We start from the raw sequence: 72,089 nt of genomic DNA on the forward strand, positions 1-72,089 counted from the left end.
CCAGGTCCTGCTCTAAATCCACAGTGCCATCTACCTACTCCAACCCTGAAGTGCCAAATGGTAGGGCTTCTTAAACTTTTTCCATCTATGACCCCTTTTCACCCAAGAAATGTTTATGTGCCCCAGGTATATAGGTATATTAAAAGGGGTATACAAATCAAACATTGACTGATAATAAATCATAATTTTGTGACCCTCACATTCAGTTACAAGACCCCATATGGGATCGGGACCCACAATTTAAGAAACCAAGCTCTATAGTTATTATTATCATTATTATCATCCTTCTAGGTTAGAGGCTATGTGGACCCTAAATAATGTGGTGTGTGGTGGCTGTGTGAGTAGCAAGGGACATGGCTGAGAGATATTATGAATGATAAGATTTGGCTATGGGAGAGTAAGAATTGAGGTTGACACCAATGTTTCCTACTTGGACAACTGTATTAGGGAAATTCAGGAAGAGAGGAGGATTTGGGGGGAAAGATGAGAAATCCTATTTGGGATATTTTACGTTTGAGATATCTACCAGAAATTCAGTTTGATATATCCAAAAGCCTTGGGGACCACTCACTGCTGGCAGGCACGACAGAGATGAAGAATCAGCAAAGGGGATGAGAAAGAGTAGTCAGAGAGGTAGGAAGAAGTCCAGGAAAGTGTAGGATCATAAAATCTGACACAGAAGAGAATATTTGGGAGGAGACAGTGGTCAATAGTGTCAAAAGATGCAGAGAAAAAAGCAGACAACTCAAGAAGAATGAGGATTGAGAAATGGTCATTAGGTGACCACTAGGAGATCATAGATAACTTTTGGAAAGGGCCAGGGAACAACCAATTAAGTCAGTGACACTAGCTCTACATTATTTATTAAGCACCTGCTATGTGCCAGACACTGTGCAAAGTGCTGGGAATACAAAAAAAGGCAAACCAGTCCCGAGTCTCCAGGAGTTCAGTCTAATAGGGGAAACAACACACAAATAATTATGTACAAACAATATATAGAAAGGACAAATGGGAGATAATCAATGGAAGCAAGGGACTCTCAAGGGGTTTAATGAACAGATTAAAGATAGAGGATGAAAGCTAGCAGGAGTGGTAGTAACAGAACTTTCCATATCAAAACTGTGCATACTCTTTGATTCATCAGTGTCTCTACTGGATCTGTATCCTAAAGAGATCATAAAAGAGGGAAAAGAACATTCTCCATACATGCAAAAATGGCAGCCCTTTTTGTAGTGCTAAGGAACTGGAAACTGAGTGGACGCCCATCAGTTGGAGAATGGTTGGGTAAATTGAGGCATATGAATACTATGGAATATTATTGCTCTGTAAGAAATGTTCAGCAGAATGATTTCAGAGAGGCCTGGAGAGACTTTTACATGAAATGATGCTGAATGAAGTGAGTAGAACCAAGAGAACATGATACACAGCAACAAGATTGTGATGAACAACTGTGATACACATGGCTTTTCTTTCTTTCTTTCTTTCTGTCTTTCTTTCTTTCTTTCTTTCTTTTTTTGGCTGAGGCAATTGGGGTCAAGTGACTTGCCAGGGTCACATAGTTAGGAAGTGTAAAGTGTCTGAGGTCAGATTTGAACTCAGGTCTTCCTGACTTCAGGCCTGGTGTTCTATCCACTGCACCACCTAGCTCCCCAATATGGCTCTTTTCTACAATGAGAATCTACAATGAGATTCATGCCAGTTCCAATGGCCTTGTGATGAAGAGAGCCATGTACACCCAAAGAGAGGACTGTGGGAACTGAGTGTGGTTCACGACATAGCATTTTCACTCTTTTTGTTGTTTGTTTGCATGTTGTTTTCTCTCATTTTTCTTCCTTTTTGATCTGATTTTTCTTGTGTAGCATGATAAAATGTAGACATATGTTAGAAAGAAAAATTGCATGTTTAATCTATACTGGGTTGCTTACTGTCTAAGGAAGGTGAGGGACAGAGGGAGAAAAATTTGGAACACAAGTTTTGCAAAGATAAGTACAGAAAGCTATCTTTACCCATATTTGGAAAAATAAATTAAAAAATAAAAAGCTATTGTATCTTTCAAAGAACTGCTTAATTGTGGAAAATCACCCTGCATGAATGAATACAGAGAGGCTTGGAGTATATGAACTGATGCTGAGGGAAACGAGCAGAACCAGGAGATCGCTATACACTTTAACAACAATACTGTATGAGGATGTATTCTGATGGAAGTGGAAATCTTCAACAAAGAGAAGATCTAATTCAGTTCCAATTGATCAATGATGGACAGAATCACCCACACCCAGAGAAGGAACACGGGGAAATGAGTGTGAACTGTTTGCATTTTTGTTTTTTCCCAGGTTATTTTTACCTTCTGAATCCAATTTTTCTTGTGCAACAAGAGAACTGTATGGATCTGTACACATATATTGTATCTAAGATATACTTTAACATGTTTAATATGTATGAGACTGCCTGTCATCTAGGGGAGGGGGTGGAGGGAAGGAAGGGAAAAGTTGGAACAGAAGAGAGTACAAGGGATAATGTTATAAAAAATGACCCATGCATATGTACTGTCAATAAAAAGCTATAATAAAAAAAAGGACTAAAGCAAATTACAAAAAAAAAAAAAAGAAAAAAGAAAAAGAAATGAAAAATCAATATGTATAACCTATACCAGATTGTTTTACTGTCCATTAGAGAGGCAAGAGGAGAAAGAGAGGGTTAGAATTTGGAACTTAAAACTTAAAAACAAAAACAGTGTTAAAAATTGTTTTTTATTTATACTCTAACATATTTAACATGTATTGGTCAACCTGCCATTTGGGGTGAGGGGGGAAGGAGGGTGAAAAATTAGAAACACAAGGTTTTGGCAATTGTCAATGTTGTAAAATTACCCATGTGTATATCTGGTAAATAAAAACTATTAAAATATTTTTAATTGTTTTTATATTTTTTGTTTTATGTAATTGGAGAAATTAAATATTATTTAAAAGAGAAATAAATGGGATAGGAAAAAAAAGGAAATCACCCTGAATATTAAGTTCCTGAAATGATAATATTAACTGATCTATATAGTGCTTTATAGTTTGTAGAGCCCTTTAAGTGAGATTTCATTTAAGCCTCACAAAAAGTTTGTGAGGCAGGTACTACAGGTATTATTATCATCCCCATTTTACAGATGAGGAAAGTCTGACTCAATGAAGTTAGATAATAGCTTAAGAATGTTAGAAGTTAGATAATAGCTTAAGAATGTTAGGAATAGAATTCAAATTGAGCTTGTCCAGATTCCGAATCTAGGAGCTGCCTCTTAATTTTCCAAGATGGAAAAACCTCTAAATGAAATAAAAATATACTTCATCAAGTATAATGGAAGGCAAAGTGGTACCACTATCCTGAGATTGTTAGATTTGGAGTAGATTCAAATTCTGGCCCTGTCATTAATGATGTGTGATCTTGAGCATTTCTTGTAGTATCATTTAGTATCTCTAAGTCTAGATATCCATCTCCAGCGAGAGAACTAATGATCTGAATGCAGGTTGAAGCAAGCTTTTTACACTTTATTTTTTATGCATTCATTTTCAATAAGGTCAATATGGAAATATGCTCTGCATGTATAACTGAATCTTATTGCTCACCTTCTCAAAGAGTGATGGAGGAACAGGACAGAAAATTTAGAACTCAAAATTTTAAAAAATGAATGCAAAAAAGTATTTTAAATATAACTGGGAAATATTTAACAAAATAAATTTTAAACATATATATATACATATATATATATTTTAAATGATTAAATAATCGCTAAGGTGTGACATTGGACATGATTACTATGATAGTAAAAACTGAACATAAGAGGCACTTAAGGAAAATGTCATGAACTCACCAGGTAAACTAAGTAAAAGACCCTTCCTTAAGATTTCTAAAGCAATAAAATGCTCATTTTTTCTCAAAGGATAATCTGTTTCATTGGTGACTCATTGCCCTTTGTCTTGCATGTTTTTGATGATATGAAGGAAAGGAAAAGGTCACCATTTAGATCAATATTATCTTCCAGTAAAAGTAGAGGTGAGTCACCCAATGAAAATAACACTTGACTGTAGCTGCCATTTTTGTTGTATGTTCTCTCCTGCGCTGTACTCCACTAGCACCTTCAGCTGTGGAGCTTGGCATTCAAAAGAGCCAACTTCTGGATAATCAGCATATGGTTCCCTTTCATCATGGCAAAGAAACACTGAAATTCTCACATTTGAATTATTAAATATCTTTGCAGAATCTATCACCCTTGCCCTAAGGCTTACCCGTAGGTTTAGACGAAGCACTTTACAAGAACAGGGTGGAGGGAGAAGTGTCTAGACAACTGTTTCTGTGAAAAGATCAAACTGCTTTAAGAGGCTGAAAGCTCTGGAGAAGTTAGCAGTAACATGGCAACCATAAAAGCTAACATGATTTGAAGCTACATTAAGTGAAGTGTACTGTCCATGCCTAACAACCTAATAGCGTCATTGTATTCTGTCCCAGACAAGTCATACTGGAAATACTGTGTCTGGTTCTACATGGTAGATTTTTAGGAGAATGATGGCAAAGTGGAGAGCATGCAGAGGAGGGGGTTTTTTTCAGTTGCTCAATCAAGCATCAGTAATGGTGATGTGACTGAAGACTAGACCATCTATAAACCAGTAGAAAGAACTGGGGGATATATAGACCAGAGATATTAGCTCTATCTCTAAATAATTGAAAGAAAGTCATACGAAAGAGGGATAAGTCTTGATCCACTTGGCCCCAGAGGGAAGAATTAGGAATAATATATGTAATCGCAAAAAGGCAGATTTAGACTTGCTGTAAGAAAACAAACAAACAAACTTCCTAACAAGTAGAACTATGTAACAAGTAGAACAAATAGAAGTATGGACTGCATCCACTAGGGAGATATTGGGATTGAACGACCCCACCTGTTCTTTCCAAATGTGGAGAACTGGGGTAGTGGTAATAGAGTGTGGAGAAATGCAGACAACTAATTAGATTTGTATGCTGGTGAATCTGTGGATAAGAAAGGTTTCACTACTGTGATATGTATTTCAAAGGAATCAAAGTGCATTTCTTTCTTTTTTGGAGGCAATTAGGGATAAGTGACTTGTCTAAGGTCACATACCTTGGAAGTGTCTGTCCAAGTCTGACACTTGGAAGTGTCAGAAGTGGCAATCTGAGTCAAATTGCCAAAGACCAATTTGAACTCAGGTCCTCCTGATTCCAGGACCCTATCCACTGCAGCGTCACCTAGTTACCCCAAAACTGCATTTCCTTTTAAAGTTCAGAATTTTCACTAATTCTGACTAGGGTTTGAACTAGGAAAGTTGTTCAGATAGTGTAGACCTTTGCCCTCTTCCTATTGCTCAGCCTTAATTGTCAGCTAGACAAGAATCTATATTATCCTCTGAGGTAGACATCTGATTGTTCTCGAAGAACAAACTAGGACCAGGGGTTAGAAATAGGCAGATTTAAACTACAATGTAAAGAAGAACTTCTACAGTTTCCCAAAACTGGAATGGTAGTTCCTCCTCCCCACTGGACCTCTTCAAGCAAGCCTCAGTGTCCAATTGCTGGCAATCTATTTTTTTAATAGATTCTTATTAGTATATTTTATTGTTATATACCTTATATTTGGTGACTTTAATTCCTTCCCTTTTACATTTTTATATTTGTTGTGCATGTTGTTTTCCTGGATCTGCTTACTTCACTCTGCCTCAGTTCATCTAAGTTGTTTCATGCCTCTTCTGTATCATGTTCATTGTTTTACAACACAGTAATATTTCGTTACATTCATGTGCCACAGGTTGTTTTATCATCCCCCCAATTGAGGAATATCTGCTTTGTTTTCGAGTCTTTGCTCCTACTAAAAGTGTTGCACTATATAACAAGATGTATCTGGAGCATTTTTGTTTCTCTGTCTCTCTCTCTCCCCTCTTTCTTTCTCTCTTCCTCTGCATCTCTCTCAATCACCTCTTTGTTGGGGTACACACCTAGAGGTGCAATCTCTGAATCAAAGAATGTGGATATTTTAGTCATTATTTAAATGATTTCACATTCCAGATTTCCCAGGATGATTATACTAATTCACAGTTCCCCCAGCAATAGAATGATGAGCCTTCTTTCTACACCCCTTTCAATACTGATTACTACCATCTTTTGGCATTTTTGCCAATTTTCTAAGAATTTAATAAAACCTTAAGGTCATTTCGATCTGTATCTCTATTTTTATTAGTGATTTAGAGAAATCTTTCTTATGATTGTTAATTGCTTGTAATTCTTTTATATTATTATTTTCTTGACCACTTGTCTACAGGAAAATGACTTTTGGTCCTAAATATTTTTACTTATTGTCTCTATATCTTGGATATCAAACCTTTCTTAGAGATATTTGATACAAAAAATTCCCTCCCTGCATCAACTGCTTCCCTTTTGATCTTCCCTTACTCCTTATTAATTTGATTGTGGAAAAGCTTTTTAATTTCATGTAATAAAAATTATTTATTTTATCTTTTATAATTGCATCAATCCTTTGTGTGGTTAAGAGTTCATCTGCTACCCTTAGCTGCAAAAAATATAGGATTTCTTTCTCTTCTGTTCAGGTCACATATCGGTTATAGATTTATTGTGGAACATGGTGTAAGATGTTAGTCTAAACCTAATTTCTGCCAGATTATTTTTGTGATTTTCCCAGCAGATTTTATCAAGTGGGGAACTTGTTCCTATCTAACTTATGTTCTGGAATTTAATGAAGACTGTTTTATTGAGTTCAGTTATTGCTTAGTCTTTGAGCTTCATTGCTCACTTGCTAATGATCTTATATGCAAAGGGATTCCTGTTCAAGTACAAGTTAGAGTCTGAGGTCCCTTCCAACATTGAGATTCTGTGACTGAGATTATAATAATACTTCACTTTTCTCTAATGTTTTACCAATTGCTTTCCTCACAACAATACTGTGACATGGTTAGTAACTTGATCATGGAGGTAATAAGGAGCTCACTGGAGTTTACTGAATACAGAGTTGGTATAGTCAGACTCCATTTTAGATTTGGAAAATCAAGACACAACAATATGACAGGACTTGCTGGAGGACACATATTAAGTATTGGGGATGAAATTAAACTCTGGTCTTGACCCCATACCAGCCTTTATAGGACCACACATTCATAGATTTTGCACCAGAGGGGATCTGAATAATTATCAAATCCAAAGTCTCCAGTTTCTAAATGACCCTTGCCATAATATACTATCCAAAAATCTGTGGGCTAGTTACCATGACCCTAAATTTCCTACCAATCAGTAGCAGTCATTAGAGAATAATTTTAATTGAAATACTTTGCTTTACTCTATATTAGTCTTGAAAATAAGCAAGAGAAAATACCTAGCAATTTATTTTGGGGAGACTATATCACATCTCCCCCAAAAGATCACAGGATATGCTAATGATGGCAAAAGAGTGAAGTCTTCTTGGAACCACAACACCTCAGTTCTGGTCCTGGATTTGCTGTGAATCTGGCTGTGTGGCCTTGGGTCAGTCTATCACTTCTCTGGATCTTGGTTTCCTGCTCTGAAAAACAAAGGGGTTGAACTTGACGATCTCGAAGGACCCTTGGAGCTCTAATGAATTACACGTTTCTATCTAAACATTCTTTACCAAGAGAGCCCCCTTGTGTTGTGTTGAAATAATTCCATACTACAAAGTCAAATGATGCAAATAAGGAGTATCTACAACCAACAACCAAGGCATTTAAATCCAACATTGGTCCTCAAGTGACAAGAAATGCCTTGGATGATACCAGAATTGGGGTGCAAAAAGTAATTCTGACTATATGTTATTTAATTTGCCAGTAGATAAAGACCATCTGGGAAATGATCTGACATTCAGGTGAGACCATTGTGGACAGAAGCTGATATGTTGGACAAAGAAAGAAGCTCAGAATTAGGAGATGATGGTTTGAGTCCTAATTCCGCCTCTCCATGTGACCATGTTACTTCTCCGATTCTCAGTTTCTTATTGTAAAACTGAGGTGATAATTCTGGGTACTACCAAAACTGCAGGGTTGTTAGGAAATCATTTTGTAAAACTCCACATAATTATAAAGTTGGAAGGAACCTCAGTGACCATCCAGTCCAATCTACACCCAAACGAGAATCCCTACAGATGGTCTCCAATAAGAGAAAGAATCCATTATCTCTCCAAGTGGACCATTCCATTTTTAGACAGCTTTAGTTGTTAGGAAATTTTTCTTGACATCAGGCCTAAATTTGACTCTGTAACTTGCACCCTCCTGGTCCTAGTTCTGTCTCAATTATAAAATGAGGCGTTTGGACTAGATGACCTCTCATATCTTTGATCCTATGAACCCGCTTCCACATGACAAGTTTTCAAGTACTTAAATACAGCCATAATATTCTCCTGGACATTTTAAATGTGGCCAATTCCTATAATTGATCCTCACATGGCAGGGACTCAAGGCAGCTGGTGATACAGTACAAAGAGTGTTGGAACTGGAATTAGGAAACTCCAAGTTTGCCTCATTTTCTTCCTCTGTAAAACGGGGATAATAACACCATCTACCTTACAGAACTGTTGTTTATTCCCTTCCATTCACTATTTTGATTGCCCTCCCTTGTATAATTTCTAATTTATCAAAATTTTTTGAAAACACGGTACCTAGAATTGAACGTAATACTTCAGGTTGCTCTCTGTCAGGTTCTGATATGCAGCTTTGCCTACCTAGTCATCAGGAACATATACTGATATAGCGGAAGATGGGAGAGGAAACATCCTGTACCTCACCCAAAACATGGCAAATAAAGCAATGTAGAAAAAAAAATGGAATGGGATTGATGTGGGATTTGAATGTTATAAACATCTATTAAGTCTTATCATGTCCCACTGAGGATACAAAGATTAAAAAAAAAATAGTCACTGACCCCAGGGGCTTACATTCTAAGAAAGGGAAGAACATGCATACATACCTAAGTGTATGCAGTACTTCTTTTTTTTTTATTTTTATTAAAGCTTTTTATTTTTCAAAACATATGCATGGATAATTCTGCAACATTAGCCCTTGCAAAACTTTGTGTTCCAGCTCCCCCCACCTTCTCCTCCCTCCCTCCCCTAGATGGTAAGTAGTCCAATATACAGTACTTCTTTTTTTTGGACATGATTAATGCAGGGCATTTGTTTTGCTTGATTATGCATATTTGTACCATGTTTTATTTTTCTTGCTTTCTTAATAGATGCAGTGGGGGAGAGGAAAGGGAAGAATTCAGAACTGAAAATGAAATTTAATTTAATTAAAAAATAAGTGAATGCAGAACATGTGCAAAATAAATTCAAGGTGATGTTGGAAAAGAGGCATTAAGAGGTGATTGGAGGAGGTGGGGGAGGTGTTTGATATAGAAGGTGGAGCCCGAGTAAAACTCTTGCAGAAAATTGAAGGATTTTATGAGGCAGAAGTGAAGGAGTACATTCCAGGCACAGGAGACAGCCAGAGCAATGGTAAGAAATTCAGAAGATGTCATCTTGTGTGTGAGGAATAGCATGAAAGTCAGACTAAGATGAACAGCAGAGTATGAAAAGAGAAGGAATGAATAATAAGTCTGGAAAGTCAGGTTATGAAAGACTTTAAATATCAAACAGGGAAATTTATATTTCATCCTAGAGGCAAAAAAAAAAAAGGCATTGGAGTGTATTGAGGGAGAGTGACATGGTCAAATCGATACTTTAGGAAAATACTTTGGATCCCTTGTGGAGGATGGACTGGTGGGGAGCAAGGCTTAAGGCAAGAAGTCCAATTAACAGACTATTTTAATAATATAGGCAAGAGGTAATGAGGGCCTGAGCTAGGGTGGTGGCTATAAAAGTAGTGAAGGGGACAGATGGAAGGAAGAGAAGTTACAGAAGTATAAATTACAAGACTGAGGGGGATAAAAGGAGGGAAAAGAATAAATAAGGTGTGCAGCAGAAAATGAGAAAAATTTACAAGGAAGTAAAGAAAAAATGGATATCAAATATAGTTTCATAATATAATTTTATATAATATAAAGCACACACACACACTTTCTTGATCTGGTAATTTAATGTTACTTATTTTGAATCCTTCCTGATGTTCTGATGGGTACATGATAATGTTCTTTTTTGCTTTGTTTTGTATTCTTTTTCTGTTTTTCTTATTTGTTTTTTTTTTCAAATAAAATAAATTTAAAAAGAAAAGAAGCAGGACACAGAATAAATTCATGAACATCATCAGCATTTCTATATAGTGATGAGGTAATCCTGGAGGATATAAGAGAAATGGAAATTTATTTATAATAACTACAAAATACATAGAACATTTTGGAGTCCATCAACCAAGGAACCTATGTGAATGTTTTCAAAGTTCCTAGTCTTTATTTATTTAAGAATGATATAAATAACTGAAAAGATAGTCAGTATTCATGCCTGGGCTGTACCACTAAAAATAGCAATATTACCCAAATTAATTTGTAGATTTAATGATAAACGAAGCAAACTATCAAAGGAACATATTACAGAACTAGCAAAATAACAAAAAATTCATTTGGAGGAACATAAGATCTATAATCTTAAGGGAAATAATGTAAAAAATAGGAATGAAGAAAAAGCAGCACTTCCAGATTTCAAATTATATTCTAAAGCAGAACTCATCCAAATTATTTAGTATTAAGATACCGAAAAGTAGAAAAGTGGGATAGACTACATAAGGAAGAAACAAACAATTAAACTCAGTAATATAGTCTTTCAGAAATAATAGAAAATAAATTTTCTGAGAAAAAGCTCCCTACTTGTCAACAATTGCTGGGAAAGCTACAAAGCAATTTGGCAGAAATTTACATTCAGACCAGCATCTTAGGTCATATACCACCATAAGCTCAAAATGGATATGTGATCTGAATTTTAAAGATCATATTATTTTGAAAAAAAGAAAATCATCATATCAGGTAATTGTTATAACTCTAAAGATGAATTATGAACAAATATGACGTAGAAATGATCACAGAAGACAGTATAGGTAATTTCAATTATTTGAAACTGAAAAAATTTTACACAAGCAAAATTAATACAACTATGATAAGAAGAGAAATGGCTAACTAGAAAAAGTCTTTCCCCTGAGTAACTATGATAAGGATCTCTGCTATCCAAAAGTTATAGGAAGCTACAAAAATAAAAATAAAAAATGATTCCTCAAGAGATAAGTGGTCAGATGATATGAATAAATAATTCTTTAAAAAGTTGCAACTTTGAAAGAATGTTCCAAATTACTTCCAATAAGAAAAATGAAAGTCAAAATAACTCTGAGGCTCTATCTCACACCTAGCAGATCAAGAAAAACAACAAAAGATGGTAATAGTTGGGGTGGTGAGATGGAATAGTGGACAGAGCACGTGCCTTGGAGTCAGGAGGATCTGAGTTCAAATTTGTTCATAAGACTTAACACTTCTTAACTGTGTGACCCTGGGCAAGTCACTTAACCCCAAATGCCTTGCCAAAAAAAAAATAAATATTGTAGATACTGCAGAGAGACACACAAACATGTTTGGGGGGGGGGCCTATGAATTGGTCCATGCATTATGGGAAGCATTAATTATGCTAACAATTTGGAATTATGAAAAGAAAGTAACAAAACTGTCTAAAACCTCTGGCACTGAGATTTTATTTCTAGGCATGATGTAGCCCAAGGTGGTAACTGACAGAGAGAAAATCCCCATCTACACCATTATAGCAGCATTTCAGTGGTGGCAAAGAAATGATTGTTGTTTGTCCTTCGTTCTGGAAGAGGACCATGACATCAGAGAGGTGATGCCATGATATGCGAGTGAATTGGATTGAAGTGAAAGAGGCTGTGTAATAACCAGTCTCACGGTCCCTTCCAGAGCCATCAGGGTCGAGTGTTAAGAGATTTTAATTCATTACAATGTAAGGCACTCCCAAATCCCCCTTAGAAGAAAATCTATCAGATGAGAACAATAGCTTTTATTCTGAGAGCACTTTAAGGTTTGGCAAGCATTTTCTATATGTTAGTTCATTTGATCCTCATGGCAACCATGGAAGTAGGTAGCTGTTATTCTCTTTTTATTGATGAGAAAACAGACTGAGGGAAATGAAGAGACTTTCTCGGTATCATAGAGCTGGTAAGTGTCTGAGGCAGGATATCAATCAATTCTGAACTCCTAGTCCAACATTATCCACTATAGCATGCTGCCTTTCTAGCCCTTTGGCAGTCTATGATTTGACCATCTTATTTATATTTAAGATTTCTGTTCAATTTTTTTTGTTTCTCCATCAATATTTCCCAATATATCCCTTACCATGCCCACAACTGTATTTTATTAAAAAACAAAACAAAACAAAACCAAAAAAAAAACCCTCAAAAGATTAAAAAAAAAAAAAAGTATAACAAAATAAACCAATGCCTTTACCAAGGCTACAATTACATGTAATAGTCCACACCCATTGTCCCCCATCTTTGCAAAGGAGGAAGGGAGGAATTTTCCTAGCTCTTCTTCAGAGCCAATCTCACTGATTATAATTTCACAGTATCTACTTTAGGTTTTATTGGTATTCTTTCCATTTACATTGTTGAAGTATATATTGCTTTCCTGATGCTGTTTATTTCACTTTGCATCTACTTGCTCATGTCTTCCCATGTTCCTTTGCACTTGGTGGTCATGTTCAAAAATGTATTATTTCTTATAACACATTGATACAGCACAACTTGTCTTAGCCCTTTTGAGGCTACAAGGTGGTGCAGTGGATAACCACTGAGTTTAAAATGTGTGACCTTGGGCACATCAGTTAACCTGTTCATCTCGGTTTTCTCACCTGTAAAATGGGGACAATAACACCCATTTCCCAAGAATACTGTTTGGATCAGCTGAGATAATAGTTATAAAATACTTATCACAGTGCCTGACATGTGATAAGAATTATATAAATGCCTATTCCTTTCCCAGTCAACGGCATCAGTTTTGTTTCCAGTTTTTGGTTACTACAAATATTGCTCTCATAAATATTTTGGACATGGGACCTTCTTTGGATCATTGACCTCACTGAGGTACATACTTCATACCACAGTGAAATCTCTGGATCATGGGTGTGGAAATTTTAGTCACTTTCTTAACATAAATCCTTTTAAAAAAATTTAATTTCTATTTTTAAAATTCTGAAGTTAAACACGAAAAAGAAACCATATTTCCATAAACACAGCAGGACACAAAAAGATCATTATATATATGAAAACATGAATCTCCATTTCATACCACTTGCTTTAAAAAAAAAAAGTATGTAATAAATTCCACACATTACTTACAAAACTGCCCTGCTTGTCTGGTTTCTTCTGAACTTCTTTCTGTTCTCTTCTGTATATTTCTAAAAATGTTTCAATGGCCCTCTTTTTTGGGGCATCACTATTACTTACCTCCCCCTCTCCTCATAGCTCTAACCCCCCAATTAAAAAACCCATAGAAAGAAAAAGAAAACTCTTGTAATGAATTAGCATAGTCAAGCAAAATAAACCCACACAGTGTCCATGTCCAAAAATGTACGGCTCTTTCTGCACCTTGTGTCCATCACCCTCTGTGTCAGGAAGTGGTTAACATGTTTCATCACAGGGCTTCTGGAGACCTGGCCCATCATTGCACTGATCAGAGCTCTTGATTTTTCTGGGGGGTTTTCTTTCCAGTGTTCTTGTATAAATAGCTCTACTCATTCTGCCTCCTTCACTCTGCATTATTCCACACTCTTCAGAATTTTCTGAAATTATCTCATTTAGCATTTCTGATAGAGCAATCATATTCCATGATATTCAAATACCGCCTTTTCCCCCTCAGGTATTTCTGTATTAATGGGCACTCCTTTACATTCTAGGCTTTTTTTAAGTTTCTTTTTCTTTTAATTCCCCTTTTTCAAAAACTATTTTTGTTATCTTTTGTTTTTAAGATAGTATAGATCTCTTTATGCTATTTCTCTCCCTGCTTCTCCCGGTCATCCCTTATAACAAAGAATTTTAATTTTAAAAGAGGAAATAATTCAGTTAGCTATGAATACAATGAAAAGAGCTGACATCATAAGCACTGTTCCACCTTCTTGGACCCTGACTTCTACCTAAAAGGAGTCAAGGAAAGAGAGCTTCTCTTATCTCTGATTCTTGTTCTTTATAATTTCAGTTTCCATTTTTGCCTGTTGTGAGCTGTTGTTCTTTTTATGTATATTGTTGTAGTGATCGTGTGTATTTTTCCCTGTCTCTGCTTACTTCACTGTGCGTCACTTCATCTGAGTCTTAGGACACAGTAAGGCCGCATTTCATTCACATAACAATTTATTTCACCTTTCCCCAAAGGATGAGTATCTACTTTGTTTCTAGTTCTTTGTATTGTCCCCCTCTTAGCCTCCCTCCAAAGAATAACAACTACCCAGCTTTCTTGGTTGCTGAGGCTTAATTGAGCTAAAGTATAGAAAGTGCCTGCCAAAGTGAAAGTGCTATCAACATGAAAGCTATTGTTCTCATCTGATAGATTTTCCTCCAAGGAGGATTTGGGAGTGACTTATGTTGTGTAGTCTGTTCTTAAGCAATTGGCAAGGTCAGTATTGACTACTCCCTTTAAATGTACGATTTCTTGATTCTTCTCATCTCTATTCTCCAAAATTGTATACAAAGGATAAGAAAAACACCCAGAAGGAAAATGGAGTCAGTTCCCAGAAACCTTTGCTGGGCCAACTGGAACAGACTCATAGGAATGAGAGCTGAAAAAAACTCCCAGTTCCAATCTATTCATTTTACAAAGGAGGAAACTGAGTGTCAGAGAGGTAAAATAACTTGTGTTCTTTTCCTGCTCTACTCATTCTTCTTTCTCTTGCCACTATTTGTTTTTGGCATTGATTTTTAGAAACGTTGAGTCCCCAATTCTCTCCCTCCCATTGAGAAGATAAGCAATAGGATATCAATTATGTACATGAAGTCATGTGTGAAAATTTATTTCCATACTAGCCATGTTGCTAAAAACAAAAAACAAAAAACAAAAAACAAAAAACAAAAAACAAAAAACAAAACAAAAAAAAAAAAAAAAAAAAAACCCAAGAAAAATAAAGTTAAAAGCATGTTTCAATGTGCAGAGCAGATGAAGCTATTCCGAAAAGACCAGCTCTCATGCCAGCTCATGGTTACTTCCTGTAACCTTCTGTATTGTCCCCCTATACCTTTCCTTCAGCTTTGTTCTGCACCTTTCTGATGCACTTATAATATAACACTGTATTATAATTGTCTGTTTGTATCATAGCTCCTTTTTATGCTGTAAGCTCCCTAAAGGTAGGGACCATATCTTATTTAAACTTCAGCTAATGGGAACAGTATAGATAGCACTTGGCCTGGGGTCAGGAAGACCTGAATTCAAATCCAGCTAGTATCTATTTGCTAGCTATGTAACCTTGGGCAAGTCACTTTATCCTGTGTGCCTCAGTTTGCTCACTATAAAATGAGCTGAAGAAGTAACTGACAAACTATTCCAATATTTTTGCCCAAAAAATACCCAAATCTTGGGTCACAAAGAGTCGGACATGACTGAAAGGATCGATCAACCACCACAAACAATGAGACAGCATGGAATAGTGGCGAGAACCTGACCTCTGAGTTAGGATGACTCCCTAAGGGGTGATATCAGAATTAGGACAAGATAATGAACACAGAAAGATCTAAAAAACAAGCATGTTAGGGGCATATCCCCAGTGAGAACAGCTTTCTTTTCTGCTAAAGCCAGATATAACACAACTAATCCTATTATGGAAATCTCTACATTTGGACCCAGCTTTGTTTGAGAGGAACGCACCTCTCCATAGCCACTCTCCAATAGACTTTTCTCTCTTCCAACTAAGAAACTGCCTGTACCCGATTCTGAAATTGAAATTATGATTAGTTTTGTGAGTTATTCCCTAGACATCTTAAAGATATGCTTTAAAATTGAAAGCCTGGCTTAAGGTGAGGAGTTGAGAAACTAAAGTAGTAAAAGAAACAACATCTTTGAAAACTTCCCAGTGCATGATATATTTATACATAACTGTTACTCAATAAATCTCTTCCCAGTGCATGATATATTTATACATAACTGTTACTCAATAAATCTCTCTTAAACTACCTGAGGTCCCATGGGACCTCAGTGGGAAATTTAGGATTTTAACCTAGGTCTTCTGACGGCAATACCGTTCTTTCCAGTGCCGTATGCTACATATATTTTTCTTGTTCATTAACTTGACCTTGTTGCCCAGGCTCCTAAATAAATGTGAGAGTAGGTTCCTGTGGCTGGGGAATTGGAGTTGAGGAATGAGGAGATAAGTACAGGCAGACCTAAGAGAAAGAAAGAGACTCTGAGCCCAATAGGAATGGCCAGTTCAACTTGGCAGGCAAAAAAGCCAATGGGATCTTTGCCCATGTTAATAAAGGTAAGGAATATGGAACAAGTGAAATGATGCCCAGTTCTGCAGTCATGGTCTGTGCCAGAGTATATATGGAATCCTGCATTCAAGGGCTTATGTCCCATTTTAGAGAGGGTTTGCACAAGTTAGAGTTTGTTTATCAGAGGGGGACCAGGATGGTAAGAGGATCAGAGGCTATATCATAAGAACATTGAAGGAACAGCCTAAAGAAGAGAAGATTGAGGGGGAATATGACAGCCATATTTGAAGGACTGTTATGTGAAAGAGAATTGAGGCTCTTCTGTTTGCCTCCCAGAGGGCAAAACAAGGAGTCCAGGAGTGCATCTAAGCATCTAACACCAAGAAATGATAAGGTTCCCTCTCACTGGACATCTGCAAGTATAGGCTGGAAGACCACCTGTTGAGGGTGTTGTTGGAGAAGGTGGGGGCAAAGGTCTTCCTGTTCTTATATAAAGTTGAGGTGCTCTGATTTTATGCTTTGTTTTCTGAACATTTTTAAGAACAGGAGAACATTTAAGAAATAGGCTAATTTTTGTTTCTATAAAGATATCCTTCATTAATACTTAGCTAAACTTTATTTTAAATAACCTGTAGCTTTGATAGACAGACACACACACACACATGTACATTCATTATCAAAGGCTTAATACCCTGTCACCTGACTTCAATCCTCATTCTGCTCCTGACTTGCCTTGTTGTTGTTCAATTATTCTCCAGTCATGTCTGACTGTTGGTGACCCCATTTGAGGTTTGCTTGGCAGAGATACTGGAGTGTTTTTGTGTTTCCTTTTCCAACTCACTTTACAGATGAGGAAACTGAGGCAAATGCAGTGAAGGGACTTGCCCAGAGTCACACAGCTGGTAAGTGTCTCTGAGGCCAGATTTGAATGCCAGATCTTCCCACCTCCAGGCCCAATCCTCTATGTACTCACTTCCCCTCTGTAACCTCACTTGCTTCCTCTGTACAATGAGGGAGTTAGCCTTGATGGGCTCCAACTTTGCTTCCAGCTTAAAAGTTCTATGATTCTATGATCTGTTTACAAATCGCTGCTGTATAATTGCTTAAAAGCTTTCCTTGTCGAAGCCTCCATTAGGCTGGGATTCAATAAACTCCAAATACTTGTTCAAAAGGGTCATTGCAAAATAACAAAACAAGCAAGCATATATTTTCATGGTAAACTCACTTAGCAACCATGTAGGGGTTGATGTGAGGAAAGGGCTTGGTAAACAGCAATGGATTATATAAATGACAGTCATTTTGATACTTATAAAATGCCAAATATTAATAAAATCTGGCAGGTTTGGAAAATGTGATTGATTGACAGAGGTGTTGTTATAAAACTAGTCTTTTTTTGGCAGAGACCATCTGGCCTGAACTCAGAGCATACCATCATCCTTTGAGAGAAAAGGTGAAATAGGGTGAGAGCAAGGAGAAGCTGAGGCATTTCAATAACTGACTAGAGGTTCTAGCTTTTTGACATCTAGAACTAGTGGGCAGGTGTCTGGGGAATGAGCAGCAGGATGATATAGAAGGGGAAAAAAACTAGATATAGAGTTATAAGGCCTGGGTTCAAATCCTACCTTCCTGATTTCCTGTATCAACTTGGGCAAGTCTACTCCTGGCTCTGAGCATTGATTGGTGCCCTAATGTGTAAATTGTACTCTATATCTCAGAGTGTTTTTACAAGGAAGGCACTTTGTAAGCTTCAATGCTACAAAAATGCAAGCTGGTTTTCATTTGCCTCAAATGCAGAGGCTATGGGGCTTGGGAGGCCTGAAAAGCACTTTCATTCTTAGCTGGTTTGTGTACAGTTACGAGGTATGATCCACAATGATCCACAAGAACTAGGAAGAGCTGTTTATTTGTAAAGTCACTAATAAGATTTTTTTAAAAATCAAATAACATTAGAGGTCCTACTATATGCAACTGTAATGGAAGGAGAAGCAGTATAGTGTAGGAGAAAAAGTCAGTAATAAGGCTTCCTGGAGCCCAGGACTCCTAACTGTGATCTGGGACAAGTCACTTCCCCATCTGGAAAATGTGATGTACTGAGGGGGCAGCTAGATGGCGCACACACTTAACACTTCCTAGCTGTGTGACCCTAGGCAAGTCATCTAACCCCAACTGCCTTGCAAAAACAAAAAATCAGGTTAAAAAAATGTGAAGGATTGAGCTTCATGATGTTTTCTGGTTCGAATGATCTACGAACTTCATCTTTTATAGTAGTTAGTTGTTTACAGACAGTCAACTTTATGCTAATTATGTAAAGTTTTGATTAAACATTTATAGTCAGATCGATTCAGTTAACATAAACTAGATAGCCCCCATTCAGCAATTAGCTATTCATATAACCTGGGAAGGAGGAAAATACATAAGATGGACCTATTCATGAAAAGGAACCCCAATTAACCTCCAAAATTTAAAAACATTTCAGGCCAACTCTTCACCCAGGCCTGCACCAAAGTGCCCCAAACCCCACCATTAGCTACTTCTTCACAATCAGAATTTTCTTTCCACACTCCAAGTAGTGATCATCTCAGCTAGGAAGGAGAAAGAAAGAAAGCAATTTCAATGAAAAGGATCTTAAAAGGGCACAAAATCCAACTCCCTCATTTTCCACATGAAGAAAATGAGGTCCAGAGACACTGAACAAATCTTCCACTCATACACGTAAGAAGTGATAGAACTGAGGCACATAAGCATGGAGAAGGGTTAAAAGGAGCTTCTATTGGCACCACAATCTTGCTTCACTCTAAGAAAACTGACAATCTTTAAAAAGGATAGATTTGTAATGAATAGTTCAGCCTTACAAAAATCATAGTTGGGAAGGGCTGAAGGTCATCTGGTCTAACCTACTCCTGGGCAGAAGTCCCTTCTCTGGCATCCCACGTCACTGATCGCCCACCCTTGTCCTACAAACTGTCCATGATGTGGAACAAGCTACCTTCCCAAGGTAGCCCATTTATCTGCATTATGAAAGGACTTTGAGGGGAGAGAAAGAAGGGGATCATAAATTTAGAGGCCGAAAGGCCCTTAGCTGCCATCTAGGCCCAGCCCACTCACAAAAGCCACATTTCCAATCCAGATATCTAAGATAAGCTGGGCCTTTCCACTACTGAGAGCAAATGACAACGTTGTGTTCTCTTGTATTTTTAAAGTGTGGGAGAAAATGGCAAAAAAGCAAAAAATTCATTCAGGTATATTTCAACCTAATTTTGGAAGCACCAATTAGGGTTTTACTCAAAAGATGAAGATTACTGACTTTTAGATTAAAAAATGATCAGAAATATATATAAATCAATTCATCAGCCAAGAAACATTTACTGACAGCCTGATAGATATAGGGTAGTGAGGTGGACAAATCTGAGGCACTTTCAAGCCCCCCAATTTTCTTTCAGTTCTAAGACTTCCATAGCACCAGGTGTAGAGATGGAGAGAGGCGCTCTGGTGGGTTGTACTGCCTTTCTTGCTCAACGAATTTACTGTCTTCACATTAGCAAAGCAGTGTTTATATAAGGACTATCTGGGATATGGAAATAGCCTCCTTATATTGAACTGGACTTTCAATGGAGCATTCATTAAAAACTGGTTTCTAGCTGCATCAGCTAAAGTTAGTGGCTCTAAAAAGGAAAGGAAAACAACATAATTTAATTTCAATCACAAATTGTCAAATAAATAAATGGATACCTATTTAAAAGCCTTTAAATCAAGCATTAAAAAGATAGGGGGTTGATGGAAATTCAGATACTGTATATCACCTTAAAGTGCTCTATAATAACATCTCATTTCTCCAATGCTGTCAGCTAATGAGGTTGCAAAGGAGGGAATTTGCCAGTCAGGTATACTTAACTTATTTTCTCAACTTTGCCAGTCAGTGGGTCCTTCCTCTATGCAAGACCCTTTTTTAGGTGCTGGAGATACAAAGATAGCTATGATACAGTCTTTGCCCTTGAGGCGGGGTGGGGAAAGGAGAGGGGAGGGGATGGATGGACACATGGACACAGACACACACACACACACACACACACACACACACACACACACACACACACAAACGCTCCACACTCAAATATACCTACACACAGAGACAAATGAGCCACAATGAAGTTGTATGTCATGGGGAAAAGGAAAAATCCAGATACCATGCTCTAAGAAAATTGGAGGTCAGTAAGAGAAGGCTTTACAGGGAAAAGTGTCAACTGGACAGAATTTTGAAAGCTAAGGATTCTGGAAAAGTGGGAGGGAAAATGAGGAAGGAATATGGTACAACTAGGGAGAGTGATAGAGGTGATAGAAGGGATCTCAGGAGTAACCAAAGGGACTTTAGAAATCATCTAGTTCAACCATCTCATTTTAAGAGGAGGAAACTGAGGTCCAGAGGAAATAAAGTGATTCACTCAAGGTCAAAAAGATAGAAATTCAACTCCAAATCTGTAGAAAGCTTTGAGTAATGTAAAAAGTCTGGAGAGGTAGACTGGAGCAGATTGTAGAAAAATTTAAAGGCCTGGCAAAGTAGCATCTTAATTGGGCAGCTAGGTAGTACAGTGGGTAGAGTGTCAGGCCTGAACTCAAGGAAGACTCGAATTCAGATTTGGTTTCATTTACTAGCAAGTCACTTAATCTGTGTGGGCCACATCAGTCCTCATCTGAAAAAATGTGCATAATAACTTAGATCCCAAGGTTGTTGGGAGGATCAAATGAGATAAATGTAAAGGACTTAGCACAATGCCTGACACATAACAAAGCTACATAAGTGCTATTATTAATTCATAGGCAATTATGGAGCCACTGAAAGTTTTTAAACAAGGGGGATTTCATGGTCAGACACATACCTTGGGAAAATTATTTTGAAAGACATTGTCAGTGAAGAGAAAAATCAAGTAGCTATTACTGCATCGTATTATAATATTGCTTTAAAAAATGACAAGGTGGTCCCTGGGCAAGAGTGGTCAGGAAGCAAATGCAAGAGATTTCATGGAGTTAGAAAAATTGGGACTTGGCAGCTAAAAGGCTCATGGGGGAGGGGAGGGAAAGGGAAAGAAAGACCCAAAAATAGCTTAGAGGTTATAAACTCAGCTGCCTGGGATGTTCGGAGACATTTGGATGGTGCAGCTCAGGGAGCTTTAGGGGAGAGGATTTCACTGTGGGAATTGTTGAGTTTGATAAGCCAGTGAAACATCCTGATGGTAATATCCAGCAAGGCAGTTATCAATGGAGGGCTGGAGGTCAAAGAAAAGATTAGGACTGATCTATAGAGCTGGGTGTTATCTACCTTGGTGGGATAAAGGAGCCCATGGGAACAGCTGAAATCCACTAAGGGAGGTATCATTTTCTAAAAAATGATACTCCTCGGCCTTCTTCAAACAGAAATGAAATATCATTTAACCATAATGATTCAAGGTCATTCAAATAGCTTGCTTTTTGTCCCCTCCCTTAACTATCCCTTCAAGTTTTCACTGTGCCTGCCTCTAATTTGCTTCTTTGTGTGTATATGAAAGAAAATAATCAAGATCCTTAGGAATTGCATGTTACAGATGGTGAACTTCAGAAATGAAGGGTTAACACCTGAATAGAGAAGATTCTAAAAGATTGGCTTGACAATAATGAGGGGATACGGTTTGCATGACTTCATATGTAGAATGGGTATCATATTTCTTGCCTTCTCAATGAGGAGAGAAAGGGATGGAGGAGGGGAGAGACTATAACTGAAAATAAACATTAAAAAATGTTCCTGCCAAAGAGGGACATTACAAAGTTTTTGATGGCTTTTTTTCTAAGGACCATAGGGTAGGATCCTAAATGATCTCTAGGTTCTCCTATACCCAAAGGGTATCAAACAGTGCATAGCCTTTGATCCAGCAGTGTTACTATTGGGCTTATATCCCAAGGAGATCTTAAAGAAGGGAAAGGGACCTGTATGTGCCAAAATGTTTGTGGCAGCCCTCTTTGTAGTGGCCAGAAACTGGAAAATGAATGGATGCCCATCAATTGGAGAATGGCTGAATGAGTTATGGAATATTATTGTTCTATGAGAAATGGCCAGCAAGATGATTTCAGAAAGGCCTAGAGAGACTTACATGAGCCAATGCTGAGTGAAGTGAGTAGAATCAGGAGATCACTGTACATGGCAACAAGATTGTGTGATGATCAACTGTGAAGGACGTGGCTCTTCTCAACAGCATGGTGACTCAGGCTAGTTCCGATGGTCTTGTGATGGAGAGAGCCATCTGCACCTAGAGAGCGGACTGTGGGGACTGAGTGTGGATCACAACATAGTACATTCACCTTTATTGCTGTTGTTTGCTTTTTTTCCCTCTTGTTTTCCTTTTTGATCTGATTTTTTCTTGTGCAGCATAATAAATGTGGAATTGTATTTATGAATAATTGTACATGTTTAACTTATACTGGATTGTTTGCTAGCTAGGGGAAGGAGGGAGAAAAACATGCACCACAAGGTTTTGCAAGGGTGAATGTTGAAAACTATCTTTGCATGTATTTTGAAAATAAAAAGCTATTATAAAGTAATAAATCTGTAGATCCTCTCCTCAATTTCTCCAGGTATGAAATGGAGATAATAAGTCTTGTACTATCTATTCAGCCCCTGAACTTTAAAGCCCTCTAGAATTCTGAATTATTAATGCATGCATAATCCAGGGAACTTCAATTGTTAGGGAGTTATTCACATTTATTCTCAGATTTGTTTTTTGCTGGTTTGAGATTCGGTCGATTTCTCATTTTAAGAAAAAAGAAGTATGGGAAATTAAAGGTTTTCTATCGTATTAAAGGGAATCTTTTCTGAACATTTCTATTACAGGCATTTCTCCAGACAGATTCATGGCTAAACTAATTAATATTAGTTCTTCATAGTTCATTTTAGGCAACATTTACTAAATATCTGTGCCAACTAATACAAAATGCATTCAGATACAAAGATTTAAAAAATCAATCCCCTGCCCTCAAAGAGTTTACATCCTATTGGGAATGAAAAGACTCCTATGTAAAACATCATGGGGAAGCTGGAAAGAGGAGGGATCTTAACCAGGGAGTCCATTAATTTGGAGGGAAAACAAATTTTCTGTTTTCACTAACCTTTAAGTGAATTTTAGACTTTCCTTCATTTAAAAACCTTATCCTGAAAAGGGTCCATAGGTGTCACCAGACTGCCTGCCTGATGGTTCTAGAACAGAAAAGGATGAAGAATCCCTGTTTTTAATTGTTAACCCGCCCAGAAATTAGTGGGTTTTTTTCCAATGATCTTCCTATTTTTCCATTCTAAGAATGCAAGCAACTACAAACTGGTAATATTTTAAATTTCTCTGAAGCCATGAAGTGTTCCTCTCTTAGGCTAAGGGATGGCCCCAGGGAACAGGGGTTCCCATCTCTTTGACACTCCTGGGCTGGGTTACCTTGGATGTTACTCCAGCCAGTCTCCTCCTGCAAGATATAAGAATAGGATGAGATGACCTCTAAAAAGTTTCTTCCAGCTCTGAATGGATGATTTAAAGTCTGAATTTGAAATAAGAAATGGGATTTTATGCAGAAGGTGTCAGCCTACTTAGCTTAGGCACTTGAATCATACCTTATTATGTGTTGGCATGCTGAACAGAAAAGGGAGAGAACAACATCTTTGTGGCAATGGGAGTCTAAAGCCGGATCCCCAGGAATTGGCTGCTCATCTCCGTTTGACCATCGGCAATCAAGTCTATCACACCTAAATGCTTTCTGAAAAATCTGGACTTATCTTATAATTATTCCTCACAATTCTATTCATTTTCTACAGGAACTATAACAACAGGAAGGAATACTAATAAGAGGCTACAAATATTTAACTAGTATACTTTGGGATTGCATGTAGACTTTTAATGATCTCAGTAACAAACTGGTACAAACAAGAAAATGAGCCTATTACAGACTCCATTCAGATAGTCATTAGAAAAAAATTCATTTTAAAAAGTAATAGGAATTCACAGCTTAAAGACTGAAATCCTCCTTTCCTTCCATTATTACCGTCTTAAACATTTTTAAAAATAGCAGTCATTGGGTACAAAGCACTCCTGCTCCCCCTAAAATTCATCTAATGTTATTATTATGTTATATTCATCTGGACTTTGGGTTCTAGAGCAATTAAAATGGTTTTAGTTCTGTTAGGGTTGGGGGGTGTTCTTAATTCTTCTATCACATAGCATTGTTATCAAGATCAATTTTAAAACTTGTTTACTGATAGAGATAATTTTGGAGTAACTGGGGGTAGACAAATATTAGAGTATCTTTCAAAAGGTTCAAGTATTGCTTTCAAATACCCAGAATAACAAAATGAACTAATCAAAGTGTTGCCAGAACTTGTTCCAAAGTAGAGGTGTTAAAGGCTGCTTTAATGAAAAGATAAAAAAAAATTATTTGGAATTACCCTTTAAAATTAATTAATATCTGCAATTAATGGAGATTTCTAGACCTAGAAAATATTTCACTGGAAAGTAGCCCTCCAGCAAACATTTCCACCATGCTATGTAAAAAGCAGATGATTACCAGAGGATCTAAATAGGGTATTTGCTGAGTTAGGGGTAGGGGAGAATGATCTAGAGAAAAGGAGTCCTTGATCTTGGTTACCCAAGCTCTACTGTTGACCTAATGCCAGCCATTTAAGTTGTTTCATGCTCTTCAATCTGTAAAATGGGGAGAATGGCCATAGAGAAAGCATTCTGGAATGAACCAAAAGTGCTGGACACATGGAAAGTGACTGTTCCAAACTGGTATTTCCTTTACCTTTGGTTTGAGGATTTTCCCCCTTGGACACAACCTGATACCTGCTGCTTCACTGGTCCATTTGCTGTCTAGCAATCATACTTTTCCAGGAAAAAAAGATAGCTAAAATAAAAATACCACAAACTTCTAAGGCAATGACAAGACTTGTTTGAAGATGACAACTTTGTATTTTCAAAGACTCTTCTGCAGTGGATTTGGGACAGAGTGTGCTAGAAACCTAGAGTCACACGTGAAAGAGCTGGAGTCATCCAACTGCTGTCTCTGGAATTTGCTTATCAGGGACTTTGGGCAACTGACCTAATACTCTTTTGTCATTAAATCAACCACCATTTAATAAGATCCAATGGAGCAGCCATCATGTCAGGCACTGGGGATAGGAACACAAGTGAAATCATTTCTATTCCGCCACCTCCTGGGGAGTTGTGTGGGAGGAGGGCATGTTTAGCTCCTTTAACACCAAACCCAATTACTAAAGCCTAATATCACAAGTAAAATGGTATTCAATTAAATAGCTAATGAGAATAAAGGTATCCAGCAGCAAAAGTGGATTTTTTTTTTCATTTTCTGCATAATGGGGACATTCAGAAAAGGGAGGTAGAGAGTGATAAGTGAATAACTGAGGGTTTGACAGTTATCTGCAATCAGCTCTTCCTTGAGATTTGTAATAAAACAAGTTTTTAAATATCTGCAAGGGTTCATAACAAATCTTTATTAAGATGTTTTCTAGGAGGCATATACATTGTGTAAAAGGATCTTTTCAGTAAAGTACATTCCAAAATAACCCTACTTGAGAAAGGACAGACATATTCTTACAGGCATGCAGTAGAAAAACAGTTTCTTGGAAAACAAGATGATTTTATTCATTCTTTTCTTCAATTTTCAGGACCTCATTCTAATAGTAGTGACTTTCTTCTGTTCACCAACTTATACAAGGACATGATGAAGAGTAGGGATCCCATACCTTAAGTGAACACCTGTGAACTGCAGAAAAGAAGAATACTTGAATCACACACTGGAAACTCAGTTTAAAAAAAGGAAAGAAAACACCTCCCTCCCATATGACAAGAAAAACTAGGAATGACGTAAAAAGAAATTGCATAGTTTATGTAGGCAATAAGGAGGAGTTCTGATTAAGATGAAGCAACTGAAATCAAAGGCTCTTCTTGGCCAAAAAGGAAGTCTCTGCAGAAACTCCAGGTTCCCCACTTTTCATTGAGAAGTGGGAAGGAGATCCTGTACAGAAGGGCAAAAATAGCTGTCCAATAAATTCAGACACCTTTACATTGTGCTACTTCTTAAGCATGTCAATTTGAATTCCTTTGACTGGTTTTTATATTTTACCATATCTTCTCATTTCCTCAGTTTACTTTTCCTATGCAAAACTACTTGCAATTCTATATGGAAACACCAAGAAGAAAGGCAAGCTATGAATAATAAGTCCATGTCCAAACTTTCTCTACAGGAAACTCCGATACTGAAAACTGATTTCTGGTTAAAAAAAAAAAAATCCATAATGAGACTGACCTGTAACAAAAGGATCTATGAAAATGTCCACCAGAGAAACAATGAAGTCAGAATTGGGTGAATTTCTAATTTGCTTACATCAAAGATTTCTCTAAAATCAGAAAATGGCCACAAATACTAGGCACTAATAACTTCAAATGATTAGAAAGAACACTAGCCCAAGGCATCTTCATTATGCCAGTGCTATGAACCGTGCTCCTCATCCTCAAGCAAGAACAATTATCAATTTAAAATTTCTGTAGGCCCAGCAAGCACCACATATGACTCAGCAGGTACTTCACCAATATCTTACTAAATGGAACTTCCTTCTCATAGAAGAGACCCAAGTTAACAGTTGCTATTTTCATAGGGCTGTTCTTCTCAGGTGACTAAAAATCACCTGGCCTCAGGCTAACAGGAATGTTTTATTCACTAGATGGTACTTATGCAAAGTATTGAATTATTTTAAATTAAAACAAGTTATTGTTGAATTAGTATTCAGTGTAGTGTAAAAAAATCCAAGTTGCAGGAATAGCTATGATTTATTCCAGTTTTATCCAAAATAATGTACTGAAAAATTCACATGATGGAATAAATCAATGTGCAACATCTCAGGGAAAGATTAACATCAGTGTCTAAAACCTGTGCATTTATCTACATGAAAGGAAAACACAAAACACAACCAAAAAAAAACATAAAAAACAATGCAATCTAATGACCTAAGCAGCTTTTACTCATTTCCAATGTAAAATGCAGTTTAATTTGCCTGATAAAACCTGCATGTGTCCTGAACAATCATGTGAACAATCCAACTAAACACTAGAAAATATATTTTTTATTAAAAAGATGAAATTCTTTGCCTATCAAGTCCAGCTAGTTGGCTTTCTAACTTATAATTTTGCACTAGCATGATATTAGTGAAGTGATAGTGATTTCATAAGCTATTGTACTATGAGAAGTATGACTGCTCAGACAGAGCCTGACTTAAGCAGTTTCCCTGCATTTTAGCCTAATCATAAACATACTCTGTACCTATTTTCTTATTTATTCATTATCAAAAGGTGATACTCGTTAGTCCTGTTTGCCTTCCCGCCACTGGCGTGTGCCTTCATTCCACGCAGCATAGACGAACAGCCCCAATACCATGTGAACGGCAACAACAGCAACAATTGCAGCATAGAAATAGCTATCTCGGTTGGACATCCCAAAGGCACCTAGAAGGGAAACAAAAACACACACATTTTGTCTCAGACTCGAACATACACAGTGATCCTCTTATTTGTGGAGCTAGCTCCCTGATAGGGGGGCTTGGGTCTGTGAAGTAACCAGGCCCACTAAGACAAGACAATTATTCTGAAGGAGAACTACAACTAGAACTTTTTCTAGGACTTCAGCTACTCTCTTCCAATGTCTGTAAAAGGGGCATTCTTTAGCTCCTGCCTCCTATGCCAGAGCCTGATCCCAGTGAGACACCAAAGACAACTTATAAGATTAAACTAAGCCATTTTGCAGAAAACGATCAATAAGTAAGATGTCAAGCTCCAAATGAAGTAAACAACCAAAAAAAATGGCCTTTCTGGAAGGGACTAAGAGCAATCTGACTTTTGGGAAAACAGCCACAGAATGTTAAAGAAACCAAATTATGAGTATTTAGTTAACAAGTATAAAATGGGCCATCAAAGTACACAAACAAGTTATGAAAAAAAAATGTCTGGTTTTCTAGGTTTAGAATTACCTTCAAACACATAAGATTTAGAAGAAAAATATAATCCAATAGGTAAAGTGATCATTAAAGCTGTGAAAACCAGAAGAGTCTTCAGAGTCGATGTTAATGAACCGTCATTTCTGAAAGGGACAAAAGTATATACAGATAAAAGTCAAGCTACTCAATAATGCAGTATTGCATACCAGTGGTAGCCCATGCTAGGCATTTCAGGCTGACACACAGACCCAGACAAGCCCTATGTGTCTAAGGAACTTCAAATCTATTTAAGGAAGAGGATATGGATGGAAAACAACTAATGAAGGCATCCAAAGCAACATATCAATAAGGGCAAATCAATACAGGGCAAGCTGATTAAGTGGTGAGGAGATGAAAGAGGTGGAGTGATTGGGGTCATTCAGAATATTGCACACATTTCCTTAACATCCCTTCAAACAAATAACTATACAGTACAATACAAAAAGCCTTCGTTCAACAAAGCAGCTATGTTCAATATTGTAAAGCACATTAATAGTGATGCAAACCTTCCCCCACCATTTTCCATTATACAACCTGAGCTTGAGGTATGGGAGATTGGGTGGGAGCAAGAAAAAGTGGCTCTTAGTTACAAAAATCCTGAAATTTAAATGTATTCAGCTTTAAAACCTTTTTAAAATCAAAAATCCAAAGTTTTATTGTAACCAGGAAATGTCAAAGCCGGAAGGGACTTTGAAGAGCATGGGATACTGCCTTTTCATCCCACTAGAATAAGTCACTGTTCAGGGAGGAACAGGAGCTCCTGCTAAGTATGACACCACCCATGCTGTCTATGCTGCATGCTACCCAATGTCAATCACAAACTGAAAACACTGATAAGTTCAACGATGACATTATAGCAGAGACTTTGGCAATAACTTGTTTTCCTAATGTCATTCCCCTTCTAGATGACCCAACTGCCTGAGTGTGGGTGTTCACAGAAGCTGTATTTGCTCAGCCTCAGACTGCCTAAACTTTTCTGCCAAACATACCCATCCCTGAGCCAGTGCATCTAACTTTTTCACATGAATTTTGCCTCTTTCCCCTTGGTATCAGCACCCCCTCGAATTATCGCATATAATGATCTCTTTGCATGATATATCCCACCATTAGACTAAGTTTGATTTGATTTAAGATTTGATAGTGGATGTATTAAGGTAGCAGTTTTTAACCTGAGATCTGTGACTTTTAAAAAAAAATACATTTTGATAACTATATCTCAAGGATTGGTTTCTTTTGTAATGTCCCTATTTTATTGCATGCATTTTAAAATATTCTGGAAAAGGGGGCTGTAGGTTTCACTAGACCCCCCAAGGGGTTCATGATATAAAAAGGTTAAGACTCCCCCACCACAAAGACCTTCATAAGTATTGGTCATATTGTTCTTCTACTTCTTCATATATCAACTTGTCAAAGATGTGTGATCTCTCAAGTGAGGGTACTCCTTCCCCAGATTCAGATAGGAAATAATTTAGTTTCTGGTCTTTGAAAGGTGTTAAAGAATTCCATCACTCTGCACTCAATAGTTCTTCACCTCGCCTGTATTACAACTATTAAGACATCGCAATTTGTGACTTGGTAGAATTGTCTGAGAATTTGGGATATTTGTGTTAAAAATCAAAGTATTTAGGTGTTTTTTTTAAAACATCATCCCCATCACTTGAACCTTGAGCAAATGCTTATAGTCTGTTACCAAAAGGAGAAGACAATCAACTGGTCCCTATTTGGGAAGTGCCAGGTATTGTGGAGAGAAATGGGAGCCAGTCTCCACAGAGCTGACCTTAGAGTTAGATTAAGACTGGGCGAATTGAAGTGCCCTATCTTGCCTTAGTTGTGGAGGTTCATTGAAATACACACATCAGTGATGCGATGGCTACCATGGAGGCAAAATGACACAGTATACTGATCGAACCCTTCCCTACCCTATCCAGTCATTTGAACAACTGTACCCATGTTAAAGTGGTTGGCTATAGAACCAAGTATAATGCCCATTTGCTGAAGGCAATTAGCTGCTGGGTTTTACCTTTAACATATGTGAACTTGAAGGGGGTGGCAAAAAACCTAGAGGGGACACAAACCTTAAGAATTAGAACTGGAAAAAAGAACACCAATATCATTTGGGACAATTCTCTCCCTTTAAAGATTGAGAAATTGAGGTTCAAAAGGATTCAAATGACTTGCTCATGGTCACATTACTAGTAAGTGGCAGAACCAAGATTCAAACTCAGATCTGCTAACACAAAATTTAAAATTCTTCCCATGATACCATGCCACTATAAATGACAAGTGGTGGCACAAGATACTCCAATACAACAAAAATGACTTGTTTCCTTAACAGGAATTGCCACTACCATGCTTGCTGTTTTAAGACTGTATCTGCAGGGGCCAGTTCCAAAGATCTTGTGATGGAGAGATCCATGTACACCCAGAGAGAGAGGACTATGGGAACTGAGAGTGGATCACAACATAGCATTTTCATTCTTTTGTTGTTTGAATTTTATTTTCTTTGTCAGTTTATAAACTTTTTGATCTGATTTTTCTCATGCAGCAAGGTAAATATGTATGCCTATATTTGATTTACATCTATTTTTATCATGTTTAACATATGTTGGCTTATTTGCCATCTAGGGGAGGGGATGGGGAAAAAGGGGGAATTGAAACACAAGGTTTTGCAAGAGTCAGTGTTGAAAAATTAACCTTGCCTATGTTTTGAAAATAAAAAGCTTCCATTAAAAAAAAAGAACTGCATATGTTTAATATAAAAAAGACTATCTGCAGTGGCTGAAATGATTATCAAGTAATATAATTGGAAACCTACTATAATGTGGCTGTTACAAAAAAAATTAGAGTAAAAACAAGGCAATCTTATTTCATTTAAGCAATAGCAATATAGATCTTTCTATAACTCTGAGATACTTTCAATTGTTGTCTTTATTATCCACTTTGCCATGTTTGAAAATTACTATCAGCAGTATTTCGGATTGTGACCAGGAAATTATGGTTCTGCATAGATTTGGAAAGTCCAGGATAAAAACACACTAATTCTCTAGATACCTCTAAATTCCAACCTGTTTCAACTGGTGCCTCTGCTATTTCAAAGGTTTTCAGTATTTCCCCCCCCAAAAAAAAGATTTTATCCGGGTTGAGGAAAAAATGGAGGTTTGTTGAATTAAAATTTGACTCTACTATAAAAGTCACTACTGGTAGAACTCGGTGGAAACAAGAATGAGGCGTAGGGGGTGGACAAGAATTTAAAGTTAGTCTGCAAAATGCTGGTTGCTTCAATACGTTAAAGACTAATAATTTCAATGGTGTGAATGACTGCTCCCTTTTGAATCTTTCTATAAGGCATTGGTTGGTTTGGGGGAGCTGCTCTAGTCAAAAGATTAATCACCTAGCAGTCAATATGGTGATAAAAAGTCTTTAACACTTAATTTGGTCCCTGGATAACAGGCATAAAGCCCATCACTGCTGGAATTATGTAGCACACAAAGGAAAGATTTCAGATGTGAATTAGGGGACTTGGGGCAAATCCTAGTTCTCCTATTTAATATTTGTGTAACAATGGATACAAATCATATCTTTTCTCTGAGGCTCAGTTTCCTCCAATGTCAAATAAGAGGTTGAATTAGGGGGCAGCTCAGTGCACGGTGGATACAGCACCAGCCCTGAAGTCAAGAGGACGGGAGTTCAAATGTGGTCTCAGACACTTAACTCTTCCTGGCTGTCTGACCCTGGTCAAGTCACTTAACCCCAATTGCCTTGGGGAGGAGAAGGGGGGAAGAGGTTGAATTAGATATGATCCTTTCCAAGTCTAAATAGGCCTCCCTTGGGGTTTGTCTGGGTCTTCTTCTCTTTTCCTAATAGCTCATTTTACTTGATCTCTCATCAGATCCCATGAATTTAATGACCATCAATATTGATGATTTTCAAATCTACCTCCCACTGTCTTTCAGATATTTCAAACAAAGTCCAATAGATCCTTGAACTCAGTCTGAACAGAAAAAAAAAATCCTTATCTTTCCTCCTACTCCTTCCCACCTTCCCAATTACTGTAGAGGGCAATACCATCCTTCCAGTCCTTCAGACTCCCAACCAAAAATTCTTGATCTCTCTTAATTTGGTCCCAGAACCCATCAATCTTATCCTTGCAGCACCTCTAAAATATGCTCTACCCCCTTTCTGATACTGCCACCATCCTCGTACAGGTCGTCAGTATTCTTGGTCCATTACAATAACTGTCTCCTCATTCTAGTCCATCCTCCATTCAAGCACTAAAATGATTTTTCCAAAATGCAGGCTCAACCAAGTCACACATACCCTCACATACCCTCACCCCCTACTCAATAAATTCTAATGGTTTCCTACTGCTTCCAGGAACAAATATAAAACGCTTTCCTTGGCATTCGAAATGCTCTTAATCCATCTCTTCCTACCTTTCCAATCTTCTTAAAGTTTATGTCATAGAGACACTGGTCTTCTCACTTTTTCACCAACACTCCATCTCAGCTCTGAACATTGTCTGTCCCCTCCTGCCCCATTGCTGGAAAAGCAGTATGTTCTGACTCCTGTTCCCCTGATTTCCCTTTAAATCCCACCTTGTACAGGAAACCTTCCCCAATTCCTTCCCTCCATTACTTCTTTCTTATTTCTCCCATAAATATCTTCATATATTTTTTTGCACACTGTCTTCCCCTCCTCAAGTCTGTGAGCTCTTTTAAGACATCCCCAGAGCTTACACAATGTATGGTATATAGCGGGCACTTGCCAAATGTTTACTGATTAAATCTAGAACCTTCTAAGTTCTCAGCTTAGGAAGCCCTGACACACCTTGTGCTCTATAATAAAATGGGGCATAGAGGTGTTCTAATACACTAAGGTAGATGTTTTTTAAAAAAATTTGTTTTTTTGCAAGACAACATTCAATTGTCATTCCCACCCTCTCTCTAAAGGAAGAAAAAACTTATCCACGTGTATGTTTTGAAAATTAAAAAGATTTAATAAAAAAAAAACAAAAACAAAACAAAAGCAAGCTTGAGGTGGATTCACCTGAAAATCACTTCTGCATATTTATAGAAAGGGTAGGTTATTGGATGCTTGGTAAAGCAAACAAGTTGCCCTTAATTTGAATAGGGCTCTCTCAGCTTTCTCATTGAGAACTCTAGTGGCTAAGAGGCAGTGAAAATGATTTGTTCTTGAGGGCTACAGGCTTCTATGGATTCTTGGTGGATAAATTCGGGCTGTATTAGAACCCCCAAGTCCAACCCTTTTATTTCTGGAAAGAAAAAAAAAAAGGCAGAGTAGGTAACTTATTAGGGGTCATACAGGATACAGGAAGAGACCTATATTTGAACCTTGATCCCCTTAACCACACATCTCGGAGATTTTAAATTGTGGACTGTTGGCCTGGGAGTTAGCCCCGGGTTTGAATTCTTGCACTAATACTCAGTAGCTGCATGAGCTTCCACTTGCACATCTGTACACATTTTACAGGATGGTATTAAAGCTCAAGGAGCTCACCTAAGTGATGTGCTTCAAAGTAGTTTGTGATGCCAAGGTGTGGTGACAGCACACTCACAAGGCCTCAGAGCACAAAGTTGGGAGGTCGTTTAAGAAGAGATTACTAGGGGCTGGTAGATGGCTCAATGGATAGAGCAGTGACTCTGAAGTCAAGAGGACCTGGCTTCAAATCTGCTCTCAGACACTTAACACTTCCTAGCTGTGTGACCCTGGGCAAGTCCCTTAACTCCAATTGCCTCAGAAAGAAATAATAATAATAATAATAATAATAATAACAATAATAACAATAACAACAACAACAAGGACTATAGAGTAAGGCAGCAGGGTGTGAGAGCTCGAGTGGGCTTCCGGCCCTAGATAGGCAGGGGTCCGGCTGGCGGAGGTAGGGCACGTGGGCAGCTAGGCCACCTCTCGGCTCCTGCCTTCTCCCTTCCCCTCCTCCCCCCAGCCAGGCGGGTCCCAGCCGCACCCCCACCCCTGCCCGGCTCCCTTGGAAAGGGGAGAGGAGCCGGGGCCCGAGGCTCTCCCTCGGGGCGGCCGCGCTGGCTACCTCAGCTCGGGCGGCTGCACCACATTCAGCGTCATCTTCTCGGACCGCTCCATCTTGGTCTGTGCTGTGTAACGCAAGGCGAGCAACGATTAGAGACTTTGCCTCGCTTACGCGTTTGGTCCTCTACCTAATGTTGGGGGTGGGGAAGCACAGCGGAGCCCTCCGCGAGCGCGCCCCGTCAGCTGACCCCCGGTGGCAGCACGAGCCCGGCCCCTAAGCCTGGCGAAGGGAGAGGGACAGAAGAGCTGAAGTCACGTGAGCGCAGAACATTGGGTAACGTAGTGCTCCCGGCGCTTGCGCCTGCGCCTGTGCCTGCTCCTACGCCCCGCCCACACCGAATTGGCTTTAAATAGCCGCGCACTCCGCCTTGTGCAGCTCATTGTTCCGGAGCTGCCGAATTTAAGCGCTGGGAGGGGGGAGGTGGTCGGGGGGAGGTGGTCGCCTAGCTAATCCTTGGGAGTTGCCTCGTGAGGCCCCAGGCTCCCGGCCTCGATTTCTTCGATCAAACTTCTTTCTCTCTGTAATTTTCTCTTTCCTCCGAGGTCTTCAGGAATTGTACCTGAAGTGCTTTCTCTTTTCTTCTCTGTTTAAAATCTCGATCTCAAATTTCTCTAAATTTCATGTTACCAAGAAGCTTAAAGACGCTGAACTTTTCTTTCTATTCTTTATCTTTTATGGATTGGCGGGTAAAATTTGGAGCCGCTTTAGGAAAGGGAAAGAAAGGAAGAATGGGTTTCGTTTAGAAGCTTTTTAAAGTAAATGAAGGAAATAAAATGCCCAAAGAAAAGGCAAATAGCTTAAAAAGTTACATTGCAGGGACGAGTACAACAGATTCCACTAGGAATTGGGATTTGTTTAGAAAATGCTTATTTGATGCAGGAAGCAGCTCTGCATCTTAGAAATTAAAAGCTCGGGGTTTACTTTCTCTATCCTCTACCAAACAATCTCAACTCTTCTTTTCTAAGTAGTCTCATCCTACTAAGAAGCCTAAAGACGCTGAACTTTTCTTCCTATTCTTTATCCTTTATAGATTGGCGGGTAAAATTTAGAGCCGCTTTAGGAAAGGGCGGGAAAGAAAGGAAAAATGGGTTGCGTTTAGAAGCTTCAAAAAGAAAATGAAGAAAATGCCCAAAGAAAAGGCAAATAGCTTAAAAAGTTACATTTTAGGGACGAGTACAACAGATTCCACTAGGAATTGGGATTTGTTTAGAAAATGCTTATTTGATGCAGGAAGCAGCTCTACATCTTAGAAACTAAAAACTCGGAGTTTACTTTATCTATCCTCTTTTCTAAGTAGTCTCATCCTACTAAGAAGCCTAAAGACGCTGAACTTTTCTTCCTATTCTTCCTATTCTTTATAGTGGGTAAAATTTATATTTATAGTGGGTAAAATTTGGAGCCTCTTTACGAAAGGGAAAGAAAGGAAAAATGGGTTGCGTTTAGAAGCTTCTCAAAGAAAATTAAGGAAAGAAAATACCAAAAAAAGAAAAAAATTAAAGAAAAGAAAAGGGCAGATAGCTTAAAAGTTATATTTCAGGGATAAGTACAACAGATTCCACTAGGAATTGGGATTTGTTTAGAAAATGCTTATTTGATGCAGGAAGCAGCTCTGCATCTTAGAAACTAAAAGCTCGGAGTTTACTTTCTCTATCCTCTACCAAACAATCTCAATTCCTCTTTTCTAAGTAGTCTCATCCTACTAAGAAGCCTAAAGACGCTGAACTTTTCTTCCTATTCTTTATAGTGGGTAAAATTTATATTCATAGTGGGTAAAATTTTGGAGCCTCTTAACGAAAGGGAAAGAAAGGAAAAATGGGTTGCGTTTAGAAGCTTCTCAAAGAAAATTAAGGAAAAAATACCAAAAAAAAAAATTAAGAAAAAAAAGAAAAGGCAGATAGCTTAAAAGTTATATTTCAGAAATGAGTACAACAGACTGCATTAGGAATTGGGATTTGTTTAGAAAATGCTTATTTGATGCAGGAAGCAGCTCTGCATCTTAGAAATTAAAAGCTCGGGGTTTACTTTATCTATCCTCTACCAAACAATCTCAATTCCTCTTTTCTAAGTAGTCTCATCCTACTAAGAAGCCTAAAGACGCTGAATTTTTCTTCCTATTCTTCCTATTCTTTATAGTGGGTAAAATTTGGAGCCGCTTTACAAAAGGGGAAGAAAGGAAAAATGGGTTGCATTTAGAAGCTTCTCAAAGAAAATTAAGGAAAGAAAATATCAAAAAAAGAAAAGAAAAGGCAGATAGCTTAAAAGTTATATTTCAGGGATGAGTACAACAGATTGCATTAGCAATTGGGATTTCTTTGGAAAATTCTGCAATTTGATTAAGAAATATAAATCAAAGCTTTCTGCATCTTGGAGATTAAAAGCTCGGGGTTTACTTGCTACTTATTCTCTACCAAAAATTCTTCCTCCTGCACTAAGGGTGGTGTTCCTGATAGGAAGGAAGGAAAGGAACTATTCACAAATAATACAAGGCAAAATTAAGATATTGGGAAATCTGGTCACGTAGACAACATTACTCTCCAGAGTTTTCTTTTTTTTTTTCTTTCTTTTTTTTTTTTTTTCCTATACCACCTGCTCACTGAATATTGCAAATAGATAAGGCTCCTAAATTCATGTGAGAAAATTGAACAGAAGCTAGGAAAAGCTAAACTACCTCTCGGGAATATTTTTAGGACCTTCTTCAAGTTTTTTTTTTTCCTTGGGGAACTTGGGGGGAAATGAAGGAGCTGTGGGGGGAAAAAAAAAGGCTATTGGGCCTGAACTCATAGTCAGGAAAAGGGGGAAAGAGTTAAAAAAAAAAAAAAAACCTTTAATACTGTATGTTTAGTTTTCCTATGTTTTATAAATACTCAAAAGAAGACAGCTCAATCTATATGCATCAAATACATTTATGCTTTGGGAGTAGCAAAAAAAAAAAAAAAAAAAAAAAAAAAGAGGGGGGTAACAGACTGGTTTGTCCAGTGGGAAATGGTTGAAAAAATGATGAAATAGGAACAGAATGAGACATAAGTAAGGATGAAATGAAGAATTTAACTAGAAATGGAAAGATGTACATGAAATTATGCAGAGTGGGGGGAAAAAAAGCAAAGCCAAGAAACACAAACATTGAATATAATTATATAGTTTTAATGACAAAAATAACAGCAAATCTGTCTCGTAAAAGGAACCCGAAAACAAGGATGATGTGGGTAGTACTGGGGGAAAGTTGATATAAACATTCTTTGGGTTGGTGTTAACAATCAGTAAATAACCCAGGGCTACAGACTTGTAATAATCATTTGCAGTCTGCTCTGGCTTCATCCTACGTGTTCATTTTTCTTTTCTTAAGCTCTACTTCATACATTTGAATACCTATGCTTCTTGATGGAAACTAAAATCTATATTTGGAAGAAGACTTTGACATAAATGAGGGGAGGCCACCATGCCCTGCTACCCAATTCTCTCTCTATATTTATTTCTCCCCAACAAAGACTTTTGTATTCCTGTTTCTTCTTGCTGTACCCTCGAGTGACTCAAATGGTCACTGTAATGAGATTTCACCTGTATAAAAATGTTAAATACTGAGAAGATAAAGTGTGCTTTGCTCAAGCCTTGCAACCTTCTCTCCTCTCCCTCTCACTTCCATTCCCCTTTCCTCCCCTTACATCTCCAGGGACATCCCTGCTGGCTAGAATCCTAATTGGAAATGTGTACTGCATCAATTTCAAAGTAGACTGCAGGAGGGGGGTGTAGATTGTTATAAGTGAGGCTGAGAAATAGAAATCAGATTATTTTTGAAAGTCAAAATAGAGATTCTATCACCTACAAACCCCAGCTTCTCATTTCACAAAAAAGAAGAGATTCCTCATAAAGTTTCGTTAATTAAGGAGTTCCTTTGAGTCTTCTAAACTAGAATTCTACTAGTTTAGCTTGCAGCAGTTTTTCTGGAACTTGCTACCTTATGTGTGATAAGGTTTAATCTCACCCCAAGGTGCTGAGAGAAATGTAATCTTAGTGGGGATCAGAGATTTATAAACAAGTATATAAGTATGAGGAAGAGTGAGATGGGAACAAAGAAGAGATCATCCAGGCAGAGGGTGAAGAAAAAATTGGGGGAGGTTTCAAAAGACACTCGACTCTAAAAGTGGGGTCATAGAGGTGGTAGCATTTAAACTAAGCCTCCAAAGAACATAAAGATTCAGCAAGGCAGACATGAGGAAAAATTTTAGCCCAGTCCAAGGGGTACCGTACCGCCTCTGCAAAAACAAGGGGGCAGGGAACTGAAGATTTTTGGCTGGGATATGAAATGAGTAAGGTGGAAGAAGATTGAACATAAATTGTCAAGTGCTGTAAATGATAGGCAGAGGAACAGAAAACCACAGTTGTGGTGGTGGTGGTGGTGTATTATTAAAGCAGGGGAGTGGTATGAGCAGATTGTTCATTAGCTATTTTTTGACAAGTTCAGAGGGGAGACTGGAGGCCATTACAGTACTGAGCTGGGGAGGCTAGCAGAAAGGCCCCCAAAGGGAAGGGCATATTTCAGTGACCTCTTCTAAAAGTGAAGAGTGCTGAACAGTTTTTTTTTTTTTTTTTTTTTTTTTAGTCTCCTTAAAATTCAGACTTCAGAGATGTCCTGTGCCCTCTCCTCCAGATGAAGTTCAAGCCAGGATGTGGCTGCTTGGGTAAAGGACAGCCAAAAATGCTAATGTGATCTTAGACTGCAATGAAGCGCAGTGTCCAAAATGAGGAAGGCGATAGTCCTGCTGTACTCTCTTCTGGTCGGCCCACTCACATCTGGAGCATTGTGATCAGTGCAGGGCGTGACATTTTAGGGGAGATATTGACAAGCTGGAATCCATCTAGAGAAAAGGCAGGCAGGATGGTGAGGGGATTTGACACCCTGCCATCTGAGGAGCGATAGGAAGAATGGAAGGCTTAGCCCACAGAAGAGATGATGGCTGATGGATGGAGGGGACAGTGTTTGAATAGCAAACAATAGCTGCGGGAATTGACGTCAGAGGCAGAGGAGCAGATTTAAGTTGATTGTAGGGGAAAGTTTCTCAACAATAAGAGCCATAAAAAAGTGGCATGGGTCACCTCGATGTAAAAAGATGCTCATCCCTGGAGAGCATCAAGGAAAGGCTGGAGGATTTTTGTTCAGATGTGGCTCAGAATAGATGGTCCTGAGGTACTTACAACTTTGACATTGTGGGAGAAGTGGCTTGAGAGTCACTGTCTTGGACATGCAAAGCTGCTCCCAGTACAAGTGGGTGACAAAGTTGTGACGGGACCCAGTGTCAATCAGGGCTATCTGAGCCAAGCGCTGAAAGAACTTCGTTTCTTTTCCTGAGTATCTTCCTGCCTTCAAGTCTAAGCTCTCTGTGCCTGCTGCTCCTAAGCAGCCCTTCCTCTGCCATACTGCCTGGGTTTGGCACAATGGCTACACCCTGCCTGGTGGTCAAATTGGTGGCAGTCTGCAGACCTCTGTTCCCTTGCCTCTGCCGCTGCTCCTCTCCTTTGGCTAGCCCTGCTTCTTAAGGCTTTCAGTGAAGAAACTTAAGAATATAAAGCTGTTCGTTTGTCAGGAAGCAAATTCCAAGTTACCTAAGGACAAACTTCCTGATAATTAGATTTGCGTAAAAGGTAAACGAGCTGCCTCAGCAAGTGGTAAATTCTTTATCACAGGAGGTCTGCAAATGGAGGCCCGGCAGCTACTTGTTTAGGGATATTGAGAAGGGCATTACTGCTCCGGTACCGGTTGAACCAGATGGACTTCAGCAGTGGTTCCCCCCCACCCCAAACTCTTGAGATTTGATGATAAATCATCATGATAGTTTTGTCTTTTACTTTCCTTGGTAGAAATATCTCTTAAGACATGAAGGTTGATTTTTTTTTTTTTTTCTTGACTGCTTGTTCTGAAGAAGAAAAAAATGTCTGAGGGGCATTGGCACCCAAGATGAGCTAGAGATCACCAAACTGCCTTGGATGGGTGGATGGGTGGATGGATGGATGGGTGGGTGGAGTGGGGGGGTCAGATGAGACCATCTGCTAGATCCCTCCCAGCTTTGATGGGGAGAGGGAGGCACTACAGGTTTCTGACAGCAAGTTGGAAATAGGAAAAAAGTCATAAGTGCTTCTATTCTATTTTGCTCTAATAGCCTCTCTGAGTCTATACAATCATCGTACAACCTGTGGCAGCAGCTTTGGCCTGCTACCTGATGGGAGAAGATTTACAGGAAGATAGGATTGTTGGAAACACCTCAAGAAATGACTTCAAAACTATTGGGCATTGGTGCCAACAACATAATCCGTTGCCCAAGTATAATGTACAGCAGAGTGCTTTAGCATCCCGCAGCGCTAATCAAATTATTTTAAGAGGGAAGCTGATAAGCAGAGGCAGTGTGGGGAAGGGGGGGGGGGGGAGAAAGGATGGCCAAGGACCTGCAAAGAAATAGCCTATCACTGCCTTTTGAACAGAGTAACCACGTGGAAGGAACCTAGGTGGTTGCCATTTAAAGGCAGAATAAAGGGGCATAGGGAAGGGAAATGCAGTCTGAAGCTGCCCTCAAGAATAACCTACCATCTCCTTAGCCCTTTTGCTTCATTCTTCTTTATTGAGATGTTCGCATCCTTGACTTTTCCACTTTGTTAGCAAAGGATGGCCTTTGCTCTGGTCTCTTTCCTGTTTGGGGGCTTAAAATCCTTTGGTAAGCCAGGTCTACTCTATATTATTCTCAATCCTTGACTCTCCTGCCCAGCCCCCTGCCAGTCCTCCTGCTGAATCTCAACCTGCTGGCCTTCAATCCTGGCTCATCCCCACCAGCCACCTTTTCTCCCACTCCCTTAATACCTTAAAGGAAATCCTGTGTAATTCATGGCCTTGAATCCATGACGAATGAGTGTTTGGGGCTTTCTCACTTGAAGCTTGCCAGTCCTCTGAATTCTTCCTTTTCTCTCTCCTCCCCTCCTAAAAGGGAAGTCCAGAAGAGACCCCCATCCTTTTCATCCCTGTTACTTTCTCAATAGCTTTCTAACTTGACCTAGACTCCGTTCTGGTCATTCGTCTGTGCTAGTCCAAATCTCTCCGCAGATGGTGGTGTTGGGCTGCAGGTTTTTCATTTGAGACACAAAGGAAGCCGAAGCCCGCTCCAAACGTGGCAATCCGGAGCAAGCGGCCCCAGACACCTTTGAATATACCTATCGAGTCGACCAGATATGGAGGAATTCAGAATTGATAAAATCCCTTTGGTGTCAGGGGCTCTCAGTGATGGACTAATCAGTCATTCCAGCTGTTTGGCTACTTATCTCCCTCTTCCTGCACTTCTCTGGGGATAGGGGTCTAGTCTAAGAGGCCAAGCATCCTTTCTCTTCTGTGAAACGGATCTCTCCGTGTTTATTCTTTGCTTTTTTTGTATTGGTCCTGATTATTCTCCTTTGCTAGCCCTCAGCGTGAGTGGCACCCATGGCTGTCCCGAGCTCTCTTCTCTTTCTATACTATATTGTCTCCTCTGATGAATCTCATGAACTCCCATGGGGTCAATTATCATCGCTGCTCAGTTGACTCCCAGATCTATATATTCAGCCCTTGTGTTCTCTGTGGAAAGCTCTAGCCCTGCATCACTAAACTGCCTGCTGGCTGTTGCTACCTGAGTCTCACAAAGGCGTCTCAGGCCTGTCATCGTTAACAGTGAAGGCATTTGGTTATCATCATTTGCTGCATTACAGAATCTAGCATTTCAAAATGGAACTGAAATGCCTTTCTTCGCTGGGTTGTGGGCTAGGGGAGGAGGGCTGCCCACAAAAACATACAGGCAGCTAAGAGATTCATTGGGGAGAACACAGGGCCAGACCTGAATTCAAATGTGGCTTTCCCTGAACTCCAGCTTCGGCCTCTTTCTCCATCTGCAAAATAGGGGCCGAATAGCATCTACCTTCCAAGACTGAGGATCAGCTGAAATAATGTGTAAAGCTCTTCTTAAATGCTCAGTGAATACTAACTGTTGATATTGGGCAAGCTAAAACTGTCCTTTGAGAAAGGAGAAGAAAGGGCCACCCTGACTGAGGCCTGTGACCTCATGCACATCTTGGTCACTTTGGCTGTCAAAGAAAAACTGAAAAAGTTTGCTCCTTGTCAGGTCTCCACATGTGGCTTACTCCTTTGGGGAGGGTCTGCTCTAAACTGTGAATACCCCTGCTACTGGGCTTCTTCCTGCTTTCAGCTATTGTGTGCCAGGAAAATGCAAACTGATCTTAATACTGGACCGATTAGAAAAGGAACTCTGCTATTGCTGGGAGGAGAAAAAGAACATTTTCCAAAGCCAAATAAGAAAAGAAAAAAAGGGAGGGGGGGAGTGGGTGGCAATTCACTTTCTCCACGACTGGCCCCGAAGCACAGAGTTGTCTGTACTGGGGAGTAACTTCAATGGTCTCTTTCAGGGGACACTCATGAAATCCATTTTCTAAAGGACTTGAGGCTTCTTGGGAGAAATGTAAAAAACATTAGCCATAGCACATTTGTACTTTATAACTAGCAACCTCAGAGAGTAGAAAGGGAACTCTGAGAGACGATATTAAAAGCGGCAAGGACCCCAAGGCCCCTCGCAAGCACAGGAGGATAAACACTTCTGGAGAAACGTGGGGAGCCGCAGAGCAAAAAGGGCTCTTGTTGCTGGCAGAGAAGAAGCCGTTTCTCTCCAAGCCCCTACAGCCTTCTTATTACCCCCTCAGCCATTGTGGCTAATGAGGGTCTGCAGTGGAAAACATTGGCTGTTTTCTCCACTCTGTGGGAATTCGCTATTGAAATGGTTTTTATTCTAAAGTTAGCAAGCATCAGCCAAAAAGACAAATTAAAAAGAATATAGGAAATGGCAAGGTATTACTTAAATGATGGTTTTTAAAAATCTATATATTAACTTACTGAACTGCTTGGTTCCTTTCAGATGCCTTTTTCTTCCATCTAACTTTTTCTGCCTGCATACATCTCTACATAGACAGATACATGTGATTTTTATCTCTCTATGTATATGCATATGTATATATATATATATATTTATATAACCTAATCAATATATTGTTCTGATGCTGCTTTCCTCACTCTGTCTTTTGGTATAAATCTTGCCTGTTTGTGTTACTCAAATTTGTCATTCCTTATGGCATAGTAATATTCTATTGGGTTCATATGGTACAATTTGTTCAGCCATTCCCCAGTCATTGGACATATGGGTTGTTTGGAAATGCATAGCTTTTCCGCAGAAGCCGCTCTTACTCTCTTACCTGAGGAGACTCCTGAACAGATCGAGTCTATCCCCAGTGACCTTAGCGTACCCTCCTGGATTAAACACTACCAGGATTTATCATTTACTCCTGCTTTCCTGGCTCTAGCTACCCGGGGAAATCGACAAAATAGTCAAGGAGGCAAGATTGGTGCATGGTCCAAGGGCATTGCTCAGGATCTATGTTTCCTTGTGGAATTATTCTCCCAGCTCACTCCCTAATAGATTCTCAGTTTGCCAACTTTCACAAGGCTAGTTGGCTTAAAACAATATTTATTTTCCAAAGAGTCTCTTCTAAGTAACCTGTCCTTAAGAACCCCGCTCCCACTGGCCACCCCTTTTGATGTTGGCCTATCTGCCTTGATTGTGTTGGGTAGTATTTGCTCTGTGGGGAGGGAGGAAAGCAGAGGAAAAACAGGAGAAAATCTCAAGTCTCCAGCTAGAATGGAGATTTTGCCAGAAAAGGGACTGTGGCTTCACTGGCATCCCCCACAGCCCCTGATATGGGGGTAGCTTTCTAGCAAACCGACGACACATGCTCATTGAAAAGTGGGATGAATTAAAATTCTGCTCCTACATCAGCTCCTCTCCCCCACTGAAACCAGTTAGACTTCAGCCCCATCATATCTTCTCTGGGATTAATCCAGCCCTCAGGCTGGAGAAATAACAAGGGTTTTTGATATTTTTTTTCTGGGATTTGTAGCTCAGGCAGGATGACTTTGTTAGCCTTGCCAATAGTCTCGTTCTTTTCTGGTACCAAGCTTCTTCTACCAGGCCTCTGAACTTCCCAGTGACCTAGCTCCTGCTTTGTGCAGTTCCCACATTGGGGTCTTTGCTTCTTCTCCCACTGATCAAGTCCCTGCCTTAGTTACCAATCCTCCGTGCCAGTCTCCCAGGATGCTGTTTTGCTCACCAGCCAAGACACTCACCTGTCACCTATTGCATGCCAACTACCTATCTATCTAGACTTGTTGTGGGTTTCTGGGCACTTCGCTGATGGCTTGCCCTGGCCCAGTGAGTCTGCTTAGTCTAAAAGGCCCATCCAGGCACTGATGGAACCCTGGGTTAACACTGTCCTGCTTGGTGACGGTTTTTGCCTTGTGCTTTTAGGCCTGCTATAATTCATGCTATGATTCAGTTAGGAAACAAGCATTTGTTAAGTGTTAACTGTGTGCTAGGCTCAGAGCTAAGCTGTACTTCAAAGAAAGGCAAACAAAATCCCTGACCTCAAAGAGCTCACGTTCTAATGAGGCAGACCACATGGAAATAACGAAGTACATGCTAGATCCTTGCAGAGATCATAGATGGAAGGCAATCTCAGCAGGGAGGACACCAGCAGCTGGAGGAACCTGGAAAGAGCACCTACAGAAATAATTGAGGTTTGAACTTGAGAGGAGAGGATGGAAAATAGCAGAAGCACAGAGCACAGCCAGTGCCAAGGTATGAGGGAGAGATGGGGTGAAGTGGGGGGAAATGTGGAGGGGAATAAAGGGCAATGAGATGGCAAAGGTAGGAAAGGGGCCAGATTGGTAAACACTGTGCTAAATAGATGGCTTTGTATCTGATCCTTGAGGTTCTAGAGAGCCATTAGAATTTTATTGATTGGCAATAATGGGCAGAATCAGCTACACCCAGAGAAGGAACACTGGGAAATGAGTGTAAATTGTTTGCACTTTTGTTTTAATTCCCAGGTTATTTCTACCTTCTGAATCCATTTCTTCCTTAGCAACAACAACAAAAAAAAACTTGTTCTGCACGTGTATATTGTATCTAGGATATACTATAAGATATTTAATATGTATGGGAATGCCTGTCACCCTAAGGGAGGAGGTGGAGGGAAGGAGGGGGGGGATGGAGGGAAGGTGGAAGGGAGGAGGGGAAAATTCGGAACTGCAGGGAATGCAAGGGATAATGTTGTAAAAAATGACCTATGCATATGTACTGTCAAAAAAATGTTTTTAAAAAATTAATATTATAATTATAAGTAAAAAAAATTGATTGGGGGGGGAGAAGTGGTGACATGTTAAGATTTACACTAACAAATTACTTGGGCAGCCAAGGGAAAAGTGTTTAGAGTATCTGGCACAGTTGAGTCTATGTATGATTGCCTTTACCTGTCTCCCTTCCACTATTTACATTTGATCGATCATTTGCTACCCAACCAAAGTCTCGCTGAGCTCCATTCTTTGAGGCAGGAGCTTGGATTGGTTGATCTTTGAGGTCTCTGAAATTGGAAAGGAGAACTACTATTGTGTGGTGGAATAGATGAGAAGACCTGTGTCCCTCTGACTGTATTTTGCTGTTTCCAGCAACTTCATCTAGCTAACCAAGCCTTCAACCAGGTATCTCTGGTCAGTACTGGAGATAGGATGAGGGTACCTCTAAATGTTTTCCTCTAGTTCTTGACAGGACTGAGAAACCTGGGGCCGCTGCCCAAAGGAAACTTGCTCTTCTTTGCACGGTGATGGGTAGAAGAACAGCAAAGAAAGGCACAGTAGCATTAGAGGCAGAGAGCCCAAGAAGGTCTCTAGATCTGAGATGAGAAGTATGTGGCAAACATCATTTCCTTTTTCTCTAGCACTGTAGGGAAAGATTTGAAGCCAAGATCAAGCATAACAGTGGCTGATGCTATGATCTTGGCCATGAGGGAAGCTGAGATGGGTAGTTCTGAGTTGCATCTTGCCTATCCGGATATGGTGCCCACATTAAGTAGTAATAAAGAGAAAAAAGAATTTTAAAAAAAATTAGGATAAAAGGAAAAAAGAATTTAAAAACCAAAAAAAATTTATTTTCAAAATAAATTTAAAAGAAAAAAAAACAACAGTGAAACGGTAAGCCCTGAGGAAAAAGGGGGTACCAACCAGTTGAGAAATAGAGCAAGTCAAAGCTCATCAGACAGTAATGGAATTGGACCCAGGAGGAACCCCGACATTTCCAGCCTGGGTGAGATGGGAAGATAAAATCTTTAAACAAAATTCAACTTAAGTATTGAACTCTTGGGTTTGGGGATTTGCTCAGAAACTAAATTGTTAGTTGCTTCTGCTTTTTCCTTTTGGTTATATATAAAAGGTTGTATAGAATTAAGCCATGTTAATGTGACTGACTGCATTATACCACATTTGGATGGTTGAATGTCACGGATGGCAGTTTGCTGGAGCATGAGGGCCCCAGGGTACAATTGTCTAAATCCAGACAGCATTTCCTTGACTCTTGAGAAGTACTGCAACTCACAAATGGGTAGAAAAGGCTTAGAGGCAAGGAACTGGCCTTCAGAAAGCCAGACAACACTTGATATTCTTTCCCCGATAACCGTCTGAGTGCTGGGTGTTTGGTCCAGTACGTAACTGTCCACCTCCCAAATGTGGGCATCAAGAAGAAAATACTAAGTCTTAATGGGGTGAGCAGTGTACCTGGTTTTTGTTAGCTGGGTGTGATCTGGCTATGTCACCTGCTCTTATCAGGAAGGTGTCTCCATTGCAATCCAAAGCCCAAGAGGATGAGTGGGGACCCTAAAAAGATGAAGCCCAGAAGCTGGCATTAGGAAGTCCCATCACTCAGCTGAGTTAACATAATCTACTCAAAGCAGGGGAAAGGCCAGGACAGAAAGGGACATAGAGCACCCACAATGCAACTTGCAATAGAGAACTGTAGAAATAGACCAGAACTAAGGTCCAGGTTCTTGTCCACACAGGGCATCACAAAAAGGCATCAGCCACCCTTGGGTATAGACGTGCCCTCATCAGGCATATGTCGGTCATGATGGTTCCCCAAGTGTGTACCTCTCAGATGCCCACTCTTGCTATAGATAGGCTATGTATTTTTGGGACAGTTCCTTACCACTATTGTTACTTACTAGGCTGGCTTTGCTCTGATTTGGAGAAAATAGGACATTTGTTTGTGGGAACTGTGCCGTGGTATAGGGAGATGTGGACAATGGAGTCCCTTGAACCTGGACGCATGGGGAGGAGGATGTGTCCAAGGTTCTACATGAAGAACTACTCCCTAACCATTAGAGTTCTCTAAAAGTGGAACAGGTTGTTTCCAAAGTAATGAATTCCTCATCCCTGGAGGTCATTAAGCAAAAGCTGGATGACTCCTGGGGGCAGCTGAGTGGTGGTCCGGTGGCTACAGTTCTGGGCCCGGGGTCAGCAAGCCTCATTTTCTTGAGTTCCAATCTGGCTTCAAACACTTAGTAGGTGTGTGATCCTAGTCATGAGACTTGACTTCCTCTCTCTTCCTCTGTAAATAGAGCTGGAAAGGGAAATGACAAAGCCCCTTTTTTTGCCAAGAAAACCTCAAATGAGGCCATGAAGTTACACGTGACCAAAAAAACTGAAATGGGAGAGAGCATGACAGATCGTCAAAGCTGGGTGACTTAAGATTTTTGCTCAGGTTGGGGTGTAATAGATGGTCTGGGGGCCCCTCCCAATTAGGACATTTTGGGAGAACTGTGCTGAGGGAGAGTTGCTATCAACTGATAGCATATACCCCATGCCAAGCTGAATCAAGGTGCAAGCTATACAATTGGCTAATGACGGGGAAAGGGGAAAGAGTTCTGCATTTGTAGCTTAGAAGGGAGTACTGACCTGGAGATAACGAAACCACAGAATCTCTTTACTTAGTTCACTGAGCCTGGGCTCCTTCCAATCCCCTCTGTTAATCTCCCAAAGGAATAAGTCTCTTTGCTGTGTCCTCTCTAAATCTAAGCAGGACTTCGTCCACTCCCTAGGCCCTTCATCTTTCCTCTGTAACAATGAGGATTGGAATGGACTGGATGACCTGATGATTGTCCTGATAGTTTCTAAAGGGTCTCTCCTAAAACTGAGAGGCTAGAGGTTTTGAAAACATCCCTAGATTACTTCTGGATTTTCAGTTTGCTTGAAACCCTTCTAGCACTCTAAACTGGAGTGGATGTATGTCACCTGTAACAGGAGGAATTGGGGGGGGGGGCACTCAAACTTCAGTAATAGCTCCTCCCCAGCAGCTTGCAATTGGCCTAGAAGCTTGTTTCCAAAGGAACAGGAATGTGAGTGTAGTGTGTGTGTGAGTGTTGTGTGTGTGTGTGTGTCATAGTGTGCTGAATGACAAGACACTAGATGGCGATATGAATTAAACCTAGTTTCCCTCCTTCCCACCCCTCCCACTTCAGAGGTCCCCTGGATGGCGCTCCTTGGCCACACACACTGCCAGGCACTCAAGGCTGCTCAGTTACCCTCTCTGTCCTGGAGGCAGCTGCAGCTCCCACTGCAGAACCCCACCCAATGTGCTGATTAGCTAGTTACCACACACTCCCTCCATAGCTCCCTGTTCCCTCTAGCTTTCATCTTTAGCTACGAACCATAGGCCCTTGGTACAAGACTGCTAAAGGTTAATAGGAGCAGGGTGACTAGCCAGGCTGGAGAGGGCAGGTTTTTAGAAATTCTGGAAGCAACAACGAAGAGGGATAATGTAACAGGACACAGGCCCCTCTTTTCTGCCCCATGCCACTGGGGATTGTGGACCTAAAAAGGGAAACCGTTCAGGGCAGAATTGTCAACAGTTATCAAGTTTACTATATGGTAGGAACTGGGCAATGGGAGAGTTGGGAATGCCAGGCAAACTCCAGCCCTAACGGCTTGGTGCCCTCTGACTCCTCTAAAATAGAAACTTAGCAGCTTGGTGTTTTCACCAAAGAGGACTATTTGAGATCTAGGGCTCCTCTTCTCTGCAGCCTCCTCCTTGGCAGATTCACCAGGAACTTTACTAGGTGGCATCTAATGCTCCTTTTCCAAGTGGTGTTGTTTTTCATCAGGGAGTTCACTAGGATGTGATCTAATACCCTTTTTTCACACCACTGACTCCTACCTGATCTAATATTCCTTTTCCAGATGGGTGTATTTTCACCAGGAACTTTACTGGGTGGTGATCCAATGGGCTTTTTTAAGATCCCTGAACAACTGTATCTGCTTGGTCTGTTTTCACCAGGGAGTTGACTATATAGAGCTCTAGAGTTGTTATTCCTAGCAGCCTTCTGCTTTGCAGATTCTTGCATATTCACCAGGAAGGTTGCTAGGTTGGTGATCTCATGGTCTTTTTTCAGATCCATCAACAACCTCATCACCTTGGTGTGTTTTCACCAGGGAGTTCACCATTTAAGATGTAGTGCTGCTCTTCTTAGCAGCCTCCTCCTTTGCAGATTCTTGCAGATTCACCAGGAACTTTACTAGGTGATCTAGTGCTCCTTTTCCAAGTGGTTTTGTTTTCATTGGGGAGTTCACTAGGATGTGATCTAATGCTCTTTTTTCAGATCACTGACTCATATTTTGCACCTTGGTGTATTTTCCCCAGGGAGTCAACTACTTTGTGATCTATAAAAGGAGCATTAGATCAGACACCCTTTTCCAGTCTTGGATTTTTACAAGGAACTTCACTGGTTGGTGAGCTAATCCACCTTTTCCAGATGGTTGTATTTTCATTAGGGAGTTCCCCGTTAAGGGATCTAATGATCTTTTTTCAGATCCATCAACAACCTCATCACCTTAGTGTGTTTTCACCAGGGAGTTGACTATATATAGAGCTCTAGGGCTGTTATTCCTAGCAGCCTTCTGCTTTGCAGATTCTTGCAGATTCACCAGGAACTTTACTAGGTGGGATCTAATGCTCCTTTTCCAAGTGCTTTTGTTTTCATCAGGGAGTTCACTAGGATGTGATCTAATGCTCTTTTTTCAGATCACTGACTCATATTTTGCACCTTGGTGTACTTTCACCAAGGAGTCCACTATTTCCTGATCTAATGCTCCTTTTATAGATCAGGGACACCACCTTTTCCACATGGGTGTATTTTCACCAGGAAATTTACTAGGTGGTGATCTAATGGTCTTTTTTGAGATCCCTGACTCCCTGTGTCTGCTTGGTGTATTTTCACCAGGGGACCAATTATTTTGTGATCTAATGCTCCTTTTATAGATCACAGACACCACCTTTTCCAGAGTCTTGGGTTTTTACAAGGAACTTCACTGGTTGGTGAGCTAATCCACCTTTTTCAAATGGTTGTATTTTCATTAGGGATTTCACTATTGGGGGATCTAATGATCTTTTTTCAGATCCATCAACAACCTCATCACCTTGGTGTGTTTTCACTAGGGAGTTCACTATTCAGAGTTCTAGGGCTGCTCTTCTCAGCAGACTCCTCCTTTGCAGATTCACCAGGAACTTTACTAGGTGGGATCTAATGCTCCTTTTCCAAGTGCTTTTGTTTTCATCAGGGAGTTCACTAGGTCGTGATCTAATGCCCTTTTTTCAAATCACTGATTCATATTTTGCACCTTGGTGTATTTTCCCCAGGGAGTCAACTACTTTGTGATCTAATGCTCCTTTTATAGATCACGGACACCACCTTTTCCAGAGTCTTGGGTTTTTACAAGGAACTTCACTGGTTGGTGAGCTAATCCACCTTTTCCAAATGGTTGTATTTTCATTAAGGAGTTCCCCGTTAAGGGATCTAATGATCTTTTTTCAGATCCATCAACAACCTCATCACCTTGGTGTGTTTTCACCAGGGAGTTGACTATAGAGAACTCTAGAGCTGTTATTCCTAGCAGCCTTCTGCTTTGCAGATTCTTGCAGATTCACCAGGAACTTTACTAGGTGGGATCTAATGCTCCTTTTCCAAGTGCTTTTGTTTTCATCAGGGAGTTCACTAGGATGTGATCTAATGCCCTTTTTTCAGATCACTGATTCATATTTTGCACCTTGGTGTATTTTCCCCAGGGAGTCAACTACTTTGTGATCTAATGCTCCTTTTATAGATCACGGACACCACCTTTTCCAGATGGGTGGATTTTCACCAGGAAATTTACTAGGTGGTGATCTAATGGGCTTTTTTAAGATCCCTGAACAACTGTATCTGCTTGGTCTGTTTTCACCAGGGAGTTGACTATAGAGAACTCTAGAGCTGTTATTCCTAGCAGCCTTCTGCTTTGCAGATTCTTGCAGATTCACCAGGAACTTTACTAGGTGGGATCTAATGCTCCTTTTCCAAGTGCTTTTGTTTTCATCAGGGAGTTCACTAGGATGTGATCTAATGCCCTTTTTTCAGATCACTGATTCATATTTTGCACCTTGGTGTATTTTCCCCAGGGAGTCAACTACTTTGTGATCTAATGCTCCTTTTATAGATCACGGACACCACCTTTTCCAGATGGGTGGATTTTCACCAGGAAATTTACTAGGTGGTGATCTAATGGGCTTTTTTAAGATCCCTGAACAACTGTATCTGCTTGGTCTGTTTTCACCAGGGAGTTGACTATAGAGAACTCTAGAGCTGTTATTCCTAGCAGCCTTCTGCTTTGCAGATTCTTGCAGATTCACCAGGAACTTTACTAGGTGGGATCTAATGCTCCTTTTCCAAGTGCTTTTGTTTTCATCAGGGAGTTCACTAGGATGTGATCTAATGCCCTTTTTTCAGATCACTGATTCATATTTTGCACCTTGGTGTATTTTCCCCAGGGAGTCAACTACTTTGTGATCTAATGCTCCTTTTATAGATTATGGACACCACCTTTTCCAGATGGGTGGATTTTCACCAGGAAATTTACTAGGTGGTGATCTAATGGGCTTTTTTAAGATCCCTGAACAACTGTATCTGCTTGGTCTGTTTTCACCAGGGAGTTGACTATAGAGAGCTCTAGAGCTGTTATTCCTAGCAGTCTTCTGCTTTGCAGATTCTTGCAGATTCACCCGGAACTTTACTAGGTGGGATCTAATGCTCCTTTTCCAAGTGCTTTTGTTTTCATCAGGGAGTTCACTAGGTCGTGATCTAATGCCCTTTTTTCAGATCACTGATTCATATTTTGCACCTTGGTGTATTTTCCCCAGGGAGTCAACTACTTTGTGATCTAATGCTCCTTTTATAGATCAGGGACACCACCTTTTCCAGAGTCTTGGGTTTTTACAAGGAACTTCACTGGTTGGTGAGCTAATCCACCTTTTTCAAATGGTTGTATTTTCATTAGGGAGTTAACTATTGGGGGATCTAATGATCTTTTTTCAGATCCATCAACAACCTCATCACCTTGGTGTGTTTTCACCAGGGAGTTCACTATTCAGAGTTCTAGGGCTGCTCTTCTCAGCAGACTCCTCCTTTGGAGATTCACCAGGAACTTTACTAGGTGGGATCTAATGCTCCTTTTCCAAGTGCTTTTGTTTTCATCAGGGAGTTCACTAGGATATGATCTAATACCCTTTTTTCACACCACTGACTCCTACCTGATCTAATATTCCTTTTCCAGATGGGTGTATTTTCACCAGGAACTTTACTGGGTGGTGATCCAATGGGCTTTTTTAAGATCCCTGAACAACCTCATCATCTTGGTCTTTTCACCAGGGAGTTAACTATATAGAGTTCTAGGGCTGTTCTTCCCAGCAGATTCTTGCAGATTCACCAGGAACTTTACTAGGTGGTGATCTAATGGCCTTTTTTAAGATCCCTGAACAACCTCATCATCTTGGTCTGTTTTCACCAGGGAGTTGACTATATAGAGCTCTAGGGCTGCTCTTCTCATCAGTCTCCTCCTTTGCAGATTCTTACATATTCACCAGGAAGGTTGCTAGGTGGTGATCTTTAGGTAGATCCCTCAACAACCTCATCATCTTGGTGTGTTTTTACCAGGGAGTTGACTATATAGAGCTCTAGGGCTGTTCTTTGCAGCAGCCTCCTGCTTTGCAGATTCTTGCAGATTGACCAGGAACTTTACTAGGTAATGATCTAATGCTCCTTTTCGAAGTGGTTTTGTTTTCATTGGGGAGTTCACTACGATGTGATCTAATACCCTTTTTTTCAGATCACTGATTCCTACCTGATCTAATGTTCCTTTTCCAGATGGGTGTATTTTCACCAGGAAATTTACTAGGTAATCTAATGGTCTTTTTTGAGATCCCTGATTCCCTGTATCTGCTTGGTGTGTTTTCACCAGGGAGTTGACTATATAGAGCTCTAGAGCTGTTATTTCTAGCAGCCTTCTGCTTTGCAGATTCTTGCAGATTCACCAGGAACTTTACTAGGTGGGATCTAATGCTCCTTTTCCAAAAGCTTTTGTTTTCATAAGGGAGTTCACTAGGATGTGATCTAATGCTCTTTTCAGATCACCGACTCATATTTTGCACCTTGGTGTACTTTCACCAAGGAGTCCACTATTTCCTGATCTAATGCTCCTTTTATAGATCAGGGACACGACCTTTTCCAGATGGGTGTATTTTCACCAGGAAATTTACTAGGTGGTGATCTAATGGTCTTTTTTGAGATCCCTGACTCCCTGTGTCTGCTTGGTGTATTTTCACCAGGGGACCAATTATTTTGTGCTCTAATGCTCCTTTTATAGATCACGGACACCACCTTTTCCAGAGTCTTGGGTTTTTACAAGGAACTTCATTGGTTGGTGAGCTAATCCACCTTTTTCAAATGGTTGTATTTTCATTAGGGAGTTCACCCTTGGGGGATCTAATGCTCTTTTTTCAGATCCATCAACAACCTCATCACCTTAAGTTTTCAAGGAGTTGACTACAGCTCTAGGGCAGCTCTTATCAGCCTCCTCCCTTGCAGATTCTTTAATATTCACCAGAAAGTTTGCTAGGTGGTGATCTCTTGGTCTTTTTTCAGATCCCTCAATAACCCTATCACCTAGGTGTGTTTACACCAGGGAGTCAACTATTTCCTGATCTAAAACTCCTTTTATAGATCAGGGAAACCACCTTTTCCAGATGGGTGTATTTTCACTAGGAACTTTACTAGGTGGTGATCTAAGGGGCTTTTCTGAGATCCCTAAACAACTATATGTGCTTGGGGTTTTTTCACGCGGTAGTTGACTATATAGAGCTCTAGGGCTGCTCTTTCTCTAGGGCACATTGGTGAATTTTCCCAGGGAAATTCCTCATCTAACACTCCTTTGAAAGATCAGGACCTTCTCCTATAGAGATTCTTACATATTGACCAGGATATCTACTACTTGGTGATGTCATCCTCCTTATCTAGAGTGAAAAATAGTAGTCAGTGATCTGAAAGAAGACCTCTGGATAATCTACTAGTAAGATTCTTGGGGGAAATACACCAGATTGGTGAATTTTCCACAGGGAAACCAGTGATTCTTGACCTAAATCTCCTTTGAAAGAACAGTACATTCTCCTCTACAGTTAGGAATTCCCTGGAAATTTACTACTGCCTGATGTCATCCTCCTTATGTAGAGTGAAAAATAGGAGTCAGTGATCTGAAAGAAGACCACTAGATCAGCTACTACTAAGCTCCTTGGGGGAAATAGAGCACATTGGTGAATTTTCCCAGGGAATTGACTGATTCCTGATCTAACACCGTTTGAAAGATCAGGATCTTATCGTTTACAAGTCAGGAAATTTACTACTTGGGGATGGAATCCTTCTCTGGAGTGAAAAATAGGAGTCGGGGATCTGAGAGAAGATCATTAGGTCATCTCCTAGTAAACTCTCTGTGGCAAATAGAGCAAATTGGTGAATTTTCCAGAGGGAAATGACTTGATTCCTGATCTAACACCGTTTGAAAGATCAGGATCTCCTTTACAAGTCAGGAAATTTACTACCTGGGGATGGAATCCTCCTTATCTGGAGTGAAAGAGGAGTTGGGGATCTGAGAGAAGACCATTAGCTCACCTAGTAAGCTCTCTGGGGAAAATAGAGCAAATTGGTGAATTTTCCCAGGGAATTGACTGATTCCTCATCTAACACTGTTTGAAAGATCAGGATCTTCTCCTTTACAAGTCAGGAAATTTACTACCTGGGGATGGAATCCTCCTTCTCTGGAGTGAAAGAGGAGTTGGGGATCTGAGAGAAGACCATTAGGTCACCTCCTAGTAAGTTCTCTGGGGAAAATAGAGCAAATTGGTGAATTTTCCCAGGGAAATGACTTGATTCCTGATCTAACACTGTTTGAAAGATCAGGATCTCCTTTACAAGTCAGGAAATTTACTACCTGGGGATGGAATCCTCCTTATCTGGAGTGAAAGAGGAGTTGGGGATCTGAGAGAAGACCATTAGCTCACCTAGTAAGCTCTCTGGGGAAAATAGAGCAAATTGGTGAATTTTCCCAGGGAATTGACTGATTCCTGATCTAACACTGTTTGAAAGATCAGGATCTTCTCCTTTACAAGTCAGGAAATTTACTACTTGGGGATGGAATCCTCCTTATCTGGAGTGAAAAATAGGAGTCGGGGATCTGAGAGAAGATCATTAGGTCACCTAGTAAGCTCTCTGGGGAAAATAGAGCAAATTGGTGACTTTTCCAGAGGGAAATGACAGTCCTGATCTAACACTGTTTGAAAGATCAGGATCTTCTCCTTTACAAGTCAGGAAATTTACTACTTGGGGATGGAATCCTCCTTATCTGGAGTGAAAAATAGGAGTCGGGGATCTGAGAGAAGATCATTAGGTCACCTAGTAAGCTCTCTGGGGAAAATAGAGCAAATTGGTGACTTTTCCAGAGGGAAATGACAGTCCTGATCTAACACTGTTTGAAAGATCAGGATCTTCTCCTTTACAAGTCAGGAAATTTACTACCTGGGGATGGAATCCTCCTTCTCGGGAGTGAAAGAGGAGTTGGGGATCTGAGAGAAGACCATTAGCTCACCTAGTAAGCTCTCTGGGGAAAATAGAGCAAATTGGTGACTTTTCCAGAGGGAAATGATTTGATTCCTGATCTAACACCGTTTGAAAGATCAGGATCTTGTCCTTTACAAGTCAGGAAATTTACTACCTGGGGATGGAATCTTCCTTCTCTGGAGTGAAAGAGGAGTTGGGGATCTGAGAGAAGACCATTAGGTCACCTCCTAGTAAGTTCTCTGGGGAAAATAGAGCAAATTGGTGAATTTTCCCAGGGAAATGACTTGATTCCTGATCTAACACTGTTTGAAAGATCAGGATCTCCTTTACAAGTCAGGAAATTTACTACCTGGGGATGGAATCCTCCTTATCTGGAGTGAAAGAGGAGTTGGGGATCTGAGAGAAGACCATTAGGTCACCTCCTAGTAAGCTCTCTGTGGCAAATAGAGCAAATTGGTGAATTTTCCAGAGGGAAATGACTTGATTCCTGATCTAACACCGTTTGAAAGATCAGGATCTCCTTTACAAGTCAGGAAATTTACTACCTGGGGATGGAATCTTCCTTCTCTGGAGTGAAAGAGGAGTTGGGGATCTGAGAGAAAACCATTAGGTCATCTCCTAGTAAGTTCTCTGGGGAAAATAGAGCAAATTGGTGACTTTTGCAGAGGGAAATGACTGATTCCTGATCTAACACTGTTTGAAAGATCAGGATCTTCTCCTTTACAAGTAAGGAAATTGACTACTTGGGGATGGAATCCTCCTTATCTGGAGTGAAAGAGGAGTTGGGGATCTGAGAGAAGACCATTAGGTCACCTAGTAAGCTCTCTGGGGAAAATAGAGCAAATTGGTGACTTTTCCAGAGGGAAATGATTTGATTCCTGATCTAACACTGTTTGAAAGATCAGGATCTTGTCCTTTACAAGTCAGGAAATTTACTACCTGGGGATGGAATCTTCCTTCTCTGGAGTGAAAGAGGAGTTGGGGATCTGAGAGAAGACCATTAGGTCACCTCCTAGTAAGTTCTCTGGGGAAATAGAGCAAATTGGGGAATTTTCCAGAGGGAAATGACTTGATTCCTGATCTAACACCGTTTGAAAGATCAGGATCTCCTTTACAAGTCAGGAAATTTACTACTTGGGGATGGAATCCTCCTTCTCTGGAGTGAAAAATAGGAGTCGGGGATCTGAGAGAAGATCATTAGGTCACCTAGTAAGCTCTCTGGGGAAAATAGAGCAAATTGGTGACTTTTCCAGAGGGAAATGACAGTCCTGATCTAACACTGTTTGAAAGATCAGGATCTTCTCCTTTACAAGTCAGGAAATTTACTACCTGGGGATGGAATCCTCCTTCTCGGGAGTGAAAGAGGAGTTGGGGATCTGAGAGAAGACCATTAGCTCACCTAGTAAGCTCTCTGGGGAAAATAGAGCAAATTGGTGACTTTTCCAGAGGGAAATGACTTGATTCCTGATCTAACACCGTTTGAAAGATCAGGATCTCCTTTACAAGTCAGGAAATTTACTACCTGGGGATGGAATCTTCCTTCTCTGGAGTGAAAGAGGAGTTGGGGATCTGAGAGAAGACCATTAGGTCACCTCCTAGTAAGTTCTCTGGGGAAAATAGAGCAAATTGGTGAATTTTCCCAGGGAAATGACTTGATTCCTGATCTAACACCGTTTGAAAGATCAGGATCTCCTTTACAAGTCAGGAAATTTACTACCTGGGGATGGAATCTTCCTTCTCTGGAGTGAAAGAGGAGTTGGGGATCTGAGAGAAGACCATTAGGTCACCTCCTAGTAAGTTCTCTGGGGAAAATAGAGCAAATTGGTGAATTTTCCCAGGGAAATGACTTGATTCCTGATCTAACACCGTTTGAAAGATCAGGATCTCCTTTACAAGTCAGGAAATTTACTACCTGGGGATGGAATCTTCCTTCTCTGGAGTGAAAGAGGAGTTGGGGATCTGAGAGAAGACCATTAGGTCACCTCCTAGTAAGTTCTCTGGGGAAAATAGAGCAAATTGGTGAATTTTCCCAGGGAAATGACTTGATTCCTGATCTAACACTGTTTGAAAGATCAGGATCTTGTCCTTTACAAGTCAGGAAATTTACTACCTGGGGATGGAATCCTCCTTCTCTGGAGTGAAAGAGGAGTTGGGGATCTGAGAGAAGACCATTAGGTCACCTCCTAGTAAGTTCTCTGGGGAAAATAGAGCAAATTGGTGAATTTTCCCAGGGAATTGACTGATTCCTCATCTAACACTGTTTGAAAGATCAGGATCTTCTCCTTTACAAGTCAGGAAATTTACTACTTGGGGATGGAATCCTCCTTATCTGGAGTGAAAAATAGGAGTCGGGGATCTGAGAGAAGATCATTAGGTCACCTAGTAAGCTCTCTGGGGAAAATAGAGCAAATTGGTGACTTTTCCAGAGGGAAATGACAGTCCTGATCTAACACTGTTTGAAAGATCAGGATCTTCTCCTTTACAAGTCAGGAAATTTACTACCTGGGGATGGAATCCTCCTTCTCGGGAGTGAAAGAGGAGTTGGGGATCTGAGAGAAGACCATTAGCTCACCTAGTAAGCTCTCTGGGGAAAATAGAGCAAATTGGTGACTTTTCCAGAGGGAAATGATTTGATTCCTGATCTAACACCGTTTGAAAGATCAGGATCTTGTCCTTTACAAGTCAGGAAATTTACTACCTGGGGATGGAATCTTCCTTCTCTGGAGTGAAAGAGGAGTTGGGGATCTGAGAGAAGACCATTAGGTCACCTCCTAGTAAGTTCTCTGGGGAAAATAGAGCAAATTGGTGAATTTTCCCAGGGAAATGACTTGATTCCTGATCTAACACTGTTTGAAAGATCAGGATCTCCTTTACAAGTCAGGAAATTTACTACCTGGGGATGGAATCCTCCTTCTCTGGAGTGAAAGAGGAGTTGGGGATCTGAGAGAAGACCATTAGGTCACCTCCTAGTAAGCTCTCTGTGGCAAATAGAGCAAATTGGTGAATTTTCCAGAGGGAAATGACTTGATTCCTGATCTAACACCGTTTGAAAGATCAGGATCTCCTTTACAAGTCAGGAAATTTACTACCTGGGGATGGAATCTTCCTTCTCTGGAGTGAAAGAGGAGTTGGGGATCTGAGAGAAAACCATTAGGTCATCTCCTAGTAAGTTCTCTGGGGAAAATAGAGCAAATTGGTGACTTTTGCAGAGGGAAATGACTGATTCCTGATCTAACACTGTTTGAAAGATCAGGATCTTCTCCTTTACAAGTAAGGAAATTGACTACTTGGGGATGGAATCCTCCTTATCTGGAGTGAAAGAGGAGTTGGGGATCTGAGAGAAGACCATTAGGTCACCTAGTAAGCTCTCTGGGGAAAATAGAGCAAATTGGTGACTTTTCCAGAGGGAAATGATTTGATTCCTGATCTAACACTGTTTGAAAGATCAGGATCTTGTCCTTTACAAGTCAGGAAATTTACTACCTGGGGATGGAATCTTCCTTCTCTGGAGTGAAAGAGGAGTTGGGGATCTGAGAGAAGACCATTAGGTCACCTCCTAGTAAGTTCTCTGGGGAAATAGAGCAAATTGGGGAATTTTCCAGAGGGAAATGACTTGATTCCTGATCTAACACCGTTTGAAAGATCAGGATCTCCTTTACAAGTCAGGAAATTTACTACTTGGGGATGGAATCCTCCTTCTCTGGAGTGAAAAATAGGAGTCGGGGATCTGAGAGAAGATCATTAGGTCACCTAGTAAGCTCTCTGGGGAAAATAGAGCAAATTGGTGACTTTTCCAGAGGGAAATGACAGTCCTGATCTAACACTGTTTGAAAGATCAGGATCTTCTCCTTTACAAGTCAGGAAATTTACTACCTGGGGATGGAATCCTCCTTCTCGGGAGTGAAAGAGGAGTTGGGGATCTGAGAGAAGACCATTAGCTCACCTAGTAAGCTCTCTGGGGAAAATAGAGCAAATTGGTGACTTTTCCAGAGGGAAATGACTTGATTCCTGATCTAACACCGTTTGAAAGATCAGGATCTCCTTTACAAGTCAGGAAATTTACTACCTGGGGATGGAATCTTCCTTCTCTGGAGTGAAAGAGGAGTTGGGGATCTGAGAGAAGACCATTAGGTCACCTCCTAGTAAGTTCTCTGGGGAAAATAGAGCAAATTGGTGAATTTTCCCAGGGAAATGACTTGATTCCTGATCTAACACCGTTTGAAAGATCAGGATCTCCTTTACAAGTCAGGAAATTTACTACCTGGGGATGGAATCCTCCTTCTCTGGAGTGAAAGAGGAGTTGGGGATCTGAGAGAAGACCATTAGGTCACCTCCTAGTAAGCTCTCTGTGGCAAATAGAGCAAATTGGTGAATTTTCCAGAGGGAAATGACTTGATTCCTGATCTAACACCGTTTGAAAGATCAGGATCTCCTTTACAAGTCAGGAAATTTACTACCTGGGGATGGAATCTTCCTTCTCTGGAGTGAAAGAGGAGTTGGGGATCTGAGAGAAGACCATTAGGTCACCTCCTAGTAAGTTCTCTGGGGAAAATAGAGCAAATTGGTGAATTTTCCCAGGGAAATGACTTGATTCCTGATCTAACACTGTTTGAAAGATCAGGATCTTGTCCTTTACAAGTCAGGAAATTTACTACCTGGGGATGGAATCCTCCTTCTCTGGAGTGAAAGAGGAGTTGGGGATCTGAGAGAAGACCATTAGGTCACCTCCTAGTAAGTTCTCTGGGGAAAATAGAGCAAATTGGTGAATTTTCCCAGGGAATTGACTGATTCCTCATCTAACACTGTTTGAAAGATCAGGATCTTCTCCTTTACAAGTCAGGAAATTTACTACTTGGGGATGGAATCCTCCTTATCTGGAGTGAAAAATAGGAGTCGGGGATCTGAGAGAAGATCATTAGGTCACCTAGTAAGCTCTCTGGGGAAAATAGAGCAAATTGGTGACTTTTCCAGAGGGAAATGACAGTCCTGATCTAACACTGTTTGAAAGATCAGGATCTTCTCCTTTACAAGTCAGGAAATTTACTACCTGGGGATGGAATCCTCCTTCTCGGGAGTGAAAGAGGAGTTGGGGATCTGAGAGAAGACCATTAGCTCACCTAGTAAGCTCTCTGGGGAAAATAGAGCAAATTGGTGACTTTTCCAGAGGGAAATGATTTGATTCCTGATCTAACACCGTTTGAAAGATCAGGATCTTGTCCTTTACAAGTCAGGAAATTTACTACCTGGGGATGGAATCTTCCTTCTCTGGAGTGAAAGAGGAGTTGGGGATCTGAGAGAAGACCATTAGGTCACCTCCTAGTAAGTTCTCTGGGGAAAATAGAGCAAATTGGTGAATTTTCCCAGGGAAATGACTTGATTCCTGATCTAACACTGTTTGAAAGATCAGGATCTCCTTTACAAGTCAGGAAATTTACTACCTGGGGATGGAATCCTCCTTCTCTGGAGTGAAAGAGGAGTTGGGGATCTGAGAGAAGACCATTAGGTCACCTCCTAGTAAGCTCTCTGTGGCAAATAGAGCAAATTGGTGAATTTTCCAGAGGGAAATGACTTGATTCCTGATCTAACACCGTTTGAAAGATCAGGATCTCCTTTACAAGTCAGGAAATTTACTACCTGGGGATGGAATCTTCCTTCTCTGGAGTGAAAGAGGAGTTGGGGATCTGAGAGAAAACCATTAGGTCATCTCCTAGTAAGTTCTCTGGGGAAAATAGAGCAAATTGGTGACTTTTGCAGAGGGAAATGACTGATTCCTGATCTAACACTGTTTGAAAGATCAGGATCTTCTCCTTTACAAGTAAGGAAATTGACTACTTGGGGATGGAATCCTCCTTATCTGGAGTGAAAGAGGAGTTGGGGATCTGAGAGAAGACCATTAGGTCACCTAGTAAGCTCTCTGGGGAAAATAGAGCAAATTGGTGACTTTTCCAGAGGGAAATGATTTGATTCCTGATCTAACACTGTTTGAAAGATCAGGATCTTGTCCTTTACAAGTCAGGAAATTTACTACCTGGGGATGGAATCTTCCTTCTCTGGAGTGAAAGAGGAGTTGGGGATCTGAGAGAAGACCATTAGGTCACCTCCTAGTAAGTTCTCTGGGGAAATAGAGCAAATTGGGGAATTTTCCAGAGGGAAATGACTTGATTCCTGATCTAACACCGTTTGAAAGATCAGGATCTCCTTTACAAGTCAGGAAATTTACTACTTGGGGATGGAATCCTCCTTCTCTGGAGTGAAAAATAGGAGTCGGGGATCTGAGAGAAGATCATTAGGTCACCTAGTAAGCTCTCTGGGGAAAATAGAGCAAATTGGTGACTTTTCCAGAGGGAAATGACAGTCCTGATCTAACACCGTTTGAAAGATCAGGATCTTCTCCTTTACAAGTCAGGAAATTTACTACCTGGGGATGGAATCCTCCTTCTCGGGAGTGAAAGAGGAGTTGGGGATCTGAGAGAAGACCATTAGCTCACCTAGTAAGCTCTCTGGGGAAAATAGAGCAAATTGGTGACTTTTCCAGAGGGAAATGACTTGATTCCTGATCTAACACCGTTTGAAAGATCAGGATCTCCTTTACAAGTCAGGAAATTTACTACCTGGGGATGGAATCTTCCTTCTCTGGAGTGAAAGAGGAGTTGGGGATCTGAGAGAAGACCATTAGGTCACCTCCTAGTAAGTTCTCTGGGGAAAATAGAGCAAATTGGTGAATTTTCCCAGGGAAATGACTTGATTCCTGATCTAACACCGTTTGAAAGATCAGGATCTCCTTTACAAGTCAGGAAATTTACTACTTGGGGATGGAATCCTCCTTCTCTGGAGTGAAAAATAGGAGTCGGGGATCTGAGAGAAGATCATTAGGTCACCTAGTAAGCTCTCTGGGGAAAATAGAGCAAATTGGTGACTTTTCCAGAGGGAAATGACAGTCCTGATCTAACACTGTTTGAAAGATCAGGATCTTCTCCTTTACAAGTCAGGAAATTTACTACCTGGGGATGGAATCCTCCTTCTCGGGAGTGAAAGAGGAGTTGGGGATCTGAGAGAAGACCATTAGCTCACCTAGTAAGCTCTCTGGGGAAAATAGAGCAAATTGGTGACTTTTCCAGAGGGAAATGACTTGATTCCTGATCTAACACCGTTTGAAAGATCAGGATCTCCTTTACAAGTCAGGAAATTTACTACCTGGGGATGGAATCTTCCTTCTCTGGAGTGAAAGAGGAGTTGGGGATCTGAGAGAAGACCATTAGGTCACCTCCTAGTAAGTTCTCTGGGGAAAATAGAGCAAATTGGTGAATTTTCCCAGGGAAATGACTTGATTCCTGATCTAACACTGTTTGAAAGATCAGGATCTCCTTTACAAGTCAGGAAATTTACTACCTGGGGATGGAATCCTCCTTCTCTGGAGTGAAAGAGGAGTTGGGGATCTGAGAGAAGACCATTAGGTCACCTCCTAGTAAGCTCTCTGTGGCAAATAGAGCAAATTGGTGAATTTTCCAGAGGGAAATGACTTGATTCCTGATCTAACACCGTTTGAAAGATCAGGATCTCCTTTACAAGTCAGGAAATTTACTACCTGGGGATGGAATCTTCCTTCTCTGGAGTGAAAGAGGAGTTGGGGATCTGAGAGAAGACCATTAGGTCACCTCCTAGTAAGTTCTCTGGGGAAAATAGAGCAAATTGGTGAATTTTCCCAGGGAAATGACTTGATTCCTGATCTAACACTGTTTGAAAGATCAGGATCTTGTCCTTTACAAGTCAGGAAATTTACTACCTGGGGATGGAATCCTCCTTCTCTGGAGTGAAAGAGGAGTTGGGGATCTGAGAGAAGACCATTAGGTCACCTCCTAGTAAGTTCTCTGGGGAAAATAGAGCAAATTGGTGAATTTTCCCAGGGAATTGACTGATTCCTCATCTAACACTGTTTGAAAGATCAGGATCTTCTCCTTTACAAGTCAGGAAATTTACTACTTGGGGATGGAATCCTCCTTATCTGGAGTGAAAAATAGGAGTCGGGGATCTGAGAGAAGATCATTAGGTCACCTAGTAAGCTCTCTGGGGAAAATAGAGCAAATTGGTGACTTTTCCAGAGGGAAATGACAGTCCTGATCTAACACTGTTTGAAAGATCAGGATCTTCTCCTTTACAAGTCAGGAAATTTACTACCTGGGGATGGAATCCTCCTTCTCGGGAGTGAAAGAGGAGTTGGGGATCTGAGAGAAGACCATTAGGTCACCTCCTAGTAAGTTCTCTGGGGAAAATAGAGCAAATTGGTGAATTTTCCCAGGGAAATGACTTGATTCCTGATCTAACACTGTTTGAAAGATCAGGATCTCCTTTACAAGTCAGGAAATTTACTACCTGGGGATGGAATCCTCCTTCTCTGGAGTGAAAGAGGAGTTGGGGATCTGAGAGAAGACCATTAGGTCACCTCCTAGTAAGCTCTCTGTGGCAAATAGAGCAAATTGGTGAATTTTCCAGAGGGAAATGACTTGATTCCTGATCTAACACCGTTTGAAAGATCAGGATCTCCTTTACAAGTCAGGAAATTTACTACCTGGGGATGGAATCTTCCTTCTCTGGAGTGAAAGAGGAGTTGGGGATCTGAGAGAAAACCATTAGGTCATCTCCTAGTAAGTTCTCTGGGGAAAATAGAGCAAATTGGTGACTTTTGCAGAGGGAAATGACTGATTCCTGATCTAACACTGTTTGAAAGATCAGGATCTTCTCCTTTACAAGTAAGGAAATTGACTACTTGGGGATGGAATCCTCCTTATCTGGAGTGAAAGAGGAGTTGGGGATCTGAGAGAAGACCATTAGGTCACCTAGTAAGCTCTCTGGGGAAAATAGAGCAAATTGGTGACTTTTCCAGAGGGAAATGATTTGATTCCTGATCTAACACTGTTTGAAAGATCAGGATCTTGTCCTTTACAAGTCAGGAAATTTACTACCTGGGGATGGAATCTTCCTTCTCTGGAGTGAAAGAGGAGTTGGGGATCTGAGAGAAGACCATTAGGTCACCTCCTAGTAAGTTCTCTGGGGAAATAGAGCAAATTGGGGAATTTTCCAGAGGGAAATGACTTGATTCCTGATCTAACACTGTTTGAAAGATCAGGATCTTGTCCTTTACCAGTCAGGAAATTTACTACTTGGGGACAGAATCCTCCTTCTCGGGAGTGAAAGAGGAGTTGGGGATCTGAGAGAAGACCATTAGCTCACCTAGTAAGCTCTCTGGGGAAAATAGAGCAAATTGGTGACTTTTCCAGAGGGAAATGATTTGATTCCTGATCTAACACCGTTTGAAAGATCAGGATCTTGTCCTTTACAAGTCAGGAAATTTACTACCTGGGGATGGAATCCTCCTTATCTGGAGTGAAAGAGGAGTTGGGGATCTGAGAGAAGACCATTAGCTCACCTAGTAAGCTCTCTGGGGAAAATAGAGCAAATTGGTGAATTTTCCCAGGGAATTGACTGATTCCTGATCTAACACTGTTTGAAAGATCAGGATCTCCTTTACAAGTCAGGAAATTTACTACCTGGGGATGGAATCCTCCTTCTCGGGAGTGAAAGAGGAGTTGGGGATCTGAGAGAAGACCATTAGGTCACCTGGTAAGCTCTCTGGGGAAAATAGAGCAAATTGGTGACTTTTCCAGAGGGAATTGACTGATTCCTGATCTAACACCGTTTGAAAGATCAGGATCTTTTCCTTTATAAGTCAGGAAATTTACTACCTGGGGATGGAATCCTCCTTCTCTGGAGTGAAAGAGGAGTTGGGGATCTGAGAGAAGACCATTAGGTCACCTAGTAAGCTCTCTGGGGAAAATAGAGCAAATTGGTGAATTTTCCCAGGGAATTGACTGATTCCTCATCTAACACTGTTTGAAAGATCAGGATCTTCTCCTTTACAAGTCAGGAAATTTACTACTTGGGGATGGAATCCTCCTTATCTGGAGTGAAAAATAGGAGTCGGGGATCTGAGAGAAGATCATTAGGTCACCTAGTAAGCTCTCTGGGGAAAATAGAGCAAATTGGTGACTTTTCCAGAGGGAAATGACTTGATTCCTGATCTAACACCGTTTGAAAGATCAGGATCTTTTCCTTTACAAGTCAGGAAATTTACTACCTGGGGATGGAATCTTCCTTCTCTGGAGTGAAAGAGGAGTTGGGGATCTGAGAGAAGACCATTAGGTCACCTCCTAGTAAGTTCTCTGGGGAAAATAGAGCAAATTGGTGAATTTTCCCAGGGAAATGACTTGATTCCTGATCTAACACTGTTTGAAAGATCAGGATCTCCTTTACAAGTCAGGAAATTTACTACCTGGGGATGGAATCCTCCTTCTCTGGAGTGAAAGAGGAGTTGGGGATCTGAGAGAAGACCATTAGGTCACCTCCTAGTAAGCTCTCTGTGGCAAATAGAGCAAATTGGTGAATTTTCCCAGGGAATTGACTGATTCCTCATCTAACACTGTTTGAAAGATCAGGATCTTGTCCTTTACAAGTCAGGAAATTGACTACTTGGGGATGGAATCCTCCTTATCTGGAGTGAAAGAGGAGTTGGGGATCTGAGAGAAGACCATTAGCTCACCTAGTAAGCTCTCTGGGGAAAATAGAGCAAATTGGTGACTTTTCCAGAGGGAAATGACTGATTCCTGATCTAACACTGTTTGAAAGATCAGGATCTTGTCCTTTACAAGTCAGGAAATTTACTACTTGGGGATGGAATCCTCCTTATCTGGAGTGAAAGAGGAGTTGGGGATCTGAGAGAAGACCATTAGGTCACATAGTAAGTTCTCTGGGGAAAATAGAGCAAATTGGTGACTTTTCCAGAGGGAAATGACTTGATTCTTGATGTAACACTGTTTGAAATATCAGGGTCTTCTCCTTTACAAGTTCTCATGTATTCACCTGGAAATAAATTTACTACTAGGTGATATAATGCTCCTTATCTAGAGTGAAAAATAGGAGGCAGTGATCACAAAGACGACCATAAGATCACCTCCTAGTAAGAACCTTGGGGAAAGCAGTGCAGATTGGTGAATTTTCCACTGGGAAATAAGAGAATACTCTTTTTTTTTTTTTCCCAATCCCTGACTCACCTTATGTGCTTGGTGTGTTTACACTAGAGAGTTGAAGATTTAGAGATCTAGTTGTGATGCCATCATTAGCCTCCTCTTTTGTATATATGTGCATATTCAGCAGGAAATTTACTAGTTGGTGATCTAATGGTTTTTTGAGATTCCTGAATAACTGTATCTGCTTTGTGTGCTTTCACCACTGAATTGACTAGAGATCTAGTGCTGCTCTTCTCATCAGCCTCCTCCTTTGCAGATCCTTGCAGATTCACCAGGATCTTTACTAGATGGTGATCTCATGGTCTTTTTTTCAGATCCCTCAACCACCTCATCACCTTGGTGTGTTTTCACTAGGGAGTTCACTATTCAGAGTTCTAGGGCTGCTCTTCTCAGCAGCCTCCTCCTTTGCAGATTCACCAGGAACTTTACTAGGTGGGATCTAATGCTCCTTTTCCAAGTGCTTTTGTTTTCATCAGGGAGTTCACTAGGATGTGATCTAATGCTCTTTTTTCAGATCACTGACTCATATTTTACACCTTGGTGTACTTTCACCAAAGAGTCCACTATTTCCTGATCTAATGCTCCTTTTATAGATCAGGGACACCACCTTTTCCAGATGGGTGGATTTTCACCAGGAAATTTACTAGGTGGTGATCTAATGGTCTTTTTTGAGATCCCTGACTTCCCTGTGTCTGCTTGGTGTATTTTCACCAGGGGACCAATTATTTTGTGATCTAATGCTCCTTTAATAGCTCACGGACACCACCTTTTCCAGAGTCTTGGGTTTTTACAAGGAACTTCACTGGTTGGTGAGCTAATCCACCTTTTCCAAATGGTTGTATTTTCATTAGGGAGTTAACTATTGGGGGATCTAATGATCTTTTTTCAGATCCATCAACAACCTCATCACCTTGGTGTGTTTTCACTAGGGAGTTCACTATTCAGAGTTCTAGGGCTGCTCTTCTCAGCAGACTCCTCCTTTGCAGATTCACCAGGAACTTTACTAGGTGAGATCTAATGCTCCTTTTCCAAGTGGTTTTGTTTTCATCAGGGAGTTTTTTCACAAGTATATTTTTCACCAGGAACTTTACTAGGATGTGATCTAATGCTCCTTTTCTGGATGTGTGTATTTTCACCAGGAACTTTACTAGCTGGTGATCTAATGGTCTTTTTTGAGATCCTTGAACAACTATATCTGCTTGGTGTGTTTTCACCAGGGGGTTGACTATTTAGTGCTCTAGGGCTGCTCTTCTCAACAGCCTCCTCCTTTGTAGATTCCTGCGTATTCACCAGGAACTTTACTAGTTTGTCTTGTAATCCACCTTATCTAGTTTGGTATATTTTCATCTGGCACTTGATTGAAGTGTGTGATGTAATCCTCCTTTTACTTTTTAGTATATTTTCAGCAGGAACTTGACTTGTGGAAGATCTAATGCTTTTTCAGGTTAGTGTATTTTCACCCAAAGTTACTATACCATTTTCTTGTCCTGAACTTCCTCATGCTCCTTAATAGCTCCCTTGTTTTCTCCTGCTGAGCTTTTACAATTCTTGAAGTAACTGTCTTGCTATTTTGTAATAAGTAGAGGGAGTTGACTAGTTAATGGTGTAATATTCCTTTTCTAGAGAAAGAACCCCCCCTTGCTCTATTTCCAGATAAGTAATTTCTGCTCTTCATTGCTCTAACCCAAATAGCTGCTCCCCCTCCCAGAAGGGCACCTGTCCTACAACTCTGGCTCCTCTTGCTTAGAATCCTATTAGTTTCCTATGAAGAAAGAAGAAATTCATTGGAGGCAGAATTATGGTCTATAAAGTATATCTTTGGTTTATCCATCCTTTATCTTTCTGTTAGCTAGGGGTCAAGGTGCACAGCATGGGACCTGGAGTTACATAAACTGGATTCAAATCCCACTTCAGACATTTGGGAGTTGTGTGACTTTTGACTAAGTTCCCGCAGAGATCAAATGCAATATTTATGATGCACTTATTCTGCCCTTTTCTATCATAGCATCCCCCTTTGGCTATTCTCTCTTCCCATCACTACCAGTGTCCAACTCTGAAAGGATCCGATAAGGGATTGTCACTTTTGGCTGAAAGGAGTGAGGAGCGTGGAATAGTCGAGGTGGATTCCTAGTTTTGGAGTGGAAGGAAAACATCTAACTGTAGTACCCCATCTGAGGTATTTTTCTAACTCTCGTTGGGCTGGATGCCCCCAGGGATAGTACCTTTGCTCTGTCTGGCCTTTTGAGTGGCAAGATTTTTGGATAAAAATAAATGACCTCACAAAGACAACATAGAATTGGCTAACAGAAGTAGACCCTGGGCTGAGCTTCCCTAGAGAACAAAAGCCGCTGGCTGGATTGCACATTCCAACAGTAAAAGCCATTTTGAGTTAGTGATCGACTCCAGTACTGCAGGCCTCTTCCCAAGGAGTTGCTTTTGGTAGGGGGTGAGGGCCCTTCTGCCCCCCAAGATTTGGGTCAGAAAGAATCGCTACATGAGCCAATCCTCTTGTTTCCATTTCAGAGGTCACACAAGGTCCCAAAGTCATAGAGACCGTACTCAATAGCAAGAAGCTACCATTTAGGTCCAGGTTCTCTGCTTATAAATTAGCAATTTTTGCCTTTGTATCATACTGTCTTTCTAGCGCATATTTTTTTCTTTGTCTAGCAAATGTTTACTGACTGGCTCACTGTCGCCTGTAGCTCCACAATATCTTATGATACCTCCTTTGTAGAATTTGGGGCTTTCTCAAACATTACTTTGGAAATGGAGGAAAAGCTCAGAAATTTGCTACTTTTTCTATCATCACAAGTGGGCTTCAAGTCACTTTGCCATCCCCAGTTCAGGGAGATCTGCTGCACATCCTAAGTAAACAGAATCCTGATTAAAAAAAAAAAAAAGGCAGATCAAAATGATTTAGCTAAAGGCTTACAGGGAAGAGAGTCGAGCTGAAATTCGAACCCAGTGCCCCAGCTCTGAAGGCAGTGTTTCTTACGACCTTCTGGGAAGTCTTCAGGCAGATGCTGGAGGGGTCCTATCCTCTAGATATGGTTGAAGTACTTTCCCTCCCATCTCCTCCAGATATGTTCCCTGTTATTTATGCTTTATCTCTCACAGCAGATCAGCAATTCCTTGAGATGCAGGTCTATTTCTGGCACGTAGTAAGTGCTTAATAAATGTTTGTTGAGTAGATTTGAATGGGGGTACAGGTTGGATCTGATGACTGGCGACATTCATTTCAACCCTGATGTTGTGTCGTTAGAAAATAGGACAAGTCATGAGCCCAGGCTGCCATCGAAATGGACTCTTAAGCTGTTATGTAATGCTTTTGAAATACTAGCATTATTTATTTCCGGGAGAGAAAAGGAATGTGAGTCAGGACCCCTGGGTCCTAGTCCTGGCTCGGGCTGTGTGACCTTTAGAAAGTCACTTTTCTTTTTTTCGAAAATGAAGGGGGAGGCTGGTTAGCTGATCTGTAACAATTAAAGTGCCTTCCAACTCTGACATTTTATGATTCTGTCTTGGTCTCAGAGTGCCACACAGTTCCTAATAGGCTTCTGCCGCCTTCCACCAACGCTTCCAGATGCTTATTTGCGTTAATACCACCCAATTCTCCAATGTTTTGCAAACAAACGAAAGGCCAGAGTAAGTTAGGACACAGGTGCCAATTTATTTTTCTACTTCTGCTGTTTTGTATTAAAATTCCAGCTTAATTGGGTGAGACGTGACCAAGTTACCTGATGCGTGAGAGGCGGATGGCAGAGAAGGGGAAGAGTAATGGTTTGTACAGCTCTGTAGCTGGACCAATAGGAAGGGGGAGGCATAGCACCCTCCACAGGACCAGGTCCAGGCCTTTCCTGAGAAGAAGGAAAATGGTCTTCCGCCTCCATTTCCAGCCCTTAAAAAGTAAGAGAAGTGTCTTCAAACCTCAACTGAAGAGAGACAAACATGGTCCTAAAAGTCCAGGTAGTTTGAATAGAAAAATAACAAACAAGTTGGCTGAATTCAACCAACCAGTTGGTTAGCAATTAACTGCTCACTGGCTTTTTCAAAATGAGTAAATGAGTGGGTGTCTGCCTGGACACAGGCACTTCTGTTGGTAGCTTATCTGCTTGAAGCTGTCATTTTAGGACTGGTCGTTTACTGTTGAGTCATGGACTATGCCTTTGACCTGGAGCAGACCATGCCGTTTTAGCAGATCACAGTCGTTGGCCAGAAATAATGCCGTGATGTTGGTTGGCCATGTTTACTGAATGTCCTGTGAAAGGAGGGCATTACACGAGCCCTTTGATTTATACCAACATCATTTGGGAAAATGATAAGTGTACTGCTGGGAGGGGAGCCGTATCTGTGTAATGTTTTCTTGTCTTCCTAACAGGAACTGGTCAGTGGGGGTAGTGAGGTGGTGAGGTGGTGGGCACCTATGTTTTATATGGGCAGGGGAGGAAATGAGTAAAGAAGGAGTCTCTCTTGCTCTTCCTGCCCCCTCCTGGTCTTCTAAACGTGAGGGTGTACAATCCATTGAAATGAAGGTACCTGGCAAAACTCAGGGAGGCCCTGTTTCTCCACCTTCCTTGAATCAGGCTTCTAGTTGGGTGTCCGCTGAATTTGCTTGC

General features: G+C 40.4%; 1 protein-coding gene across 1 annotated transcript; it reads right to left on the bottom strand.

Annotated features, from left to right (window-relative positions):
• Window positions 1-25,903: 25,903 nt before the first annotated feature.
• On the bottom strand, window positions 25,904-34,838 carry VMA21 (vacuolar ATPase assembly factor VMA21). Its single transcript, XM_074277064.1, has 4 exons — window positions 34,526-34,838; window positions 28,453-28,562; window positions 27,750-27,931; window positions 25,904-26,195 (listed from the first exon to the last, which is right to left on the bottom strand). The coding sequence occupies exons 1-3, from the start codon at window positions 34,576-34,578 to the stop codon at window positions 27,789-27,791; spliced, it is 306 nt and encodes a 101-aa protein (XP_074133165.1). The 5' UTR covers window positions 34,579-34,838; the 3' UTR covers window positions 25,904-26,195; window positions 27,750-27,788.
• Between the last annotated feature and the right edge of the window lie 37,251 nt (window positions 34,839-72,089).

This window comes from Sminthopsis crassicaudata, chromosome X (genome assembly GCF_048593235.1).
Source record: "Sminthopsis crassicaudata isolate SCR6 chromosome X, ASM4859323v1, whole genome shotgun sequence".
NCBI classification, from domain to species: domain Eukaryota; kingdom Metazoa; phylum Chordata; class Mammalia; order Dasyuromorphia; family Dasyuridae; genus Sminthopsis; species Sminthopsis crassicaudata.

Coding starts and splice junctions, on each gene's coding strand:
- VMA21 (XM_074277064.1), bottom strand. CDS start 34,578: ATGGAGCGGTCCGAGAAGATGACGCTGAATGTGGTGCAGCCGCCCGAG. Junction 28,563..34,525: donor GTGCAGCCGCCCGAGCTGAG/GTAGCCAGCGCG, acceptor TGTCCCTTTCAG/AAATGACGGTTCATTAACAT. Junction 27,932..28,452: donor TAAATCTTATGTGTTTGAAG/GTAATTCTAAAC, acceptor TTTCCCTTCTAG/GTGCCTTTGGGATGTCCAAC.